Source organism: Vigna umbellata, chromosome 7, assembly GCF_029865625.1.
Source record: "Vigna umbellata cultivar VRB3 chromosome 7, Vumbellata_1.0, whole genome shotgun sequence".
NCBI lineage: Eukaryota > Viridiplantae > Streptophyta > Magnoliopsida > Fabales > Fabaceae > Vigna > Vigna umbellata.
Window position 1 is genome coordinate 30,641,565 of NC_142171.1, and position 72,089 is coordinate 30,713,653.

General features: G+C 36.3%; 3 protein-coding genes and 2 pseudogenes across 3 annotated transcripts; 3 read left to right on the forward strand and 2 right to left on the reverse strand.

Annotated features, from left to right (window-relative positions):
* Nucleotides 1-2,031: 2,031 nt before the first annotated feature.
* On the forward strand, nucleotides 2,032-14,370 carry LOC124838223 (long chain acyl-CoA synthetase 8-like). The gene is made up of 11 exons (XM_047313773.2): nucleotides 2,032-3,035; nucleotides 3,130-3,210; nucleotides 3,940-4,209; nucleotides 4,507-4,638; nucleotides 4,721-4,894; nucleotides 5,670-5,899; nucleotides 6,219-6,336; nucleotides 6,550-6,681; nucleotides 6,804-6,938; nucleotides 7,035-7,241; nucleotides 14,004-14,370. The coding sequence occupies exons 1-11, from the start codon at nucleotides 2,589-2,591 to the stop codon at nucleotides 14,166-14,168; spliced, it is 2,091 nt and encodes a 696-aa protein (XP_047169729.1). The 5' UTR covers nucleotides 2,032-2,588; the 3' UTR covers nucleotides 14,169-14,370.
* A 14,390-nt stretch (nucleotides 14,371-28,760) lies between these two features.
* LOC148195714 (uncharacterized) lies at nucleotides 28,761-29,632 on the reverse strand (annotated as a pseudogene).
* Nucleotides 29,633-31,610: 1,978 nt separating this feature from the next.
* On the forward strand, nucleotides 31,611-52,214 carry LACS8 (AMP-dependent synthetase and ligase family protein). The gene is made up of 12 exons (XM_047313739.2): nucleotides 31,611-31,744; nucleotides 32,157-32,728; nucleotides 32,837-32,917; nucleotides 33,037-33,303; nucleotides 33,672-33,803; nucleotides 33,885-34,058; nucleotides 39,477-39,706; nucleotides 40,427-40,544; nucleotides 48,139-48,270; nucleotides 48,397-48,531; nucleotides 48,648-48,854; nucleotides 51,904-52,214. The coding sequence occupies exons 2-12, from the start codon at nucleotides 32,198-32,200 to the stop codon at nucleotides 52,066-52,068; spliced, it is 2,172 nt and encodes a 723-aa protein (XP_047169695.1). The 5' UTR covers nucleotides 31,611-31,744; nucleotides 32,157-32,197; the 3' UTR covers nucleotides 52,069-52,214.
* A 4,916-nt stretch (nucleotides 52,215-57,130) lies between these two features.
* Nucleotides 57,131-57,486, reverse strand: LOC148195715 (uncharacterized; annotated as a pseudogene).
* Nucleotides 57,487-63,387: 5,901 nt separating this feature from the next.
* LOC124838187 (Rubisco methyltransferase family protein) lies at nucleotides 63,388-70,551 on the forward strand. The gene is made up of 12 exons (XM_047313722.2): nucleotides 63,388-63,811; nucleotides 65,535-65,698; nucleotides 66,408-66,491; nucleotides 66,638-66,695; nucleotides 66,798-66,851; nucleotides 67,280-67,351; nucleotides 67,435-67,515; nucleotides 67,767-67,939; nucleotides 68,401-68,503; nucleotides 68,574-68,705; nucleotides 68,869-68,991; nucleotides 70,181-70,551. Exons 1-12 carry the CDS (start codon nucleotides 63,464-63,466, stop codon nucleotides 70,265-70,267), a joined length of 1,479 nt encoding a protein of 492 aa, XP_047169678.1. The 5' UTR covers nucleotides 63,388-63,463; the 3' UTR covers nucleotides 70,268-70,551.
* Nucleotides 70,552-72,089: the final 1,538 nt, after the last annotated feature.

A 72,089-nucleotide genomic window follows, 5' to 3' on the forward strand; every position in this document is an offset into this window, starting at 1 on the left:
CACCCACCAGGGGCTCGAGGAAGCAAAAGACAACCCAGTGGTGACCATTAGGAGAGTCGAGTGAACAACAAGATTCTATGGAGCTGATAAGGAAAATGCAACGTCAGATGCAAGAAATGAAAATGAGGTACAAAGTGGAGTTAGCGACGTTAAGGGTCGAGAATGCAATCGCACGCTAGGAGAAGATGACCCAACTTTCGATGTCGGGCGCTCTTGGCCAGTTGAACCTAAACAAGTAGGTTGAGGTGTCGACCAAGGCGATCCAAGAAGGAAGCACATGAGCACGCAAGGGAGCTCCTTCGGTATAGACGGTCCACATGGTCGGTCTACTACCATTTACGCCAACCATCATGGAGACGTCCTTGCCCAAGTGGTGGATTCCCCCGACGTTTGAGAAGTATGACGAGTCAACCGACCTAGACGAGCATTTGATGATGTTTGTCAATCTGATGCCCTTCTACACGTCATGCGACCTGTGTGGTGGAGGGCCTTCTCCTTATCATTGAAGGGGAAGGCGTTGGCGTGATTCAACTCCTTACCAACCAACCCTGTGGACAACTTCTCCACCTTCTGCACCTTGTTTGTTGGCAGTACACGGCTAGCAGGATCCAGAACCTGACTCGCCTACCCTTGGTCAACACCAAGTAGGAGAAGGACGAGTTGCTACGAGCTTTGATGGACCGTTACAAGAAGATCTCACAACAGATCAAAGATGTTAGCCATGAGTTTGCTCTACATCACATTTCCATGACCCTGAGAATTGGATCATTCGCTGATAGTCTTTGCATGAAACCAACAAAGACTATGGAGGAGTTGCAGGAACAAGTGACGAAGTTTATGTGAGTGGAGGACATGCGGGAATACCACAAGAAGCAGCAACAAGAAGCCGCAAGCACGAGAGGCGAGAAGAAGGAGGGAAAGAACCAAGTCGCTGGTGGTGATAAGGGGAACAACTCCCAACCGAAGATCTCCTTGAGGTCAAAGTCCCACCAATATACACTCTTGAACAACTTGGTAGAGTATGTTGATAGTTTGATGTGGAGCCCAAGTAACTCAGTGGAGAAAGTGAACAACTTAGATAACTTATGGAGCGTTTAAATTGTTCGGATAAACTTAAATTTTAGGGTTTTATTAATAATTTTGTTTAAATTTTATTTTATTAGTTTTGGGTCTAGTAATATTTAGTTTGATTTGATAGAAATAAAATAGGAATAGGTAGTTATGATTTTCTGTTTATCTACATACAATATTATTTTATGATAGATTAAACCGATTTTAATTTTAAGATAATTGATATTTTATTTTTATTTCGATAATAAGTATCACGGCTATTTAAAATTTTTCAATTATTAATGAATAACATACTCAATTATACAGTGTGTATGGTGAGATTTTCTTAACACTAACGTGGATAACAGTATTATGTAATCTATTAACAAATCACATTCTGGATACAGATAAACCCAATTGAAAGTCATGCAGCCACTGGCGACTTCCAAATAGAAGTCGTGCATCCCTTGACAACTTCGAAGTTGAACCTTGACAACTTTCAAGTTGAAGTCATGAACCTCTCGCAACTTTTGATTCTAACAAATTGACTAGGAAAGTCGTGTAGAGATGTACGATTTCTTCTTTTAAATTCGTTCGACCTGCACACTACTTGTGTATTCTAGTAAATCTTTTAAAATTTACCTATTCCTGTCATTTTGGCACCAAATGTGCCTAGTTTGGTAAAAAACATATACATGTGTGTTTAAATTCTTCGTAGGAATTTACTTTGAGTTGAACTCAAGTTAAAAAAAATATTGTAACTTAATTTTTAAGTTTAGTTCTTAGTACGTGTTGAATTAAAACTAAAAGTTGGTTTCAATGCTACAAGTAGAATTAAAAGACACCTTGAGTTTTTCGGGACGCAACTAACCAATTCTTCCAAAATCATGAATTTTGATGCCAAATTTGACTAATACGGGATACTTTATTTGTTTTGTACGGTGGGGTAGTTCATTTTTCTGAATTTTGTGTGATTGAATAGTTTATTTTCTGGAATGTTGAATGGTTGAATAGTTAATTTCTCTGAAGTTTTGTATGATTGAAAAGTTGACTTTCTGGAATATCGAATGGTTGAATAGTTGATTTGACTAGTTTATTTTCTTGAGTTTTTCTTTTCTTGCATGCAGGTTTTGATGAATGTTTTTTGTTTCCCACCTGAAGTTCATGATTTGAATGTCCAGGTCAAAGGGTTTACTCGGTCTCAATAACATTCATAAATGTATTGATCGTGACGGTTGGTATTATCAACTTTTGAAAGGGAATACTTTCCCATTCCCAATTGAAATCAACCCCTTTTGTTTATAGTTGAAATACATTGCATAATCACATTCAATTGCTTGGTCTATTGAGATTCTTGTATTTTATCTTGATTACTTTATCCGACTGATCGTGTATTGTGTTGTTTGATTGTGATATCATTGAACAAAAGTTGTGTTCCATGCTTTCTTTCACCATTTGAATCACGAAACCAAGATTGTGCTGTGCTCCATTTCTCCATTTGAACAAACTTTCAGGAATATCTTACCAAACACGGGAAAATGGTGGATCAAAATAGTAGTTCCTCATGGTTAAAATGCCTGAACAATATGAGTAGCATGGTTATGAGGAACGACCATGGAGGTGTGACTGTGGAAGTCGGTGGTGAGGAAGGTTATGCAGTGCGCAATGCTCGAAAAAAGGAGTTGGTTGAAGTTCCTTGGAAAGGGGCACCAACCATGGCTCATCTCTTTGAGCAATCCTGTGAAAAATTCAACCACAATCCATTTCTTGGAACAAGAAAATTACTGCAGAAGGAGTTTGTTCAATCTAGTGATGGCAGAAGGTTTGAGAAGGTTCACTTGGGAGACTATGAATGGAAAACCTATGGAGAGGTGTTTGCTTGTGTGTGCAATTTTGGTTCTGGAATTATCAAGTTAGGGCACAGTGTAGATAGCCGTGTTGCCATTTTCTCTGATACAAGGGCTGAGTGGCTCATTGCCCTTCAGGTAAATTTCCTTCATTTCATTCGATCATTCCATTTTCTTTGGGTTTAACTGTTCTGCATTCACACATTGTAATGAAAATCTTGCTAAACTTCAGGGTTGCTTCAGGCAGAATGTAACAGTTGTTACTATTTATGCTACACTTGGTGAAGATGCCTTGGTCCATTCGCTAAACGAGGTAAGAAGTTATTATAGTATAAAAATTTCAAACTTTTTTAAGCAAAGATTAGTATCAAAGGTATCACTTTCCAACAAAGTTGACATCTTATAGTTCGTCAATTATATATCTTGTGCCAAAAAGAAAAATTAAAAGAAAGAAAAAAAAACGTCAATCAAAGGGACCAAACCAAAACTCATGAGAAAAGTCAAATAGACCTAAATTCAGGCTAACCAATCCTATTTCTGAAGAGGCTAAACTTATTGCAATAGGTAAGGAATGCAACCACTTGAAAGTAATACAGTTTCGATTTCTAATTCGCGATTTGATTTTCTATGGTTTTAATTTCCTTCTTTTAGAAAACATGCGATTTTGATATAATCTTTAATTTTGCATATATTTTATTTCTTTTATTATGGCCTAATTGAACTCTAGATCTAACATATTCATAACAAGTATTGTTAAAAATAATTGAAATGTAAAAAAACAAAATTGAGGATTTGACCAAAATATGGAGACTAAAATCACGAAAAAAAATACAGAGGGATTAATACATCATTGGCGGGAGATTAAAGAAGGACCACACTTACTATTAAGTCATTACTGTAGCTGGTAAAGGAGCATCTTAGAGACTGTATAATGAGATGAAAATAGTTGGATTTGATGAGGAGACAAATCCAAAATGGTGAATGATTATAGATACTGAAAGTGGTAGACATTTTCTCACTTTTTGCTTTGGGATGTGAACAGACTGAAGTGTCTACTCTGATATGCGAGTCCAAATTGTTGAAGAAGTTGAATGCAATCAGATCAAAACTAGTCTCTATCCAAAATGTCATTTACTTGGAAGATGATAACAGTGATGAAGATGCTTTCTCAGGAAGTTTGAGCAACTGGACAATTGCCTCTTTTAGTGAAGTTGAGAAACTTGGTAAAGAAAATCCTGTTGAACCAAACTTGCCTTCCAAGAATGCCATTGCGGTTATCATGTACACAAGTGGTAGTACAGGTCTGCCAAAGGTTTGTTTCTTATTCACGTTTTGTAACAGGCGTTCCTTTCTGTGTTTACAGACTCTTATTCATGTTCTTAATCATGCTTGTTTTCAAAGTGCTTTGTTCAGATTCATATTCTTAACAGTCCCAACAATTGTAGTTCAGAAACATGAGTACACTTTGTTATTGGTATGACTTTATTGTCATCAATGACTATGAGTGATAAAATATCCACAGGAACCATATTAAGGCAGTGAATAAATATAATGAAAATTTTCCTGTCTGGAATAGTCCTCAGTTCCTTGGTTTCCTCTGATTTGACAGGGTGTTATGATTACTCATGGGAATATGGTAGCCACAACAGCAGCTGTTATGACAGTGATTCCAAATTTAGGTAGCAAGGATGTGTACATGGCATACTTGCCCCTTGCTCATGTTTTTGAGATGGCAGCAGAGGTAATTTCCTTAGTCTTGTTCCAACTGTAAAAGTAGCTGATGATATTATCTCTTAAGAATCTAACTTACTGTGGCTGTCCAGTCTGTTATGCTAACTGCAGGTTGTGCCATCGGTTACAGCTCTATTCTGACTTTGACTGACTCATCCAGTAAAATCAAGAAAGGAACCAGGGGAGATGCCAATGTTTTAAAGCCCACCCTTTTGGCAGCTGTACCTGCTATTATTGATCGTATTCGGGATGGAGTTGTAAAGAAGGTGTGAATCAAACTACCAAACTAACTTTTTATATATATATAGTAAATTGGAAAGAAAATGGTACGCTTGCTAGCCAACTCTAAAAGTAATATAGTACTTCACCAATTCGTTAACTACTAAACTCAACCTTAGCTCATGGATGGTTTATGGTCAGATGCCTTAGCTACTCTTGTTTAGCCTTTTACATCAGCAAAGAGGAAGAGCACAGACATTTATTGTAGGCTGCGTATTGATTTTGGTATCCAACCATTTGAATAGATAATTTAACAACTCCAAATGAAATTTGACAACAAACACATGAGAACTAGAGGCTAAATTAACGGATCTATTAGGTTTGACAATATCTTGGATTTCATTGCAGTTTTGATATGACTTTAGGACAATTTTGGTTGTTTGTGTAAGAAATCTGAACAAGGTAGAGGGAATAACATGCAGCTTTATCCCACTTGATAAGCCCTGCTTCATGGATCATATAATGCTATTGATTCTATAGAACAAAGTTCTCAATACATTAATTTATAGTGAACTATTTTACAATGGTTTCTCCTAAACATTGAGTCTTTTAGTTCAATAATGTTATAGGATAAAAGGGTTATTCCTTGAAAGAATTAAAGGGAGACAATTTAGTTAGAGGGGGATTAGTTGGATGAATAGTTTTTTCTTTACATATTGTAAAATCTAGCTGTTTTTCTATCACTTTCCCTTTCTATTGAATGTTTTATACTGGCAACTAAATAGTTATTCTCTTCCGTGCTCTTTCCTATAATGTACTTAGGTTGAGGATAGAGGGGGGCTTGTGAAGAATCTTTTTCATTTTGCATATCAGCGCAGACTGACAGCTGTAAAAGGAAGCTGGCTTGGAGCATGGGGATTGGAGAAGTTGGTGTGGGAAACCATTGTCTTTAAGAAAATCCGTGCTGCACTTGGAGGAAAACTCCGTTACATGCTTTGTGGGGGAGCCCCTTTATCTAAAGATTCACAAAACTTTATCAATATCTGCATGGGGTAATTTTTATACTGCATATTATTAGAACTAACTTTTAATCTGATTTTCTTTCTGATAGTAAGTGAAAGATACAACAATAGCGAAAGCCCTATCTAACTAATAAGATAGGCTATATAGAATGGGGAGCATTATTGAGCTTGGTTCAAGACTCAACACGTAAAAAATATTTTTTATCTAATAATAGATATAAGTTCTCCGGTGTAATGTAACAGACTAAAAAAACAATAAATAAAATCATACTTTTCTCAGAAATTCTGTTCTCCTTTTCTCTATTGAATTCTAACGACATTCTGTCCTTTCATATTTTCTTGTCAGCAGGGTTACTATTGGGCAAGCATATGGCCTGACTGAAACATTTGCAGGGGCTACGTTCTCAGAGTGGTACGACCACAAGGTGGGGCGTGTTGGTCCACCTCTTCCTTGTTCCTACATTAAGGTATGTCAGATATTCCATCAACGAAGAATCAGCGTGGTGTTTTTTCTAAACCCTGCATAATCACAGAAATTGCATTGATTTATGTAACAGTCTTTAATTATTACAATCTCATAATTGTGCATAATTAAACTTTGCGAACAATTAAGTTGCAGTAAGTACCACTTATGAGCCACAAACGGGAGAAACTTGACTTCTTTAATGTGTGTTGTATAGCTTGTTTCTTGGGAAGAGGGAGGGTATTTGACATCAGACAAACCAATGCCGCGTGGAGAGATTGTAGTTGGGGGATTCAGTGTAACCGCTGGTTATTTTAAGAATCAAGAAAAAACTGATGAAGTGTTCAAGGTAATTTTCAAACATTCAGCTACACGCCTATAATTATTTCCTTTTTTAATTTTCATTCAAATGCTCCAATATCTACCTTTGCTGATGTATGCCACACGGATAATTTTTTTAACTTAGCACAGGTTGATGAGCATGGTATGCGTTGGTTTTATACTGGTGATATTGGACAATGCCATCCTGATGGGTGTCTTGAGATCATAGATAGGAAGAAGGACATTGTCAAACTTCAGCATGGAGAATATGTCTCTCTTGGAAAGGTTACTCAAATTATTCCACGCCGTTCACAAAATTCTTACTAAAATTTTCAACTTGTATATTAATTATTACTCTTTCATTTTTTTTCTTAATTGCAGGTTGAGGCAGCATTATCATCATGTGATTATGTGGATAATATAATGGTTTATGCAGACCCCTTTTACAATTACTGTGTGGCTCTAGTCGTTGCTTGTAATCATTCCCTGGAGAAGTGGGCCCAACAAGCTGGTATTGAGTACAAAGATTTTTCTGATATGTGTAACAAACAGGAAACTGTCACCGAGGTCCTACGATCTATTTCTAAGGTTAGCCAACTTGTACATGCTTCCTTGCTTGCTAGCACATAACCAAGATATAACTGATAGATTGTCAAATACCAGAATCAAAAATGGAGATTTTATCATAGTATACATTTCCATGGGTTGCAGTGTTAAGATAGCAAATCATTCATCGGTCTCCACCTAAAAACAAAAATATTCATAAAGTTGGTGTTTGACATGGTATGAAAGCCTCAATTAATTGGTCTGAAGGTTGATCCTTGTTTCCTGTAGTATCTATATTGCTTTACATTTATGTTAGGAAATTCCCCTTCGGGTTTCTGTTCTTTCCTTTTACCTATTGTTAAAATTTGATAATATTTCTTTAGTCGGATGAAGCTTTCTATGTCGACCTTTTTGTCTGAAGGATATTTCATCATCAGGCACTTCATCTACTTCTTCGTCATCTGTTGGTCATTTAATTAACATAGGTTGCCTCTGATAACGTCTGAAAAGACAAAGTTTACGCTTTGTTCTCTGTTTTTCTTTCACCAAAACACTACCTGTTGAGAGAAAGTAAATTTTTGTAATGATTATCTTTTTCTGAAAAGTGTCATATGGAGTGTGGCCTTATGTGCCTTTATAAACAACTCTTGGGGTTCATTTTTCTGTTTGAGTTCATTTTTGTGATTGTGGAGTTTTATCTTATAATAATACATGAAACCTGTATGTGAGAGAAAAATAAGAGTTGAGAGAAGACAAATAGTTAGTGTTTCGGCTGGGTTTGGTGCGACCCTACTAAAACACTCCTAATTGAAGACTGGGTGTATGCTAGAGAACGGACGGACGAACACTGTTCAATGCGCTGCAGGATGAACACCGGGCCCGCTTTGTTCCAAGCGGGCTACCATTGGGAGATGGACGGACACGTTGAGGGGTGGACGAATTCATTGAAGGCCGGACGCCCACCTTGATCTTCCTATGTTCCAAGTTGTTCGTTCTCCCTCCTCCTCCGAGCCGGGCGGGTACCTGTCAAAGGCACTCCGACGCTCAAGTTAGTAATGTAACCGAGCGGTAAGTAATGCATGTATATAGTGCATCCTATGCAACCTGTCCAGAAATCAAACCTGAGACTCTTATTTATACTGGTTGTAATGGGCTTTTACCTTTTGCCGGCCTAATGGCGGCCCAATCACGCCTTAATCTCCATTAGGGGCTTTAATGAACTATTATCGTGTGTAATCTGACCATATGGCCGGTCGGCCGGTATGGGCGGTCATCCTGGATAGAACCGTTCGGTACGCGGGGTCGGGGGACCATATGGTATACCAACCTTAGGGAGAGTTGGACTCGGGGAGCCGTTCGGTTTTGGATGCGTGAGAGATTGTACAGTACACTGGGGACCGTACGGTACGTCAACCCCCCAAGCCCGAGCATGATGTTAATTATGCGAAGGGGTTTTGTAGATGGCTTTCTTGAAAAGGATGAGTTCTCTGCTTTGCTTTCGTCTCTGAGTCCCTTCTGCTTGTTTGAGTGGATGGGAGGCAAAAGCGGATAACAAATCGTGGAGATCCGCTGTTGCTTACTGACGGTGGGGTTCGGCTGGGATTCCATTTGAAGAAGAACAATTGTGAGGCCAAATGACAGAATGCTTAATGCCAACTTTGGCAAAGTACTTGAGGCCACGGATGGCCAAGCCATTAGGGCTGAAAAGTTGAGGTCAAGTTGTGACCGGATGACTGAGGGCAGGTGGCCGTAATCGAATGGACGGGGCCGAATGGTTGATTGCCAAACTTGGCTAAGTAATTGTGATGTCATGGACGGCCGAGATGTTGAGACCTTTGAGGGCCGATTTGTCGAGGCCTTTGGAGGCCGAGATGGCCAAGCGGTTGAGGCCATTGGAGGCCGAGAATTTGAGGCCGTTGGAGGCTAAGAAGTTGCGCCTTTGGAGGCCGAGGAGTTGAGGCCTTTGGAAGCCGAGAAGTTGAGGCCTTTGAAGGCCGAACGATTGAGACCCTGGGAGGCCGAGAGGTTGAGGCCTTTGGAGGCCGAGAGGTTGAGGCCACGGGAGGCTGAGAGGTTGAGACCTTTTGAAGGCCGAACGGTTGAGATGTTGAGGCCTTTGGAGGCCGAGATGTTGAGGCCTTTTGGAGGCCAAGATGTTTAGGTCTTTTGGGGGCCAAGTTAAGGCCTTTAACGGTCGAACGGTTAAGGCCTTTGAAGGCCGAGATGTTGAGGCCTTTTGAAGGCCAAGTTAAGGCCTTTAACGGCCGAGCGGGTGAGGCCATACGAAGGTCAAGTTGAGGCCAAGCAGTGGCCGAAAGGTTGAGGCCTTTGGAGGCCGAAAGGTTGAGGCCTTTGGAGGCCGAAAGGTTGAGGCCTTTGGAGGCCGAGAAGCTGAGGCCTTTGGATGCCGAGATGTTGACGCCTTTTGAAGGCCGAACGGTTGAGGCCACGGGAGGCCGAGAGGTTGAGGCCTTTGGAGGCCGAGATGTTGAGGCCTTCGGATGCCGAGATGTTGAGGCCTTTTGAAGGTCGAACGGTTGAGGCCTTTTGAAGGTCGAACGGTTGAGGCCTTTGGAGGCCGAGAGGTTGAGGCCTTTGGATGCCGAGATTTGAGGCCTTTTGAAGACCGAACGGTTGAGGCCACGGGAGGCCGAGAGGTTGAAGCCTTTGGAGGCCGAGATGTTGAGGCCTTTTGAAGGCCGAACGGTGGAGGCCTTTGCAGGCCGAGATGTTGAGGCCTTTGGAGGTCGAGACGTTGAGGCCTTTGGAGGCCGAGATGTTGAGGCCTTTTGAAGGCCGAACGGTGGAGGCCTTTGTAGGCCGAGATGTTGAGGCCTTTGGAGATCGAGATGTTGAGGCCTTTGGAGGCCGAGATGTTGAGGCCATTGGAGGCCGAGATGTTGGGGCCTTTTGAAGGCCGAGAAGCTGAGGCCTTTGGAGGCCGAGATGTTGAGGCCTTTTGAAGGCCGAGAAGCTGAGGCCTTTGGAACACCTCGGCCAAGTTGACAGGGTGTCCCATTCACCGCTTGGCCAAGTTGACAGGGTGTCCCGTTCATCAACTTGGACTTTGAAACGACCCAGGCAGCAGGGTGTCCCGTTCATCAACTTGGACTTTGAAACGATCCAGGCGGCAGGGTGTCCCATTCAACGCCTGACCAAGTTGACAGGGTGTCCCGTTCATCAACTTGGACTTTGAAACGATCCAGGCGGCAATGTGTCCCGTTCGCTGCCTGGCCAAGTTGACAGGGTGTCCCGTTCATCAACTTGGACTTTGAAACGATCTAGGCGGCAGGGTGTCCCGTTCATCAACTTGGGCTTTGCTTGGAATTGGGCGGTAGTGGTTCTATAAGGAACTCGCCGTTCACCGCCCGAGTTGTTGAGGCCAGATGGCCGAGGCAGAATAACCAAGGCTCGATAAGGGAGGCCGGATGGCAGATGTCCTTGAGGCCGCACGACCGAATGTGTTGACGTTGATGCCAATTTTGGCTATGTACCTACGAGGCTTGGTTTAAAAAAGTACCTGATCATTAAGGCCGAACGGTTGAAGTTTTTGGAGGCCGAGTTACTGAGGCCAGGGAGTGGCCGAACGGTCGAGACCAAGGGATGGTCTCAAGGAGTGAGGCCTTTGAAGGCCGAGAAGCTGAGGTCGATGAATTGTCGAACAGTTGATGCCAAATTTGGCTAAATACCTGCGAGGCTAGGTTCGAGGAATTACCTAACCAAGGAATGGTCTAACGGGTGAATCCGAATGGTCGATCACAAGGTTTGAGTGTTGGAGGCCAAATTTGGCTGAGGTCGAAAAGCCGGATGGCTGAGCAATGGAGGCCGAGAGGCCAAATAGCGGACACCGAATGGCCGTGCGAACGAGGCCAAGTGGTCGAGTAGACAAGGCCGAGTTGTCGAGTAGTCGAGGCCGAGCGTAAGAGACTGAACGGTTTGGTTGACGTTCTTTTGATGCACCACTCACTGGTCCCTTGCGGCTATGATGAGGAATACCAGCTCGGCCCCACGGTGGGCGCCAAAATGTTTCGGCCGGGTTTGGTGTGACCCTACTAAAACACTCCTAATTGTATTGAAGACTAGGTGTATGCTAGAGACCGGACGGACGAACACTATTCAACGCGTTGCAGGATGAAGACCGGGCGGGCTTTGTTCCAAGCGGGCTACCATTGGGAGATGGACGGACACGTTGAGGGGTGGACAGACTCATTGCAGGCCGGACGACCACCTTGATCTTCCCATGTTCCAAGTTGTTCGTTCTCCCTCCTCTTCCGAGCCGGGCGGGCGGATACCTGTCAAAGGCACTCCGACGCTCAAGTTAGTAATGTAACCGAGCGGTAAGTAATGCATGTACTAGGCACAACTTTTAATGGAGAGAACATTCTGTGAATGTCTTCTTTGTCTCTAACGTAGGTGGATGCATGTAGTAGGCTATCAGAACAAAGTAGAGTAGATATGCATGCAATAGATATTTCTTTTCTCTTATCACTTTTGTTGTTTTTGAAAGTTGAACATTTAATGACATTTAATTCAAAACAACAAAGTGCTTTTTATATTTTCTACCGTTCGGGTAAAATTTTATCATTTAAGCAATTTTGCTAAGATACCAAGCATTAATTGAAGCTTCATCGTTGGACGAAGTGAATGGTTTAACTCATGCTATCGTCTTGTTTTTTGTAAACGCTTTATTATTCTGCTTTCTTTAGCTTGAGTGTTTAGCGAGTTATTTTTCATGTGTTTTTGGAATATTAATTGAGACTTTTATAGGACTTACCAAAAACATTATATCGACACTTTCACATTCTTATCTTTTGAGAGTTTGACTTATCACAATTTCGTACATTATAGCTTATGCGTTTAACACAACTCTCTCATTGACGCTTAATGTTTTTGGGAATCGTTTAGTTTAGTGTTTAGGTTAAACTTCAAAACATGTGAGAGCGTTTAGCATTTTAGTCTTATAGACGATTTTTTCTTAACAAAAGGTAAATTGAATAAAAGATGAAAAGAAGAAAAGGGTAAGGGGGAAAAAAGGTGGTCACGTCACTTGGGGGTTCTAAGCTACCTAAGATAATGGTGCTGTCACTTGAACCTGGGTTCAAGATAATACTTGGGAGTTTTAGAACACTCAAGAAGAGACTCTCTCAACTCCCTCTAGAAAGGGTTGAACATAATAACCTTACTCTAAAAAAATATTCAACCTCTTACAAGTGATGTAAAGACTCTCTTAAGTAGGCAAAGAGAGGGGTATTGTGGTAATTACAAAGAAAAGCAACATTCCATAAACTAGGGTAACTAAAAGATGAGACACTCTCCAAATCTCTGGGTGCATCTAATCTTCAAAAGGTGCTTTTTAGAAAGTGATTTTATCTCTCCCCATGCATGTGCAGCCCCAAATCTATTATGGGCCTCAACAAATCTTCAAAAAGGTGATTTTCTTTCTTTTCATTCAAGTGTAGCCTATTATGTGCTCTTTCTTTTCAACATGCTCTCTTTTCCACTCCATGGATGTCCTTTTAGCAAAAGTAAGGGTGTGGTTTAGGGTTTAGGGTGTCACTAACAAACCTACAAAACACAAAACTCAAAGAGTCCTACACTTTATTTAAAGCAAAACTAAACCAAGTAAAAAAAAAAAGGTAAAGAAACTATCCTTAAACATGTTTATTTTCCTTGGACTCCTCCATCTTTGGTAGGATTAGGGGCTCATAATCCTATGAGGTTATATTATAAAAATAAATCTGCAATCAACATAACTCACAACCTAACACATGATAGAACTAAACATATTGAAAATAATAGGCATTTTATCAAAGAAAAACTTAACAATGGCATAATTTGCACTTCATATGTGTTTACTCAAGGAAAACTTGCATACCTACTCACTAAGGGATTGAACAAAAATAACATTGGGACAATGATATCCAAACTAAGAGAACACTTGTTCACTTGTCAAAATATATTTTGGGAAGTTTTAGATATTATTCCTATTATTTTTAATTATGTATATTTGTTGTGTCTGGTTTTTATTAATGGCATTACAATCCCGGCGATTTGTCCCCCCATAAGAGCCTATTCCTATTTCCAAAGTTATGCAACAAAAAAAAAACACACACACACGTGTGTGTGTGTATATATATATATATATATATATATATATATATATATATATATATATATATATATAATGTATGCAATGAGATATAATAAGAAAAAAAAGAAATCATTTTCTTCTAACTTGAGAAGTATGATGAAGCTTCCATTTTATCACACTTTCCGCCTGATGAGTTTTTCCTCATTAAGACGATGCATCAAGTTCTTCATCATCTGCTGCTCATTTAATGAAAATAGGTTGCGTCCGATAATGTTTGAGAAGGCTCATAGCCTACTCTTTTGTTTTTAATTTTTCTTTCACCGATGCGCCATATTCAGTAATGATATTCTTTTTATAGAAAAGTATGATTACTTTCTATCCACTGAGGAATACGATCTTATGTCTATGTAAGCACTTTTTGCGATTCTCTTATGGTCATATGAAAAACTTGTCTTCATTTTCTCTGTTCCATTACAAATATTTCTACGTTTACTTTGATTTAGTCTCCTACATTGCTAACGCTTTAACACCTATCATTGTTTTCACTGGACATTATTTAATTGAACTGAAGCTTGACGGATAAACTCTGGAGAAATTATATTTCGATTTTCCAAACAATATAGTTTTATTTATGATGTAACAATAACAAGGAAATTATAAGTTAATAAGCATTGTGTATTGATCATTAATGGCTACACCTTTATTCATGTCAGGTTGCAAAAGCTACAAAGCTGGTGAAATCTGAAATTCCTGCAAAGATCAAGTTGCTTCCGGATCCATGGACACCTGAATCTGGATTAGTCACTAATGCTCTCAAGATAAAGAGAGAACAGCTGAAAGCCAAATTCAAAGATGATCTTCAAAATCTCTATGTATGAAGTCTTTAAGTTTTTTGTCAACATATTGTGCAGTGTAAGTTATGTAATTTGTTTTTTCTTTCTAAATCTGAAAGTGGTGTGTGTGTATTGTTTGTAAATTGTAATTATATATTTCATATGGCATAGCAAAGACATGCATGATATAGTCATGCAGTAATGGAAAGTAATTATGCAACAATACATTCCACTCTATAAATAAGTCATGCTAACTGATACCTAATGTTTTGCTTCCATTAAATATTTCTTAAATGCTCAACGTTCAAAAACAACAAAAGAGATAAGAAAAGACATATATGCCGCATGCAAAATTTACTCTAATTTTCCATATAACCTATATTACACGCATTCATAGTGCTACAGATCAAATATCAAAGAGTGAATGTTAGAGACAAAGGAGATATTCACATAATGTTCCTCACTTGAAGCAAAGTCTAAAAAGACCGTACAACCTACTTCAAGCAAAGGACTGAAAAAGCATGCCTACTTTATCAAAAGTTGACTTACACAACGATTGCTGTGAAAAGAAGAAAGAGAAATTACAAGTATCGAGACTACTAATTACAAATCCAGTGTAACAAACATATGTTTATGAAGTCTATAAATAGAAGATCTTTCAAGAAGAAAATCAAAAGGATAGCTCAAGAGCTCAAGTAAAGCTTACAACGATATATTCATCCTGAAGATAAAAAGAGAAAGAGCTCAAAGAAAAAGAATACATCTAAGCTGAAGAAAAGAGAAGAGAAGAGAAAAAGAAAAAGACTCACTCTCGAGCTTAAGCGTCACATATCTTACCATTGTAAGAGAGAAGAGAGAAACACATACGAGTGTTTAGACTGCATTATATTGTAATCAAATCCTCTCTATGAGAGATTTAGTCTGAAGTACTTGTAAGCAATCATTGATTGCATTTCTGAAGAGAATTAAAACACTCACAACTGAACTCTGTTTGATTTGACGAATCTAGGCACGGTAGTCTAGGACCAGGAGTGGTTCGAATACTCAAAGGAAATCTCGGCTAAGGTTGTTGAGTACCATGAGTGGTGCGAATAATAAAAGGAAATCTCGGCAAGGGTGTTGAGTACCAGGAGTGGTGCTAATACTTAGAGGAAATCTTGGTGAGGTAGATGAGTACCAGGAGTAGTGCTAATACTAATTTGTAATCGTGTGAAGATTGTAGTGGAACCCTCTACGAATCATCGTTTATACATATATCTCAAGTCGAGCGTCTAACCTTTCAAAAGAATATTTCAAGAGCTCGATAGCGTGGTATATCAAAAAGGTTGTGAAAATGTTTTCCATTAATACTATTCAACCCCCCCCCCCCTCCTCTAGTTTTTTTCAGGTTCTTCAATTCATATAGCTTAAATGGTGAGTGTGTCTTGTTAGCAAAGCTACAAGCCTCGCCATAGGATTAACATTTAATATTGATTGAGTTTTTTCATTTCACGTCTTTAGGAGTGATTTAGGCTACAAGAGATTAAACTCTAAGCCTTGTCACATTAGACGCCCGAAGTTAGGAGTCTAGTCATTCATTTTCTCTTTAATTGTTTATCTGTGTTAGAGTCATAAACTTTGTTTCTAAAGATAATTTTAGTTTAAATGGTAATTAGTCAGTAGTCTAAGACATTTCTAGCAAGAAAAGACTTGGTACTTATGCAGCCTTTTTGGCTTACCTCTCTTACCTGAGATTTGTCTAAGTGTAAAGCTTAAACCCTTTAGATTAAGGAAACTTTTAAGAACACAAGATGTCATGTTATAAGTCATTAGGAGAGAGTGATATTGATGCATTAACATACCTAGCTTTGGTAAAGACATTGATGCATTAACATACCTAGCTTGGGAAAAGAAAATTGATAAGATACATCCTTTATTTGCTAGAGAGAGTGAATCCTATGTTCTTAGCATATATCTCTCTATATTAGAAGAACATGCAAATGAGTGGTGGAATCAAAGACAATATAGTGTTAAGAAAGGTAGAAAATCCTTCATTCATGATTTGTATGAATTAAGAGTTTGCATAAGAAGAAAGTTTGTGCCTCCTTCAATTAAGAGAAACCTAGAACTAATGAGAGTTAGCATTCAAGAGGGAAAACATTCATTAAGAGTCTAGATGATTATGGTTTCCTTCATAGGGAAATTGAATTTAGAGCAAGACTAAAGGAACTCATGGAAAGGAAAAGAGAAAGAGAGAATAAAAGAAGAGAGGAAGAGACAAGAGAGCAAGAGAGAAAAGAAAAGGAAGAGAGAAGAAAAGAAAAGTGAGAGAGAAGAAAAAGAGAGAAGAGAATAAGAAAAGAAAAGAGAAGAGGAAAAGAGAAGAGAAGAAGAAAAGAAGAGAGAAGGGCAAGAGAGAATAGAAAGGGAAGAAAAAGAAAAGAGAGAAAAGTAGAAATTGCTATTGATAACAATTTCTACTCCTCCAAAGACCATGGACCCAAGACATTTAAGACGAGGTTCTTCATCTTTAAACTTTTCTATGGTTACCCTTGAACTTTAAATATAAACTTCTCTTTTGAAAAAATTGTCATTTCATTCTCAATGCAAAACTTTTCAAAAATTGACAACTCGCAATTTGAGTTATTGTTACCATTACAGTTACATCTAGCTCAAAACAATTTTCTTTTTAAGAAAGGTTTTTTAATTCTATTAAAAATAAGAATTTCAAAAATTAGAAAGCCTTCTTTAACAAAAATCTTTTTTTATCTCTTCTTAGTAAAAATAAAACTAATTAGAGATATGTTTAATGCTTATTATAGATTAATATTTGATCCAAGAGGAAGTTATATGGATCCCAAGAAATAAAGGAATAAGGTCATTCCAAGATGGCCTGCTCCCAAGACTGTGAGGAGCTTCTTAATAATAAATGTGATTCTCAAATTTGAGGACAAATTTTTTTTGAGAGGGAAGGAATGATGGAATATTGCCCGACAAACTTTTTGTGTTCATTGTATGACATTTTTAACTTGCATGGAGCATGGGTTACTAACCCAACTCCACCATTGTATTTGGGATTTTTGAGATAAATGACAAATTGATTTTTTGAAATCCAGAAACAATTCGTCCTTCAAAGTCAAGGCTAGAGAATCCTAGGGATCCTTCTCTAGCCACCATTCAAGCACACTTCCTTACTCTCATTTGCCATTTTTCACTTGTGCTCCACATCAGAATTTCTCTCTCCTCCACGAAGTGCCATTTCATTCAAGCCACTTCAACCTTTGTACATGCATCAACGCTCCAGTCAACAACAATTGCATTTCTTACTGCCTCTCGTGCCTTGTCATACTCGAGCCTCATTCATGTTTTCCTGCGACACTTTTCATCATTCACAAATCACATCTCAAGCTTCATCTTCTTCTCAGGTTTTCCTCATCATTGAACCACATTTTTTATTCTTTCTACTGTTCGAGAAGTTTCAACATTAAAACCTAGCTTCTTCTCAAAGAATCTCGCCATTCCTCACATTAGTATCTTCATAGATCATACCTACTCGTACAACCATTTCGAACATCATCAAGTTAGGGTTTCCTTCACCTTTTCACCTTATCTTCCTTTTTTACCAATTAAACCTAATTTTAGCCCCATTTCATTGCTCAATCTTCATTTTCCACTGATTAATCAACTCTTCTATAGTTTATGTTCACTTTTCCATCGATTAATCAGTTCTCCTAGGTTATCTAAGACCTTCTCCACCTCAAATAGAGTCAAACCTAGGGTTTTAGGGTTCTTCGTTCGTACGCGATGAATCTTCTCCACTTTTAGAGTAATAAATTGATTCTTACGATTTCTCCTAAGGCTCGCTCTCGATCTCCAGTTTCTTGTTCATTTCGCTACATTTTACTCGTCGAGGAAGGTTCGAGGAGTTCAAATCGCGCTCGTTCGGTCTTCTCCTTGGAGCGTCTTCATCACTCTTCTTTAGGTTTGTGTTTTGTTGTGTTTGAGAGAGTAAGAGTATATTAAGTGGATCTTGTATTCTTTAAATCTTGACATTTATTGTTAGTGAAGTTCCTTCCATCTAAGGTTGTTGGAGGAAGACTGGATGTAGACTCTTGAAGAGTTAAACCATTATAAATCTTGTGTTGTGTTCTTTCTTTATTCTTGCCTATTATATTGTTAAATCTTTGAAGTGTAAAGATCTTTTTAAAATAGCCTTATACACATGAAAATTTTTAAGAGCTTTAAAAAATGTTTTTAAACCAATTCATCCCCTCTTAGGTTGAGATATATTATCTTTCAAATTAACAATTGGTACCTGAGTTGATTAATCGAGTTTTAATCGATTAAAAAGATCCTATATGTCCAATATATCTCAAACTTTTGGTGAAGGGACCTCCATAAACATACCACCTCTGTTTGTTGAAGAAATATGCCTATTTGGGAAAATTAGAATGAAACTTTTCTTGTAATTAATAGACAAAGGTGTATGAGATATTATTGTTAATTGACCTTTTCAATCTACAAGGATTGAGAATGGAAAAACTATGCCTAAGGAATTTTCACAATAGACACATAATGAAAATAAAATAACAAATGAAGTTAAAAGATCTAGAAAGAATACTTTTGATTCAAGAGTATGAAATGTTCAAGATGAAGAATGGAAAGATCATATATGATGTGCAGAAAAGGTTCACTCATATAGTTAATAATCTACTAGCTATTAGAAAAACCTTTGACAAAGAGGAATTGAACATCAAGATCTTGAAGAGTTTAAATAGAACATGGCAGCCTAAATCACTATCATATCATAATCTACAGACCTCACTACAATGAATATGGCTACCTTATTTGGAAAGTTGAGGGAACATAAGTTGGAGCTAGAAAGACTTAAGGAAGAGGAAAAAGGAGAGAAAAGACACACGATTTCCCTGAAATCCCTACTAGAGCTGCTGTAAAATCCAACCCAAGGAAAGATGATTTTGGAGATGATCAAGCTGTAGAAAATTCTGATAGTGAAGCTCCAAATCTGGTGGTAAAAAGGTTCTCTAAATTCTTAAAGTATAAAAATAAAGTTAACCATGATTCTGCAAGGAACAAAAGGTCTTTTAGAAAGCAAGATAAATTTGTTGCCCTCAACTGCTTTTAATGTCGAAAAGTAGGACACATCAACCCAAAGTGTCCTATACTCAAACTGAAAGAGAAAAACAATGATAGCAGACACAAAAAGAAAAATAAAGCATGGGAGGACAATACATCCAACACTTCTAGTGAATCCAACGAGAACTTTGAAGAGGGAAAAAATTATGCTTGATGGTTTGATCAACATCATCTGAAAGCATTGAAAATAAATATTATCAACTAGTTGATGCATTTCAAGAATTGAACGAGGAAGCTAGGAAGCTCCAGTACTCAAACAACAAGTATAATAGTGAAAACAGGTGGCTGGAAAATAGAATAGAGGTTCTAAGTAGTGAAAATGAAAGTCTAAAATCAAAACTGGAATCTCTAGAAAATATCTCTAAAAACACCATGCATGTGATCAAAATTGTGAAAATTGTCCAACACAAAAGGAGAAAACCAAATATCTTATGAAAACTTTGTCTATGTTTACACTTGGTAGTTCAAATCTTAATGCTTTTCTTGGTTCACAAAGGAGTGTGTTGAATAGAGAAGGAATAGAGTATGCTGGTAAGATTAATTAATTAAATACAGAAAGTTTATTGACATAAGCAAACCTTCTTCAATTATCTATTTTTACTACAATCAACTAGGTCATGCATCAAATTCATGCTATTACAAGAATTATGGTGTTTCTAAAGGAAAGTTTAAATTGATTTCTAAGAAACCATTGAAACCCCCTAACATAAAAGGACCCAAATTTAGTTGGGTACCTATCACTTCTACTTAATCTGTGTTGTAGGCTAATCTTGAAGTCAAGAAATCAATGTGATATTTAGATAATGGTTGTTCAAAGCACATGACTAGAGATGCAAGCAAATTCAGCAAAATATCCTACAAAATAATGGACATGTCACATATGGTGATACTAACATAGGTAAAATCCTCGGTACTCGAAAGGTAAGAAATCCATCAACTATTGAAATTAAAAATGTGTTGCCAGTAGAAGGTCTCAAACACAATCTTCTAAGTATTAGCCAACTATATTATTTTTGATGATGTTAAATAATGTTCTTGAGTTAATAAATATGTTGTAAATCTATGTTGAATTGTATGTGTTATAAATCTATGTTGGTTGTTTGATGATATGCACTTAAGAGTCAAAATTGTCAAAAACTAATGAACTCTCTATTTTAATCGATTAAGGAAATCAAGTAGTCGATTAAAACTACATGCAAATTTTAATCGATTAAAATGGTCTAATGCACATTAGGTAGATTGTTCTCTGTTTTAATCGATTAAGAAAAACACCTATTCGATTTAAACATTGTGTAAATTTGAATCAATTAAGTAAATAACATAGTCAATTAAAATTGTCAGTTTTGTGCCTTTGATATTATATGTGTCTCAATTCTTCTACAATCATGAAAACATTTTGAAAGTTATCAAACTGTGAAGCAATAACATTGTCTTGAGTGGTCTTCAAGCATTCTTGGAGGCACCAACAATTAATTAAGGAAATTCAACAGTTCTAAGGTTCCAAGAGTGAAAGAAAGATCAAGTAAGGACCTGCATCTGTCTTCTTTGTAAAACATGCACTTGTGGTGCATCAGGTTCTGTCTTTTATGTAATCTTTATGTATTGGTATAGCCTTAGATATGTAGGCAAGGCTCCAAAAGGGAATGTGTGTAGCCTCTTCTTTAGGTTTATGTTTTGCTATGTTTAAGAGAGTTAGAATACAGTGAGTAGATCTTGTATTATGTAAATCTTGACATTTAGTGTAAAAGGAAGAAAAAAAGGAGAAAATATGTCTTATTATTTTTGAATAAAAAATCAAAGATATACACAAGAGAGTATCTATAATTGTGCTATTTTATTCCTATAATTACTCTAGCTTGATTCTATAATAATGCAACATTATTCATGTCAATCAGCTATTTAATATGGATAATAATAACAATATATTCTCTCATAAATCTCAGGATATGATTTATTTTCTAACACTCCCCCTCAAGTTGGAGAGTGAATATCAAGAACTCCCAACTTGCACTTCATGATAGAGAACACTTCTTTTCCTAGTGGTTTGGTGAACACATCGGCAAGTTGTTCAGCTAAAGGTACATATTTAGTTGCGACTGAGCCATCTTGAATCTTATCACGAATGAAGTGGCAATCCATCTCTATGTGTCTAGTTCTTTCATGAAAAACCGAGTTAGCTGCAATTTGTAAGGCTGCTTTATTGTCACAACACAACAATGTTGGTTTAGGATGCAATATCTGTAAATCTTTCAACAATGATTGTAACCAAGTCAACTCACAACAAGTACCCGTCAATGCTCTATATTATGCTTTTGCTGGGGATAGAGAAACCGTCTTTTGCCTCTTTGTTCGCCAAGAGATAAGGGAAGATCCCAAAAAAACACAATAACTTGTAGTTGATTTTTGGGATACTGGGCAACCTCCCCAATCTGAATCATAGAAAGCATGCAAAGATAATTCATTTTGTGAAGGAAAAAACAGACCTTGACCTGGGTTATTTTTTAAATATCGTACCACACACAATGCAACTTTCATATGAGGCTTGCATGGAGCGTGCATAAATATGCTCAGTATGCGTACCCCATAGCTGATATCTGGACGGGTAATTGTTAAATAAATTAAGCGACCAACAAATCGCCTATATATTGACGGGTCCTTTAATAATTCTCCTTCATCAAAAAGCTTTATATTTTGTTCCATGGGAAAATTCACGGGCTTAGCTCCAAGATACCCACCATCTTTAACAATTTCCAAAGCGTATTTCCTTTGTGATATGAAAATACCTTTCTTAGAACGAGAGACCTCAATACCCAGAAAAAATTTAAGATCACCCAAATCTTTTATCCGAAAACGATTGTGTAGGAATTGTTTAAGATTGAATATTGCAATAGGGTCATTACCAGTTATGAGAATATCATCAACATAGATCAACAAAGCTGTAAAAGACTTGTTTTTTGTACATGTAAACAATGAGTAATCTGCTTTTGATTGAATAAAACTAACACTTTGAATAGTTGTAGAGAATTTGGCAAACCATTGACAAGAGACTTGTTTTAATCCATATAAGGACTTGTTGAGGCGACACACAAGATTCTCCCCCTGTCGCTGAAAAACCAGGAGGAAGGGACATATAGATTTCTTCAGAAAGATCACCATGAAGAAAAGCATTATGGACATCAAGCTGATGAAGAGACCAATGTTGAATAGCAGCCAAAGCTAATAAACAGCGTACTGTAACCATTTTAGCAGTAGGTGAAAATGTGTCATTATAATCGATACCTTCTAGTTGGGTATATCCCTTTGCAACTAGACGCGCCTTATACCGTTCAAGAGAACCATCAAATTTGCGCTTGATTTTGTACACCCAACGACAACCAATAGCCTGCTTACGAGGAGGAAGAGTGGTGATAGACCAAGTATTATTGGCCTCCAAAGCAGCCAACTCAGATTTCATTGCCTCTTCCCAATGACTGTGTGAAACAACTTGATCATAACATGTAGGTTCAATATCATTAGTAATAACGACAATAAAAGAACGATGTTGAGGTGTTTAACGCTCATAAGAGATAAAATTGCAGAGAGGATATCGTGTACCTTTATTTGGAAAAACTGATGGGGATGACAATGGGTCGGGACACATTACCTGATTGCAAATATAATCTCGCAAAGTTGCAGGAGGACCATGAGATCGTTGAGAACGACGTAAGGGAACCATATGTGGGGAAGTAATGGGAGGCACAAGTTTGTTTTCTGTAGGTGTTGGTTGAGTGTATGAAGGACTCTCAGATGGAGGATTATCTGGGATAACATTAGGTATGACAGGGTCAAGGGTGGTTGGGGGATTTTGATGAGGTTGCTCCAACAAGAGTGACAGGTTGAATGCAGCGGAAAATGGAAACAAGAGATGGGCAGTGGAGATGCAGAGTGAAAATCAGTGGTGTAAGTGATGATTGAAGAGTTGTTTGGGAGGTTGAAAGCTAGCTCAGGCGGCCTTCCACTGGAAGGAAGCTAGATGGAGAAGGGAAGCTCATTGGAATGACTTTTGGACAGAGTTTAGGGTGCTGAAAATGCATCAGCAGAGTAAAACTCAATATTCTTCAAAAGTGATTACAAAGGAGATCTAGGAGTGAATTTATAAAAGGAATTCAGCTCCTATTTTGGGTATCGACGGTGCTAAAAGATTCCTACAAATGTGGATCTAATGCCACGTGTACAAGCATAAGGTGGGTGCTAAAGATCTAGAATGAGCACCATATACACGTGCTTTAAAGTGAAGATGGGCTAAGCACTCCTAGACCTTGCACTGGGTGCACCTTCATGGCCTGCAATTATGCTTTCCTTAGCTAGCTTCTAGTATTTGACCTTAATTATTTGATGGGCTTGGGCCCAAGTCATCATCCCCTCCCCCTTGGAAAGGATTTGTCCTCAAATCTGAAGGTTCGCTTGAGGACTTATTTTTGTTGACGTCATAAGAGTTCTTCCTGGGTCAAATATCCATCTGCAATAAGCGTCAAACATATCTCTAATTAGTTTTATTTGATCTAGTTTTCCCTATTTTGAAATTTTCAATTTTATTACAACAAAGAAACTTGTCTTCATTCAAAATTTTACTTTTGTCTTAAGTTAGTGATAACTATAAAGGTAACCTTAACTCAAGTGGTGAATTGCCATGTCTTGAAAGTTATAACTTTTGAAAAGATGGAATGGCAAATTCTTTGAGAGAAAAGTTAAAATTTGGAAACTTAAAGCTAAATGGATAAAAGTGAAAGGATAGAAAACCTCCCCTTATAAGACTTGATTCTATTGGGATTGTTTGAGGATATTTTTGCTTTTAGTTGTTCCTTCTCCCTTTTTTCAATGTCTTCCTTTCTTATTCTTTCTTCTCTTCTTTTCTTTTCTGCTTTTCTCTCCTTTTCTTTTCTCTTTTCTGCTCTTCTTCTCTCTTCTTCTTTCATCTTTCTTTCTTCTTCTTCTTTCATCTTTCTTTCTTCTTCTTTTTTCATCTTTCTTTCTTCTTCTCCTTTTCTTTCTAGTTCTCTTCTTTTAAATTCTTCTTTTTCTTTCTTTTCTTTTTCATCCCTCTCCTTGTTAAGTCACATTTGTTCTTGATCCTCCGCCACTTGAGATGATGAAAGAGGATGAAGTACAATTTTCTTCTCGTGATAGTGCATAGTTATTGTATTGGTAAGACCATTATGAATTGTTTTATGATCAAATTGCCATGGTCTTCCCAATAACACATGACAAATTTCCATTGGAACTACATCACATAAAACTTTATTTTTAAAGTTTCCAATAGAAATTGTTACTGTGACTTGATTCTTGACTGTGATATTCCCATCTTTATTGATCCAATGTATTTTATTGGGGTTAGGATGGGGTCGCACAACAAGATTTAATTTTTCAACCAACCTAGTGCTACAACAATTAGAGCACAAACCACAATCAACAATGAGAGAATAAGTTTTATTTTGAATTTGACATCTTGTGTGAAAGAGAGTCTCTCTTTGTGATAGATGTGCTACATTGGATTGGTTGTCCAAAACTTTTTTTATCATGAGAAGTTGCCCGTCACAAGGATAGACTTCCTCAGTAGTTGATTTGTCTTGATCACTCTCATTCTCACTAGAGGAGGATTCACTACTATAACTGTCAATGCCCCTTAGGATGATAGTTCTTTTGGTGGGACATTGGGCAGCTATATGTCCTCTTCCTAGACACTTCAAACATTTTATCTCACTAGTACGAGTGTGTGAAGAGGATTCTTGTTTGGTTTTTTCAATTATCTTGGTTAAAGGTTTTTCAAAGGGGGATTGAAATCTTTTAGCAGAAGCTTTTCGCAAAATTTGTTGTTCTACCTTTATACACATTTGAACAAGATTATCCAAATTTATATAAGGTAGTAGTTCAACCCGATCTCTGATTTCAAAATGGAGCCCACTCAAAAATCTGGCCATTGTGAGTTCATCTGTTTCTTCAATTCTTGCCCTTAACATGTATAACTTCATCTTTTGTCTATATTGTTCCACAGACATAGATTTTTGTTGTAATCTTTGGAGCTTATCCATGAGTTCTCTATGGTAATAAGAGGGAATATGTCTCCTCCTAAGGGCATTTATCAAATCATTCCAATATTGTATTGGAGGATTATTGTAGCGTCGCCTCTCCTCAACTATGGCAGTCCACCAATACATGGCATACCCTTGAAAGCTGAGGGTAGCCAAAGGAACTTTTCTTTCTTCACTAATTTGGTGGCAAACAAAAAGTTGCTCCACCTTCATTTCCCAATCTAGAAAGGCTTCTTATCTTTTCCATAAAAATGAGGCAAATTAATGTTGACTTCCTTAGGAGGAGGGGGTTCGTGAGGTTCTCGCCTATGCCTTCTTGAAGAAGAATGTTCTTCATAGTAGTCTCCTACCCGAAAACCTTCTCTCTCATGGTTGGACTCCCCACTCCTACTTCCTCTAGCTCGACTTTGCTCATCTCTCATGACTCTTAACTCATCTTGAAGGATGGTAATTTGTCTTTCTTTATCGTGTTGAGCATGTTCAATTTTTCTATCAGTATCAATTCTCCACTGAGTTAGCTCTCTGAGTTGTTTTGCAATATCATTGAGAGTAATTTGTTCCTCAGAGTCACTAATTCTTGGCGAATGACGTCTAGACATCTTGTGATTGTAAAATTTTTCTTGTGTTTAAAGAATCTTAGCTTTCACAAAAAAACAATTTCCAGGTAAGAGAGGTGAACCACTAGGGTTGCTTAAATACCATGTCTTGCCTTGCCAAAAGTGTTCTAGGTTACTTAGTTATTTTAACTCAAAATTACTTTTAAAATCACAAGAATAGAAGTCACTTAAGCAAAGAAAAGACTTAGACTCTAAGTTCGGACTCTAAGATTTTGCCTATGCGCTTGCAAGAATTGAAATGAGGTCTCCTAAGTGAGGCTTGGAACTTTGGATCCAAGACACACTCACTGTCTACCACTTTAAAAAAAATGAGCAAATAAAAGCAAAATGGGCAAGTGATGGAAGAACACTTGTGAGTTCTTCCAAGTCACTTGCTTAATGGCCAAGTACAAGTATTTTGCAAAGAAAAAAAAATGAACAACAAGGAAATGGAAAGTAAAAGTGATGTGCAGCTTTGGATTCTCGCAAGGGAAGTGAATTTGGTTGATTCACACTAAGCTCACAGCTTCTAAGTGACAACTCTGCTGCTGCATCAGAAATTATGCAGTCCAACACACCAAACTGCTGCACCAGAAAGCAACTCCCACTTGATCTTTCCTTGCTCCAATCCACGTCCTAGGATGCTACCAGTGGTATAGGACGGTCTGGACTAACTGTGCACCCAAAAGAGAGCTCAAACCAACCACCAACAATCAGTGTCGAGTGCAGGAAACAACACTACTGTTGTCAAAAATTGCAGAACCAGAATGCACCACCGGAATTCTTACAAACAGCTTGTGTGCAGAAATTTCAACAACTAAAAGCAAGCAATTAAAAGGGATTCCAATAACGGAGGCACTCAAAAGGATCCTAGGAAATGCTCTAGATTAGATTCAGAAAGCAAGAAAACATTTACAAGTTGCATAATATCAAATTCAAGCTCAATTGAGAATTAGGCAAAACTGTTTGTGAAAATGCCTGAATGAAAAATATTGAAACTGGTGCATCAAGTATAAATCAGAACTGGCACTAGTTTGGTCAGCTTTTTAAGAGTGTTTGTTCTCATTTTCTTTTGACATTTGAGATTGCTTTTAATGCAATTTGACGAAGCTTTTGCTACCAATTCTCACACAATTATTGATGTACCAAACCAACAAACATGTATGTAGAGGAAAGCAACTTGTTTCAAAAAAAATAAGTGTTGCATTGGTGGTTGGAATATTCAAATTGCACAAAGTTGTTAAAACACACAATCTTATGGCATGAACAAGTTTATTTTATGATTTTAAACTTGTAGATGCTACCAGTTGTGGTTAGATATCAATATTTCCAAAATTCACTACTGAAGTTCCTTTTTAAGATCAATTTTAACAACTCCACAGACCAAATTCAAGCACACAGAAGTGAAAGGATTTTGAGCACTCAAAATGAGTTCAACACAAGGATTTAAAACTAGAGGACACTGAAAAACCGAATTAAGATGTTCAACAATGAACTAGATCTTAAACCAGATTAAAAACTGAAACAAATGACTCAGCTATGGAAGTTGTAGCTCAGCCAACTGCAGTGATGTAGTTTCTGGATATTGTATGATGCTGCAACAAAGCTTCTTGACTTAAGAATTCACTGTTCATTTGGTATGCACATCTTTCATATCACAGAATGCAAAAACACAATCAGACTTCATTTGCTACACGCATTGCAGTCCAAAATATTCAAGCAGATTTAATTACTGCACATAACTGAAACTGCACTTGATGGCAATCATGATGCACTCAAGCTATTGCTCTTATGATATGCAACTATTGAATAACCACTCAAGTCAAGCAGATTTATCCAGGCACAGTTTTAACTCAGGATTTTGACAAAATGAATCAAATACACATGACTAAAGACAAACAAAACAGATTTCAAAATTAAAATACTCAAGCAAAGAAATGGACCGATTAAAATGATGGAAATAAAGCAATAAAAGCTTGAACAAATGAATCAACGCAATGGAATCTACTGTAATTGAAAAACTTAATGAAACAGTGCACAGATTCAAGAAAAAAAGACACGAAGGGAATGTTGATGACAGTATTTAATGAAAGAAAACTTAGCTGGAGCGTGATGTGGAACACACCAGGGCTCTGAATAACACTTGATGAGGTTGCTCCAGAAAGAGTGACAGGTTGAATGCAGCGAAAAATGGAAACCAGAGATGGGCAGCGGAGATGCAGAGTGAAAATCAGTGGTGTAAGTGATGGTTGAAGAGCTGTTTGGGAGGTTGAAAGCTAGCTCAGGCGGCCTTCCACTGGAAGGAAGCTAGATGGAGAAGGGAAGCTCATTGGAATGACTTTTGGACAGAGTTTAGGGTGCTGAAAATGCATCAGCAGAGTAAAACTCAATATCCTTCAAAAGTGATTACAAAGGAGATCTAGGAGTGAATTTATAGAAGGAATTCAGCTCCTATGTTGGGTATCGATGGTGCTAAAAGATTCCTACAAATGTGGATCTAATGCCACGTGTACAAGCATAAGGTGGGTGCTAAAGATCTAGAATGAGCACCATATACACGTGCTTTAAAGTGAAGAAATTAAACTAGTTGAAAAAGGAAGTCGTGTCTGTTTTGCAAGAGTACAAACATCACAAGTTTTATTTGACTCTAAAGAGAGATTTAACAAAGTTTTAGCCATGAAGTCTAATCTAGATGGAGATAGATGTCCTAGTCGTCAATGCCATAAGGTAGTAGAAGTGTTTGAAGGAGGAGATGACTTGGTGGCATGGGCTGCTATGGATTGAATGAGAGTTTTACTGATGTCATTGCAACCAAGTAATAAAGTCCGCCTTGTTGTTTACCCAAACTAGTTGTCATCCTCGTCATCAAATCCTGCAACATACACCCAAAAGGAAAAAGGTTACTGAACAGTTTAAATCTCGTGTGACTCGACTTACCAACATCAGATCTACTTTGCAAGATGGCACCCCAAGCACATTTTTTAAATAAACAATTGGGCTCAAAGGTAGAGCGCCAGTAGAGATAATTGGGGCCTGGTCACCATTTGGCATAACAACTGGTGGTAAAGAAGTGTTTTCTTTACTGTTAACAAGCAAGGTTGGTGAAGAAATAATGTGATTGGTAGCCCCATTATCAATTATAAGTTTGGGTGGTGACAAACCTGAAGAAACATTGGCATTGTTGGCCTTAGGATTAGCTGATTGAGATGATTCATTACCCTGTATAATAGACAACATTTGTTGGAGTTGCAATTCAGTTAATCCATGCATTGCAAACTCCATCTGTTGCATCATTGGAGTCGCTGTGACAATATTAGCTAAAGACTGACTACTCCCATTATGCTTAGAGTAAGCATTCTTGGTTGCTCCATGCTTTGAGTGTTCAGGAGGATAACCATGTAACTTCCAGCATGTGTCTTTTGTATGATGATCTCTATCACAGTGAGAACAATGTAGCAGCTTTCGATTAGATGAATTAAAACGACAAGAAACGCCTTGTTTGCGTCGAACAACAAGGGCTACTACTTCATTTTTTTTGAACAGCCATGGCTGAAGCTTCTATTGTGTCACGTGCGGTGCCCAAATGTCGTTGTTTTTCTTCTTGAATGATGGAAGAATAAGCTTGTGTAACATCAGACAAAGGATTCATTAAAAGGAGTTGGCCACGAATAGCATTATAAGAGTCATTCAACCCCATAAGAAACTGCATCAATTTGCGCCTTTTACTGTCAACTCCACAAGTGCAGGTTGCATTACTATAGGAGCCTAACTCATCACATAATTTTTTTAACTTGGTGTAATAGGTTGCAAATGTTAGTTGATCTTGAGCTAAGCAAGCAATGTCTCTCTCAATCTGAAAAATTCGTGGTGCGTGGCTTTGAGAGAAACGATTTTGAAGATCTGCCCAAACTTCATGAGCAGTGTCATATAAAATAACACTATCTACAATATCAGGTGCCAAAGAATTAAAGATCCAAGATAACACCATGTCATTGCATTTTTTCCATGCTATATATTATTCTGGTTTGGCCTCAATAGAAGGTGCCGTAAGAGTTCCATCAACGAAACCCAATTTGGATTTTGCATTCAAAGAGATGATCATGGCTCTACGCCAAGTTGAATAGTTGTCTCCATCTAGAGACTTGGAAACAAGAACCATTCCAGGATGGTCAGAATGATGGAGAGAATAAAAACTGGAATTTGATTCATTTCCATAGTTAGCCATGAGAATAAGGATAGAAAAAAATTGAGCAGAGGATCGTTCTTCCTCTGATACCATGTAAAAGGAAGAAAAAGGGAGAAAATCTATCTTATTATTTTTGAATAAAAAATCAAAGATATATACAAGAGAGGGTATCTATAATTGTGCTATTTTATTCCTATAATTACTCTAATCTAATTCTATAATAATGCAACATTATTCCTGTCAATCAACTATTTAATATGGATAATAATAACAATATATTCTCTCATAAATCTCGGGATATGATTTATTTTCTAACATTTAGTGTTAGTGAATTTCCTTCCAATTAAGGTTGTTGAAGGAAGAGTGGATGTAAACTCTTAAAGAGTCAAACCAGTATAAATCTTGTGTTGTGTTCTTTCCTTATTCTTGCCTATTATATTGTTAAATCTTTGAAGTGTAAAAGTCTTTTGAAAACAACCTTATACAACCGGAAATTTTTTAAAACTTTAAAAAGTGTTTTCTTCCAAATTAACAATATATATATATATATATATATATATATATTTATATATTTTAAATTTGACAAATTTATTTTATAGTAGATTGTTGTATGAAAATTTTATTGTTGATTTGATTTTTAATATTTTATATTATTTTTAACCTCTTAATTTTTTTAAGGGTTAAATATGTTTTTAGTCCCTAAACTATTGGTCGTTTCTGGTTTTCGTCCCTCTTTCAAACTAAGGTACAATTTTGGTCGTCATTCTTTTTGGTTCTCATTCTTTTCGAAACGTTCGTTTTAGTCCTCGAAACTTTGGTTTTAGTCCTGGTTTTGTTGACTAAATGAGGACCAAATTTTTAACGGTGTTAGTTTTTTAGGACTAAAACGAACGTTTCGAAAAGAATGAGGACCAAATTGTACCTTATTTTGAAAGAGGGACGAAAACCAGAAACGGCCAATAGTTTAGGGACTAAAAACATATTTAACCCTTTTTTAAATTAATAATATTAGTTTCTAATTTTAAACTAAAAATATTTAATAAAGAAACAAAAATATTACATTAGTATGTGACAAAAATTAAATTTAATTATAATTTAAAAAATTACTTTATTTTAAACAAAAATTAAATTAAATTATATAGAAATCAAATTAAATATAAAATGATGATACATGACACGACATTAGACATTGATATTATCACGTAATATTATAGTAAATTGGTATATGAATACTTTTTTAAATTAAACAAATAAAAATAAAATAAAAAATCACAAACTTAAAATGACTGTTTAGATTCCATTAATTATTTATAAAAAAATAAATTAAATAAAATTGATAAAATTTAAAATTAAATTGAAAAAAATATTAAGACTGAAATAATAATCATACAGACCAAATTAGTATTAAAAAATAAAAAAAACTATTAAAGACTCTCCAAAAAATAATAATAATATTGTAATTAATCTTAACCTCGTCACGCTACAGGTGTCGTGTGGATTCTTCATCGTATATCTGTGATGCCAACACTTCATGCTGTATTCCTTCGGTTCTGTGTTAGAATACTGCTTACTATTAAAAACGATGCCTTTACTAGAATAGAGAGACACACAAAACATTTCATCCTACTCACAAAGGTATTATTATAGTTCGATCAACATCTTTTCTTTTTATTTTTTCAATTTCTTGTATGGGGTTGCGAAATTGTTTTGTTGTATACTTTGCCTTGAAATTCTTGAGGGGCTGATGTTGGTTGTTGTTCTAGTAGCTGATGCTGAACTTGTTTGAATCTTGTTTTTTTTATAATGCTATAGGCCATTGATTTTCTTCGCTGCTGCTTGCTCTTCTTCTTCTTTCCTCTTCTTCCTTCTTCTTCTTTGGGTTTTGATATTTTTTTTTATATTGCTTTGGTCAAAATATATTTTTCTTTTTGCTGTAAAAAATAAAGTATTTTTGATGTACAATGGTCCAAATCAGTATTGTTTTCTTATTAGTCGAAGAGGGTTCCATATAAAGCGTTTTCCCTTTGTCTTGAATTTCTTAATTCAGGTAATCAAGATTGTGTTCTGCTTAGGAAGGACGGCTGAAGGATGGTTGATCCAAAGGGTAGTTCCTCGTGGTTAAAGAGTCTAGATATCAGTGGCATATGGAAAGATCATGGAGAATGTGGAGCTCTGGCAGCCATAGTCATAAGCATCCTTGTTCCTGTTTTGTTTTCAGCTTTGTTCTTTGCAAAGAAAAAAGGAAAAATAAGAGGTGTGCCTGTTGAAGTTAGTGGTGAGGGAGGTTATGCAATACGTAATGCTAGAAAAACTGAGTTGGTTGAAGTTCCTTGGAAAGGAGCTCCAACCATGGCTCATCTGTTTGAGCAATCATGTGATAAATATACGCAAAATCAATTTCTTGGAACAAGAAAACTAATACAAAGGGAGTTCGTTACATCTAGTGATGACAGGAAGTTTGAGAAACTTCATTTAGGAGACTATGAATGGGAAACCTATGGAGAAGTGTTTGCTCGTGTGTCCAATTTTGCATCTGGTCTTCTTAAGTTAGGCCATGTTATGGATAGCCGTGTTGCTATTTTCTCTGATACAAGGGCGGAGTGGCTCATTACCCTTCAGGTAAATTTGCTATATTTGTGTTAATTCCATGAGTCATTCCATTACCTTTTGGCTTAACAGTTCTGAATTCACAAATTTTAATGAAAACCTTTGCTTACTAAACTTCAGGGTTGCTTCAGGCAGAATGTAACAGTTGTTACCATTTATGCTTCTCTAGGAGAGGATGCCCTGATCCACTCACTAAATGAGGTAGGAAATTATCATCTCTTGCATAATTTTAAGAAATAGATGAAAGAGTTGACAGTTGATGACTGTAGTAGCTAAAAGTGATGGGCATGTTCTCACTTGAAGCTTTGAAATGTGGACAGACTGAAGTATCTACTCTGATCTGTGACTCCAAGCAGTTGAGGAAGTTGGATGCAATAAGATCAAGACTAACATCTATACAAAACGTTATTTACTTTGAAGATGATGAGAAAGAAGATTCTTTCTCAGGAAGTTTGAGTGGTTGGACAATTGCATCTTTTATTGAAGTTGAGAAACTTGGGAAAGAAAGTCCTGTTGAGCCAAGCCTGCCTTCCAAGAATGATACTGCAGTTATCATGTACACAAGTGGGAGTACAGGTCTGCCAAAGGTTTGTTTCTTCTTCAACTTTAGTTCTAGGTGTAGTCTCTTTCTGTGTCTGATATTCATTATTCACTACGTCCTTGCAAAATTTTTTGTCCAGACTCCAAAATTTTGATTTTTAAATGTATCAACAACTCGATACCTGTTAACTATTGTGGTTGTAAGCATGGGTAGTTAGAGTATTGACTTGAGTCTCGGTATTACCTTATTGTGAACATGTTTTTAGGTGGTAAATTATAACCAATACCCATATTAGCTCATTCTGCAGATATGATTAAAATTTTCTAGTCTGCTAACATTGAGAATTAAGAGTATTCCCAACAGCTCTGTGTTATTACCTTTGATTTTGAGCGTTGATATTTTTTAATCATTCAGGGTGTTATGATTACTCATGGGAACATAGTAGCCACTACAGCAGCGGTTATGACAGTGATACCAAATCTAGGTAGCAAGGATGTGTACCTGGCATACTTGCCCCTTGCTCATGTTTTTGAAATGGCTGCAGAGGTGATGTCTTCTTAGCCTTCTTCTAACTATAGCAGTAGTTGATGGTATTATCCCCAATACTAACTTATTGTGGTTGTCCAGTCTGTAATGCTGGCTGCAGGTTGTGCAATTGGTTATGGCTCTCCTCTGACTATGACTGATACATCTAATAAAATCAAGAAAGGAACCAAGGGAGATGTCACTGTGTTGAAGCCCACACTATTGACAGCAGTACCTGCTATTCTTGATCGGATTCGAGATGGAGTTGTAAAAAAGGTGTGAACTAGATCAATGCTCTACATGGGCACTCTCTCATACATATTGTTACTTATTCTCCATCCTTCTATTATTTGTCAGCAACAGAGATGTCTCCTTTGTTACATAAAATTCACTTACATTTCAACACAAGAGAGATTAATCTCATACATAGTTTTCACTATATTTAATATAAAGGATAAGTACCAAAGCACTTCAGCAACCCACCCCAGCCCTTATTTAATGGAAGAATCAGTGAGTGAAGGTCCTGGAGACCCAAAAGAAAGAAGATTAAGTGGTTACAAAATGTTAGCGTCTTTTACGTTTAATAAGTTTGTTCCCATTTACCTCTTATAAGGAATAAAAACATTTGTGTTTATCTTTATATTCTTTACAACTTTAATGGGGCCTTTTAAGGTTATTTTCTAGTAGATAGTTAATAGCCCTCTAACACCAAGATGGATTTGCAACAATAAAATATATTAGCTCTCTAAGATGGGTTTGCAACAATAAAATTGATGACTTGGGTTCAAGCCCAAACTACAATCAAAGGGCCATCACTTGTAGCATGGGATGGGAGCTCCAAGAAAGACTTGAAGAAGCATAAAAAGAGGGAAAAGAGGAGCAATCCATCACGTAATCCATGCATGTAAAACGTGGCTGCTATGTGTAATTTGATCCGTGAGAGGTGCCTGATTATCAGGCTAATGGTTAGGTCGTGGGAAAGCTTGGATCCTTCTATAAATCCATCTTTCCCACCTCATTGTATCTACTTTGAGTTTTATGTAATGAATTGCTGTGGAGATCTCTCCAGCCTCATTATGCTCATTGTCACCGGCTAGAGAGAGACCTCAGCCTCCTCTAGCCACCCTTCCTTAGTTAGGACTCCTAATTAAGCTTTTAGACTCTCCACCACACATCAAACACCATCACCGAATCACTTCCATTCATATCCAACTTCCATTCTCTGCACATTCATATCTGAAACGATACTGGATAATTCCTTTCAAGTTCTGGTCATTCTGGTCATTGGTTTTGTCCATAGCAAGGCTAGCTTACTTGCATCGAATCCATCCTTACAAAGAATTATTTCATTTCCATTGAATCCCACCGAACACCGCTTCAGCCTCATATATTCATCAAATCTTCCACTGCCATCAAGTTGGTTTTTTCTTCCAATTCGATTGTTGCTCTTGGTTGGTTGCTCAATCTAGAAGAACTGCTCAAGGAGCAAGTCATCAAAAATACTTTTGGAGAGGGCAAGCACACTTTTCAAGAGATTCTAGATACCATGTTACACTATAAGAAACAGAGAAACATTGAGCTAAAATTGTGAGTTTTTGCAACAACAAAAGTGATTAATTTATTTTGAAAAAAAAAATCAATAAATAAATAGATGAAATTTGATATCCTCTAGTAACAAAGAGGTGATCCCGGAATAATACAAATATGATCTTGATATTTCTAATTATAAAGATATGATCATGCATCCATAATTTTAAAGAAATGATACTTATTTTTTAAATTATAACACTAACTACATGTCCTTTTTCAATATAATGAAAATTATGTAAGAAATTAATCTCCCTTGCGTTGAATATTCACATAGGGTACTTTATTTATAATAGAAAAAATATGGACTAAACCCAAAATACAATAATAACAAACTAAATAAAGATAAAAGATAAAAATATGATATTTATATAAGATATCTAATAATATAATATATCTAACACTTATCCTCAACTGGTACGTACATATCGTATGTACTAAGTTTGTTATAAATATAATCGATAAAGATTTAATGAAAATATTTATTTTTGCACTCTAGTGATACCAAATTGTCAATTATTTGCGAAGACGACATAAAAGATGACATAAGAACCTAAAAGACTTACCCTGAGTAACAAATCCGAAAGGTTGCTCCATATAACTTTCTTCATGCAAATCACCGTTAAGGAACTCGAGTTGATAAAGAAGCCATTGTTGAAGAGTCATCATGACTTTAAATAAACTAACAAAAGTCATTTTTACCATTGGAGGAAAAGCAAATATGGACAGGTTAGACACACAGGTGATAAAAGAGAGGCCAGAAGAGATAGCAATGGAAAAAACCATGAAAAAATATGAGAGAAACCCTAAAAATCTAAGATTCTCCAATCAAGGCACCTCAAAGAGGAAAAAAGAGTGTAATCTATGCTCTGAATTGTTGCTTGAGAGGAGATGGGATGTGCCATCATGCACAACAGAAAAGGGAGTAGATCCACAATTTCAAAAGTTACTAAGAGCGCGTAGGAGCTCTGATGAAGGAGTCCTGGATGGCACGATAGTCGCCTTGCCGAAACGATCAAAATCGTGTGTCGCCAATCAAAACTGAAACTCCAACAGCGACAGTAGAAGGTGCTGGCGGCAAAAGACAGTCTCGGCGATGATAGTGGATGCAGTGGCATAGATGAAAAAAAAAATTCTAAAAGAAGCTTAGGTTCTAGATACCATGTTAAGAAATGGACTTTAAGCTTAACTCAACCCCACAAAATCGACTTGTAAGGTGAGGTTTGCACCCACTTATATATTATAAATTGACCTTATCTCTATTCGATGTGGGACTTTCAACACACCCCTCTCACGCCGAGATATAAACATCATCTTGAGCATGAGACTAGACATTAATGGGTGGTCCGATAACAGTCCGATAGCGGGTTGAACAACATGCCCACAAATGACAAATATCGCTAGGATAGGCTCTAACCATAGATCTGATACCATGTTAAGAAGTGAACTTTAAGCTCAAATCAACCCCACAAAATCGACTTGTAAAGTGAAGTTTGCACCCACTTATATATTATAAATTGACCTTATCTCTAGTCCATGTGGGACTTCCAACATACCATATTCAACATAGTAAAAGTTATGTATAGGATTAATCTCCGTTATGTTGAATATACACATAGATACTCTATTTATAATAAATAGAAATGTAAACTAAGCCCAAAATAAAAATAAGAAATAATAACAAACTAACTAAAGATACAAGATAAAAATAAGATATTTATAAAGATATCTAATAATCTAATATATTTATATTCCTTTTATGTATCCAATCAACTACTCTCTTTGTCCTAACAAAATTAAATCAAAAGTTGAGAGTCAGATAAAAAAATAATAGAAAAGCCTTTTAGAAATGGTTGAATTTAAATGGATTTATTGAAACCTTAGTTTTAACCAATCAATAGAATTGTTTTATTTGTATAGCGGGCCTTGCTTAATAAAAAAGACTATGCCTAATAAAAAAGACTATGTTGTTGTTACTCATTGTCGTGCCCACACAGACCACTATTATGAAAACATTAAAAGAAAACAAACTGCAATATTTATATTAAAAAATATAATTAAATTCAAAATACGAGCCGATAGGATATAATGTGATAGGATATAATGGGTGCAGGACAAAAGGAAACAATATAGGAATTAGTTGTTAGTTGGTTAGTTGATTGGGGGCCTTTATAAGAAGACAGGGAGGTCTTGTGTCAAGGAGCTTTTGATATTAGTTGTATAGACAGGAGGTTGTTCCTGTGAAGGGAGAGTGCTCCCTTGAGAGTTGGGTGTTGTACAGTGTATTCTTGATTACCAGAATAGTATGCTGTTTTTGTCCAGTTTTCTATGTGTGTGTTGTTTGGAGTGATAGATAGATTTCTTGACCAAAGAAGTCTATCAAATTGGTCCAACCTATCGGATCTTTAGGAGAGCAGCGTGATGGAAAGAAAACTGAGTGCGTTGGAGGGAAGGATGGAAGGAAGAATAAATGCTTTAGAGGGAAGAATGAATGCACTGGAGACCATCGTGGAGGAACTGAAGGCAGAGACCAAGGAGATGCACCAAGAACTTAAAGAAATCACCAGAATTTTTGGAAGAAGAATTAGGAACCAAGACAGGAGTTTAGAAAGAAGTGAGAAATTTGTCATGAAGGGCAAGATAGAAGTAAAGAAGGGTAGGGTTGCTAGGCAAGATAGTTTGGTAGACATCAAGAAAGCCAAGGAACCTTCAAATGGAGGAGAAAATTCAAACAGTTGGGAGAAGAAAAGAGAAACAGATATCAGTGCAGAGGACGGTGTTGACGAAGACCATGAGGGGGATGTTGTTACCATTACATCAGGAAGTAGAGTGTCAGAAGAAGCTGTTGTTTTGAGTGTTGATTGTTTTACAGAAATTAGAGGGCAAGATAGGAGAGAAGAAAATATATGTGAAGGGGAAGGCAAAGACGAAAACTGTGATGGAAACATTGTTGGTGTTGCTGCTGAGAAAGTTGCAAAATCTACTACTTTTAGTGGAGATAGTATGGTAGGGTGTGGTGTGTATCTCAAAACAGTGAAGAAGGGGGAAGAAGTTGAAGCTTGGGGTCAAAACAGTGGTGTCAAGGAGTGACCCAGCTGTGGTCTGGGTGTCCATGGGTGCATCCACTAGGGCTGTTACAAATCGATATCCTGAAATTACTGATGTTATAACACCTGCAAAACTAGCTTCTAGCAATGGCCACAAAGGAATTTCTAGGTTTCTTGCAGAATCTTTATTAACTAGCCATCTTGTATTACTCACAATGGTGGAAGGTAAAGATGGTAAGAAAGGAATGGAAGCAGTGCAAACAGTTTCAGAGCGAACTCCGATACTTGTGCTTTACAATGTAAGAAGTCACCAGGTCAGAAAGCAGTATAGAACAGTCATATGGTCCATGGGAATCTTGGAAAAGAAGCGGTTCTTATTAATGGAACAGAAGGAGTCAATAATTCTCTCATATCAACCACCACCCCAAGCCTTTAGACCTGAATTGGAGGGTAGTAGCCAATGGGTTCCCTTCATATGATAACACGTTAATGAAGAGGAGCCATGAGATCAAGCTTCACGGTTCCAACCTTGAGGACAAGGTTGTTATGCTGCGGAGTGTAATGATAGGATATAATGTGATAGGATATAATGGGTGTAGGACAGAAGGAAACAGTTTAAGAATTAGTTGTTAGTTGGTTAGTTGGTTGGGGGCCTTTATAAGAAGACATGGAGGTCTTGTGTCAGGGAGCTTTCGATATTAATTGTATAGACAGGAGGTTGTTCCTGTGGAGGGAGAGTGCTTCCTTGAGAGTTGGGTTTTATTCTCAAAAGAACCTTAGGCTCTAGATATCATGTTGAATATAGTGAAAACTATGTATGAGATTAATCTTTCTTGTGTTGAATATACACATAAGATACTCTATTTATAATAGAAAAAATAAAGAATAATAACAAACAAACTAAAAATAAAATATATAGATAAGATAAATATAATATATCTAACAATTTGTCTACACATTCACATAAACTTTTTCAGCTCTTGCTGGTATTAAATGTTTTTAATTAAACTAGTTGCTAACTGGTTATTCTCTTTCTTACCATTTCATACATTTTATGTAGGTTGAGCAGAAAGGGGGCCTTGTGAAGAATCTTTTCCATTTTGCATATAAGCGCCGACTGGCTGCTGTAAAAGGAAGTTGGCTTGGGGCTTGGGGATTGGAAAAGTTTGTGTGGGATACCATTGTCTTTAAACAAATTCGTTCTGCACTTGGAGGCCAGCTCCGATTTATGCTTTGCGGGGGAGCTCCTTTATCTGGAGATTCACAATACTTCATCAATATCTGCATGGGGTAATGGTTCCCATTTTTATACTACATAATACTTGGTTGAAATTGACTTGTGTTTTAATATATATGTGTGTGTGTAAAATGAAATACTGTCAAGTGTTCAGTTATATGGTCTTTGATGATAGAAAATCAATTATTTTGATATCATGTATGTAGGGTGAAAGAACGTGAGCAATTTTATGTTGGGAGCTTTGGTTTGGTCCTCCATTGTTATGTTTACCTTACTACATCATCGCTTTCTAAAAGTTTAGGCTCCATATGCAGTTCCTCGTACTCTTTTTTCCACCCGCTTCTAAAGCTTGCCACTGAAATTCCTTGTAGATTTAATTTGTCAGCAACCTATAATGTTCAGAGATTCTGTCATTGATTCAATTCTCCATAAAAAACCTAGAAGTTGACATTTCAAATAATTGAGGGACTAATATGAGGGGCACTTTTATCCATCAAATACCTTGTAATATCTTTATTGTGTCTTACACAATACTTGAGAGTGTCTTTAGATTACTTTTAATAGGACTTTCCATATTTAATTATGACTGAAAAAACATTGATGATAGATTGATAGTAATTTTATTCACACTGAAATACGGGAAGAGTCTTATTGACCCTAAGTTCTCTACCTGTTTACAATCTAATGAACACATCCATGTACCTAGGCTCGTCTATCCACCCTTAACTTTAACCAATATACACTAACAATATGTACTTATTGTGTTGTTATAGGGCTCCTATTGGGCAAGGATATGGCTTGACTGAAACATTTGCTGGAGCTGCATTCTCAGAGTGGGATGACTACAGTGTGGGACGCGTCGGTCCTCCACTTCCTTGTTGTTACATTAAGGTATGGCATATATTAGACTTAATGGGTTTAAGTCCATTTCTTTATATTTTTCTGTCCCATCACTTCCTTGTTGCATACATTAAGGTATGCCATATGTTAGATGTAAAAGACTTAAGTCCATTTCTTTATATTTTCCTATTTAGAAATGCATAACTCTATGTGTTCTACACACATTAGGGATTCGGTCTATGCTTCTTTCTCTTTTATTTCAACATGGTATTTAGAGCTAGGTTTAATCTTTGCTTCCATAGATTTTGAATCCAATTTGACAGCTCTTCTTACGTACCTGAGTACGTAAACTAGCCAAATACAACCTTTCACACTCTCTCACACGTAACAGAACAATAAACGAATAACAATGGATGAATGAATCTCTTTTATTGATGGTAATATCTGAATATACAAGGATAAACAATAGTTCGGAGCATAACCTCCTTCAATTACTTTGAGAGCATAACCTCCCTCACAAGACAATAATGTCTGTCACAAAACTCAATAATAAAAAACATGTCTTTAACCCTGGACTCTAACCTTATTTATATTAATTATTTTCCGCCCATCTCTTATTAAATATTCCTCTAGAATATATCTGCATTTAATATAAATATCCTTATATTCAATATAAATATCCCTATATTTAATATAAATATCTCTTCGTATATTATCCTAGCATATATCCTTAATTATAAATATCTTATATTGAATATTTCCCTAAATATATATTTATTTACTCTAATTAACTTATACTATATTTATTTACTCTAATTAACTTATACTAAATATTCTCTCTGCTCATATACTTTCCAACCATTATTATTACCCCTACCTTAGATCGTAACATTACTCCCAGCTGCAAAACAACCTTGTCCCCAAGGTTGGATTGGGGAGCTTGATCTCATGGCTCCTCATCAATTCAAGTCTGGAGGTTTGGGTGGTGGAAATTCTTCGTCGTCCTCTGCATATATCAGGACTCTTAAACTCCTGTCCAGACAACGGTGCGCAGGACCGAACCGCTCGCCGCATCTAAAGCACCTTCCTTCTTTCCTACGTTTTTCATATTCCTCATAAGGTAGATCCCTCACGTTTCTTTCCTTTCGTCCGGTCCCCACATTCTCCGTGATGTCCGCTCTGCTCTCCACGGCAGTTACCGTTCGGCCTTGGTTCGGGCGGCTGAGCTCCAGTCGCATATCCACCCCGTTCGGTTTTTCTCCAGATTGATTCTCGATCACACTTCCGCTCCCAGCCTTCACGCCCCCTTGGAACTCTTCCACGTCCTTTGCCAGTCTCATAACGTCCATCAACTCCCGCGGATCAAGTAATCTGAGTTGATTACGGATCCCCTCCTGCAATCCTGCCATAAAGTACCCCATCAGCTGCTGTGCGTCGGGCATTGTTTCCGTTTGGCCGACCAAGACTTCAAATTCTTGGATGTATTCTTGGATGTTTCTTCCTCCAAAACGGATCACCATTGACTCCTTTAATCCTGCCCATGAACGGTTCCTGGCCTTCTCCCTCCAGAATCTGAACCAGTGTCCCGCGATTCCCTCCATGCTGATATAGGCTAGGTGCAACTTTTCTTCCTCCGACACTCCTTGTAGCTCAAAGAATTTGTTTGTCTATTGATCCAATTCAAAGGATCGCTTCCTTCGAAGATGGGTAAGTCTACCCTTCTCCTTCAATACGGTTGCTCCTCTCAGTGTCCACCATCTAGCCTGCTGCCCTCTCTCTCGTCCTCCTCATTCCTTCTCCCGTTGACAGACCCCTGACTTCCATCAGGATTTCCCTCATGTCGTCGACCTCACTCTCTCATCACCTTCACCAGTTCCTGGACTGCTGCCTCTAGTCCTCCCATGGAGATTTCTATGACCTCCAATCTTCCTTCAATGACATTCACTCTTCCCTCCGGTAGTTTCCTCCCTTGACTATCCGGCAGGTCGGACCAATTGTTACGTACCTGAGTACGTAAACTAGCCAAATACAACCTTTCACACTCTCTTACACGTAACAGAATAATAAACGAATAACAATGAAAGAATGAATCTCTTTTATTGATGGTAATATCTGAATATACAAGGATAAACAATAATTGGGAGCATAACCTCCTTCAATTACTTTGAGAGCATAACCTCCCTCACAAGACAATAATGTGTGTCACAAAACTCAATAATCAAAAACATGTCTTTAACCCTGGACTCTAACCTTATTTATATTAATTATTTCCCGCCCATCTCTTATTAAATATTCCTTTAGAATATATCTGCATTTAATATAAATATCCTTATATTTAATATAAGGTTTAATGTCTCGGTAGGTCCCTATTTTCGGCGTGAATTTTAAATAGGTCCCTTTTCTTTTCGGCGTCTCAATTGGGTTCTTTTTTGTGTAAAATTGGAGCAATTAGGGGTCTGCCGTCAAATTAAACAAACGACCATTTAAATTTGGCCTACGTGGTATAGTCAGTGTATCATTAATCTGACGTGGCATTAAAAATAAATTTTGTATTAAAAATATGGATTGCACAAATGTGGATTCAAATTTAGGGAAGGGCAAAGTGGGCAAAGCATGTTGGTCAAAGCATGTTGGCCGAATGGATCTCCCTATTTTCTTCTCCCATTTTCCTCTTATCGTTTTCATTGTCGAATTAACAGGTTCCACACAGTTTTTCAGAGTTCTCAGCGTTCCGCTGCTATCGTCCTTCTCATCGTCGTTGGTGGGCTGTAGTAGTGGCGGCGTCGGCATGTTCGTCAATGGAGCTGGTTTAGGATTTATTTTTCCGGTGGAGTTTGTTTTGGGTCATGTGCAGTGGGAGAAGAAAAGAATATGGGAGTTGATGAATGGTTTGAGATAAGAACAAGCAAAGTCTACATCTTATGATGGCTGCCTATTTTGCAGACCAAAACTCCAAACATTATTCCTTCATTTTAGCAGAATTAGATCTTGGTTTCAGCCACATACCTTTAACCTTCACACACAACATTTTCTCCTTTTTTAAGTCATTTTCTCTGTCATCCTCTTTTGTTTCTATTAACCACAATCATAGACAAAAAAATCCCTTGTACCTCCTTTTCAGAGAAGAGCATTGAATCTCCTTTGATCTTCCAATTTTCACACAATATCTCTATCCCTTGAAAACAAAATGCTTCCTTTTGTACACTGTATCTGGATGCCTTCTGTTTCCTTCTACTTCTGACTTGTAAATCAAAAGTAACCCCATATTTTCAAATTCTACTCCTTTAAATCTCTTTCCCCTTGTTTCGCTTTTTAATTTGAATTCTTTTCCTCACTTTTCTCTCCTAACTCACATCCAACCTTAAAAAGTCCACCTTGTTTGGCTTTCGTTTTTGTTCTGTTTCACACTTCAACTTTGGTGGCAACAAAGAACAGCGTGATTATGTGTTCTGAAATAGTTCCCCCTCGTTTCTCTTTTTCCCATGATGTCTCTGAGCAACCAAAGAAACAAGATGCGTCACGCAAAGACACTATGCATCTTGTAAGTTCTTCATTCGGAACGGATTTCCCCTCCGCGCTTCCAATCGAAGAAGAAAAGAAGAACCGCGCTTCCAATCGAAGAAGAAAAGAAGAAAAGGGGTTTGCCCCAGTTTGCCTTTTTTGCCCTTGAAAAACGTTTGCTCAATCCATTTTTTAATACAAAAATCAATTCAAAATCATTTTTAATAACACGTAGGCAAACTTAAACGGCCGTTTGTTTAATTTGACGGCAGACCCCTAATTGCTCCAATTTTACACAAAAAAGAACCCAATTGAGACGCCGAAAAGAAAAGGGACCTATTTGAAATTCACGCCAAAAATAGGGACCTACCGAGACATTAAACCTTAATATAAATATCCCTATATTTAATATAAATATCTCTCTGTATATTATCCTAGCATATATCCTTAATTATAAATATCTTATATTGAATATTTCCCTAAATATATATTTATTTACTCTAATTAACTTATACTAAATATTCTCTCTGCTGATATACTTTCCAACCCTTATTATTACGATCGTAACAACTCTCATAGCATTACAAAGCTCATGAGCACTACATTTGGTTTGAAGACTAAAGTATTCATGAATTTTCTCCCAAACTTAATAAGAGTGAGAGCATGACATTTGGTTTTTTTGACAATATCTTCTATTTACCATATTTATGTTTGGTTGTCATATATATACTTGTATCATTCTTCATTATAAATATCTTACCCTATGTGTGTTTTAGACACGAGGGAGATTAATCCTATACCTAGTTTTACTATATTCAATATGGTATTAGAGTCATTATTAAAGCTTATCCTAGCAAGATTTGTTGTTTTTTTGGACATTATTCCACTCGGTATTGAACCACCCATTAATGTTTAGTTCCACACACAAGATCTATATTCTTCGACATGAGGAATGTGTGTTATGTGTTGGAAGTCCCACATCGACTAGAGATAAGATCAATGTAGAGTATATAAGTGGGTGCAACCTCACCTTACAAGCCAGTTTTATGGAGTTGAGTTAGGCTTAAAGCCCACTTCTAAAGTCTTTTGGATTGATATATCATCTTTACAAATCTTTATATTGCCTAAAACAGTCTCCTAGGACCTGGTTTGACAAATTTAGTAGCGTGGTTCAACAATTTTGTATGACTCGAAGTGAGGTAGATCATTCAGTCTTTTACCGTCACTCAAGTGCTAGAGGTGTCTATTTAACATTATATGTTGATGACATTGTTCTGATAGCAGTGACCACCATGGCATCTCCCAGATGAACAACACCTTTGTCATACTTCTTGGGTATTGAGGTAGCACAATCCAATGATGGTATTGTTATATCTCATAGGAAGTATGCATTGGATATTTTGGAGGAAATTGGGTTGATGAATTCAAAACCTGTTGACACACTCATGGGTCCTAATACCAAACTCCTACAAAATTAGGGGGAGCGTATTTTAGATCTTGAGCAGTCTAGAAGATTGGTTGGGAAAGTAAAATACCATATAGTCACTCATCCTAACATTTGCTTTGCAGTTAGTGTGGTGAGTCAATTTCTAATTCTTTATGTGAAGATCATTTGAATGCAGTCATTCGTATATTAAAGTACATTAAAGGATCTTGAAAAATGTTTGTTATATGGTTCCAATAACTATACAAAAGTTGTTTGCTATTCAGATGTTGATTGGACATGATTTTCTTTTTGATAGAAGATTTACCTCTAGGTATTGTATCACTGTTGGTGGTAACTTGATTTCTTAGAAGAGCAAGAAACAAAGTGTTGTGACAAGATCTAGTGCAAAAGAAGAATATAGAGCTATGACTTTAACCACTTGTGAACTTGTTTGACTTAAGCACTTGCTTAGAAAGTTACAATTTTGAGATGTCACTAAAATGATAGTTATATATGACAATCAGGTGGCTCTTCATATCAGTTCTAATCTTGTCTTTTATGAAAGGACCAAACACATTAAAAGTGATTGTCATTTCATTCGAGAGAAGATTATATCTGGAGACATATTTCGGCAGCTGCTCCCTTATTTCCAACAAAACTAGATTTAACATTATAACTAAAGAGTGACTGAAAGCGAAAAACTTTCTTCGACCACATATCATTACTAAATCCAGTTCCGGGAAAATGAAATGAAGATCTAACCAGATTTGAATGATTCACAAGGTTACCTCCATCTACTTTCAAACTCTCACGTATAATTTCCACACTCCAATCTGTGTTACTGCTGCCCAACTCTCACATAACATGCTTCTCCTGTTCCCTTCAACTATGCTTAGTAGAGTTGTTGCCAGATTTTTCCAAGAAAGGTTCTTGGATTTTTGGTGCCAGGTCTTGAACCTCTGGAGTACATTTTCTTTGTTGTTGATCCTTTGGTCACCTCCATACGAGGGTTTCTTGGCTTTCTTGATGTCTAGTAGGCTATCTTTCACAACATCCCTACCCATTTTTGCGTCTTTCTTTCCTTTCATGACATATTTCTTACTTCTTTCCGAGCCCTTTATGTGAATCTTGATTTCCCGCAGTATTTCTTTCATTTCTTGGATATTTCTTCTCCATTCTGCCATGCTTATTTTCTGTTTGTTGGCCCTCCTCTCCAAGGTATTGTCTCTTCCTTCCATGCTTCCACCCTTTCTTGTTAGTTCTTGATATGGCAGGTCAGACCAATTTGATAGACTTCTTTGGTCAAGAAATCTATCTATCACTCAAAACAGCACACACATTGGTAATCAAGAATACACTGTACAACACCCAACTCACAAGGGAGCACTCTCGCTCCACAGGAAAAACCTCCTGTCTACACAAAAAAATTATCAAAAGCTAATATGACACAAGACCTCCCTCTTATAAAGGCCTCCCAACCAACTAACCAACTAACAACTAATTCCTAATTTGTTTCCTTCTATCCTACACCCATTGTATACCTAGTTTTACTATATTCAAGAAGTACAATTGCACGAAGAGGAAAAGGAAGAACGAGCAATTCAACAATTAAACAACAGAGAAATGGTGATGAACCAGGTCAAGACAAATATCGATAGAACAGTGTAGAAACCAAGAGTGATGACAATTCACCATTGAAACGCAACTAAGAGATCAAAGCTCAACACAAATCAAAATTGGAGTAATTTGTTGAAGAGAAACTAGGCTAAAGCGAAAATGAGACAGAACACACGAATGAAGAAACGGGAAGCGGAGCTAGAAGAATTTGGATCAATGAAAAAAGTTGCTCTAGATACCATCTTCGATGAAGTGAACAAAAAGAAAGAGAAATAACAATGAACTGGACTTATTTGTACTAACGTCATCACTAACTGAATGATATGTACAGCGGTTTATATATACAAGTCAATTAATGACAGTTTATATATACAAGTCAATTAATGACAGTTTATATATACAAGTCAATTAATGACAGTTGTCAGCTGTCAAACTGGGTTGTACATAAAATGAAAAATACAATTATAGGGAACCTACAACTATAAAATACAAAGATAACCCATAGAAGCCAATTATATGTATCTATAGTATAATAACACATTCAAATTAAATTTGTATGTTTTAATCAAACTGCCCTCTATATTAGCTAAAATCTTGTCTTTCTTGAAAAAACCGAGTATATTGAGATTGATTGTCATTTATTTTCAAGAAATGGTTGTATTTGAAGAAACCAATACCTAGTTTGTTGATTCTAGTGGAAACAACTAGTGTCAAACTGGGTCAACAAAAAGTAATACCTCAATTTTTTCCCCTTAAGGAAAATAAACCTAAAATATTAGTCATTTTCTCTTATTTTATATAAACTTATGATTAATAAATATTGATTTATATTATTGATATTTCAATTTTAAGTTTGATAATGTTTTTTTATTTAGACTTTGATAAGTATTTTAAATGTTCATAAGTTCGACCCTGCTTGAACCATTAAACCTAAACTAGTTCCTTGACTAATTCAATCAATGTCTGGTCTGGTTTTAAAAACATTGATGAAAAATATCAAATTCATATCTCTTAATCTGTTTGTATTAGAAGTTTAGAGTTGGTGCTACGTAGAAGGGCTTATATGGTGGGACTTATTTCTCTATTAACGTGGTTGTATAGCTTATTTCTTGGGAAGAAGGAGGGTACCTGACATCAGATAAGCCAATGCCAAGGGGAGAGATTGTAGTTGGAGGATTTAGTGTGACAGCTGGTTACTTTAAGAATGATGATAAAACTAAAGAAGTGTTCAAGGTAATTTCCAAACTTAGAGTTGTGTGCTTGTCATTTTTCCTTTATAATTTTCTTTAATTGCTCTTAAATCTGTTTTTGCATAATACTAAGCCACACTACATTTTTTGATTTTTGAACTTCTTACAGGTTGATGAGAAAGGTATGCGCTGGTTTTATACTGGTGATATTGGACAATTCCACCCTGATGGATGTCTTGAAATCATAGATAGGAAGAAAGATATTGTCAAACTTCAACATGGAGAATATATATCTCTTGGAAAGGTAACTCAAACTATACATTGTTCATTATGGTATCTGGATGAAATAGTGACACAAGATCCACCATAACTTTTTCTGGCCTTAACATTGTCTTTTCTTTCATTTTGACTTCAATGCAGGTTGAGGCAGCATTATCATCATGCGATTATGCAGACAATATGATGGTTTATGCAGATCCCTTTCACAGTTACTGTGTGGCTCTAGTCGTTGCTTCACAACAGTCGCTGGAGAAGTGGGCCCAACAAGCTGGCATAGATTACCGAGATTTTCCTGATCTATGTAACAAACCTCAAACTGTCAAGGAAGTTCTGCATGCTATTTCCAAGGTTAGTGTTAGGTATCTATAAATATATGTTTTAAATAGCATATTATTTGAATAAAAAATAAATATCTCCATATCTTCTTAGTAACCAGGAAAACAATATCTTCAAAATTTTCCTATTCATTTCACCGTATCTTTATTTTCTTTTCTTATTAAAGGTTTTGAGTATTACAAATAGAGATTGTTAAATATATTATTTTTATCTTATGTTTATCTTTTATTTTTAGTTAGTTTGTTATTATTTCTTATTTGTATATATCTCTTTTATTATAAATACAATATCCTATGTGCATATAATATAAGGGAGATTAATTTCATACATAGCTTTTATTATATTCAACATGGTATCTAGAGTCTAAGGTTCTCTTGATAAAAGAAAAATTGTCACCTCGGTCACTACATCCGTCGTTGTCGGTAGGGGCGCCGTCTATTGCCCTTGTTGATGCCGCCACAGTCTATCGCTATTATCGTTGGAGTTTTAGTTTCGAACGGCGACCGTCGCCCTAAGAATATTGTCTTTCAATAGTTGTGTTTGAGTACCTCAGTCCTACTCTCTTAATTTCAGTTATTTACAATGTCTTTTTCATTATTGTCCATTGTTCATTGTCTTTGTCCACTATGTTCACTAACGTTCTCGTGGGGAGAGTTTGTTTCTAGGTGCTTTGATGACCATTCTTTTGAAGAGCCAGATCTTCCACCTTCACTGTCTGTTATCGACGCATTGTCATTTCCGCTATTTGCTGTGAGGGGAGTCTGTTTCTATATGGTTTAATCTAATCCTTTAGTTTATCATTGTTCACCACTACAGGCCCCATTTGTTACTGATGACAATCTAGTCCCTTTAGTTTATCGTTGTTCACCACTACAGGCCCTATCTGTTACTGATGACAATCTAGTCCTTGCAATCTATCATTGTCCACCACTGCAGGCCACCATTCATCGTTTGGCAACCTAGTTTGCTGTAGTTTGTCACTTTCAGCCACTATTGGCTGTCGTCCACTACTGATGGTGGTAATCTCTTTGTCAAAGTCATCTTAGTTAAAGTTTCATAGTTGTCCACTGGTGTCCAATATTATTTTCCATAGTTTCAAGGATTTCTCTTTCTTGTTTGTCCATGGCTTCTTCCGCTATTGTCTCTTCTATCATTGATACGTTTAACCCTTCCATGTATATGTATGTATATACATACATGTATATGTATACATACATATGCATACATGCATATGTATATATATGCATGTATGCATATGTATATATGCATATGCATATGTATGTATGCATATGTATGTATGCATATATATGTATGCATATGTGTATGTATGCATATGTGTATATGTGTATATATATGTATGTGTATATGTGTATATATGTGTATATGTGTATATATGTGTGTGTATATGTATATATGTATGTGTATATATGTGTATATTTGTGTGCATATGTATATATGTGTGTGTGTGTTTTTTTCAACGACGACTTGCAAAAAGAGATTTATATAGAGTAACTTTCCAGATTTTTTGTTGTTCAGGAGGGTATCTTGGGTTTGTATTTCGTCTTCTATGTCTTTTTACTAAGTCTTTATTGATTGTATTAGTAAGAAGTTTGATACATATACAATTTAAATACATCAGTTCGAGAGAAAGTTTTAGATATATTATTTTTATCTTATTTTTATCTTATTTTTATTTTTTATTTATATTTTGAGTTTAATCTATATTTTTTTTTATCATAAATAGAGTACGTGTATATTCAACAGAAACAAATTTCACTATATTCAATAGAAATGATAAAAGTATAACAGGTGTGATTATTGTCAATAAAATGATTTTGTTTTTCTTACACAGTTCAAGTTTGTATTAGAGTTTTCGATCTTAGAGTTCTTGTTCTCGGGAGTTTTGTTTATGCTGCCTTGTTAATTGTCGTCATCACTATTGTTGTTTGCCATCATTGAGGTTAGTGGTGGACAAGAAAAGCTTTGCCAGAGACAATGCTAGTAAAGAACATTTCATTATTTTCCTCTCCGATGTTTTGTCCTACAATATACAAGAGTTGCTATAAAAAACCACGTTACATTAGATATAGATATAAAATTTGTGGACAGCTTAGGAAACTTGTAGCACATTTTTTAGAATTATGGTTAGGTTTATTTGGACATCTTGGCCAGCTAAAATTATCATATTTCCATTAATTTTTGTTGCTTGGAAAAAAAAATTAGGAAGAGTTGTTATACAACCAGTGACATCAGAATCTAAAATTCAGCCGTGGGTGAAAAATGTATTTGAGACATTCAATTTACCAAAAATGATTGAGTTGAATAGATCCTTCTTGATTTTTAAGAACCACAACATGGAGAATAACATCAACATGTCCTGCTTGACCTCCTCTTCACCCTACTCCATTCCTCAATTCTACTGCATTGTAGGGTTTGTTTCTATTTTCCATTTCAGCCATTACAATTATTTGGGAAGAATGAATCTTGCGGCAATGAAAGCCGTAATAGAGACCACATAATCACATCAACAAAAGCTGCGTTGAGATATACACAGATTATAGGCTCTCAAGGATTAGGATCTCTCATTATTAGAAGAAAATAATTTCTCATATTCCGTCTCGTTACATATTATATATATATATATATATATATATATATATATATATATATATATATGTGTGTGTGTATATATATATATATATGTGTGTATATATATATATGTATATATATATGTATGTATATTAACTGGATAAATTTGAAAAAGGCACTTTCTATTCTAGAAATAAACCTAAGATTGTGGATTTGATATTCTAGTAATAAAATCAAGATACGGTAAATATTAAGAATTAAATATACAAAATTAAAACCAATAGGAATCAAATCTAAATTTTTCTAAATCAAGTAACTTTAGTTTAAGGTAGAGGAGTTGGCCTTTGGTCAATCTATTTTCTTTTCTTTCCGTAAGTGTGTACGGAAAAGTTCATCCAATTGGACCACAAGTCTATAGCCATTGTATGTGCTGCATGGTTGATGCCTCATTTCCTTGATTTGATCTCTTCAGGTTGGAAAATCTGCAAAGCTGGAAAAATCTGAAATCCCTGCAAAGATCAAGTTGCTGGCTGATCCATGGACTCCTGAATCTGGATTAGTGACTGCTGCTCTCAAGATAAAGAGAGAGCAGCTGAAAGCCAAATTCAAAGATGATCTTCTGAAGCTGTATGCATGAAATGGTGTGTCTAACCTCTATTCAATTTCTGGCTTATGTATGAAACATGTAACATCTATCTTTTTCTTCAATAATGTCATTTTGCCTCCAAAATACAAATTGTGTAATTTGTGACATAATAAAATCATACTCCATGATTACTTGTATGTGAACATTAATTCTTGCCACTGAGATGACAGTAAACAAGTGTGTCTGAACTGGCTTATATTATTTTGTCCTAATTCATTTTATTAAATACTAATTATATTTAAAAATTAAAATAATATTATTTTTAGAAGTACATGTCTATTATAATTTATATTTAACATAAATTTTAAAAATATTTCTTTTTATTTAATTATTTTTTACGATCAGTGTAACATCCCAAAATATAGTAATTACCATAAATTAGAATTAATTACAATTAACAATAAACAGCAACAGTCTTTACATTAATCCAGAATCAAAAGCCGAACGGCATCAGTATAGGGAACGCGTATAACGCATACGAATGAAACCAAGAGTAAACGTTCTCAGATAAATTCACTAACGTACGTCAAAATACAGTCAGAGATGGATAAGACGAACGGCCTTACAAAATAATTGGCCGAACGTTCATACTATACTAACACGCACAGTACTATTCTAACGAGCACTCTAAGGCTCGGCCTTTACTTCAACCTCCACCAGGTTAGCTTCATCCAAATTTTCTTCTTCCAGCACTTGCTCAAGGGACGTACCATCATCTGCTCACATCCACAACGGATGATCATTGCATTTGACAAGACGGAGGTACATGGACAGTAGACAACACAAAGGAAATACAAGGGTAAGCTTATAATATTTAATTTATACAATAATCACATACATTTACCAATCAATCCACTCAAACAACATGTAAGCTTATCAATCCACAATCATATAGATACGTATATAAAAGACAGACCGTCCGGACTGTATGAACCGTGTAGCTACAGGCGTTCTTGCACCCGAGTGATGTAGTAACTGGGATACCCTCAACAGCTGCCACTCGAGGTTAATCCTTCGCCCCTGCTAAGTGAGGGATACGAAAGACCTCCTGCCATTCCCACACATGACTACTCCCTTCTACGTGAAGATGAGTATCACGGAATATCAGGATGGACCAAGCCAGCATTAGCATGCCCACAGTCATACTTTACAAAACTTCAATAATCAATCATATCTGAGACGTTCCTCCTTGGAACGCTCGTAAAAATCCATTTCCAATAATTCGTTCAAAATATCATTCGTCCATATCAAACATTTCTCATATTCACATTTTCATTCTGTGTTCCACTCTCTTAAATTCACGAACGTTCATCACTCAATCAATAGGGACTAACATGTTACAGTACTCCTACATCCTCGTTTCTGAACAAAAGAAACGAACCATTTGTCCAATTAATACGTTTCAACACTTAAAATTTGAAGGTACTGATCTTAGAAGATATGGATGATACTTAGAAAAATTTTAAGTATAAAGACTCCAGGTAGAATCCAAAGGATACAGTCAGTAAGAAAATATTTAGATACACAACCAAATATGATTTGATTTCAGAAAACAACACTGCCAGTCAACAAACGAACGTTAATTAACAATTTGGACGAACGCCAGTTACGCTCGCTCAGAATTCAATGATAAGGACGAGCGTTCAGTTATAAAACCGAACCCTCCTTGGACGAACGCTGGGTCAATGACCGAGCACAAATCAGAACGAACGCTTGGTATAAACCGAGCGCTATCTAGGACGAACGCTTCGGTATAAGACCGAGCACCAATTGGGACGAACGTTCAATATAATGACGAACGCTCTGTAAAACGAACGTTCGACACAAGGTCGAACGACATTAAGGACGAACGCTCGACTTAAGGCCGAACGTCACGTATTTGTAAAGTTTCAAATATTTATCTATACTGAGCTGAACCGAACGCTCATTCACAAAAATGGGGACGCTCGTTCTCGAGCAGAATTCTTTCCAAATGAAAGAATTCCAATCTAAGTTATTTTAATGAAAACCGAACGGTCTAATACCGTACAGTGACGAGCGTCATTTAGCAAAGGGAATGATCTAAAATTTCAGATTTTCACAAGCTTAACAGAATCTTCCAGATTTCAAATTTATAAACTTTATACTTTCATTTCCAGATTTAATTCACCTCAAACATTCTCATCATACAGATTTCGACATTTTAATCATTCCAACCACACAATAACCATACTCCATTCATACATAATCAAATCAACATGCATTTAAATCAAATTCAACCTCAAATATAATTCATACAAGCAGTGTTCGTTCATGACAGATCCATCCAAACCAGAATTCATATCAGATATCAGTAACCATTCATAACAGCTCAACTTCATATTTTTCACACATGCAATCCAGATTTCACAACAAACGAGTACAAATTAAACATATAAGCTTCCCTTACCTGGTCTAGCAGTGAACTCCCTACGTGAACGTTTGCTAGCTTGCCCAAAATACAATTTCCTACCCTCAACGTGATTCTCAAGTGTTTCACTAACTCTAACCAAAAAGAACGAAGGAGAACTCAGTGTATATTCTATCATGCAGCTGCATCAGGTTCGCATGCAACTCAGAAAAGGGTTTCTAGGGTTTGAAAGCTTACCGGATGCAGAATTCTCAGATATTTGGTTCCAGTGAAAGCTTACGACTCCGTGAACGTCCCTACGGTTTCAGAAAGTTGATTGGAGTTGAAAGAAATGAGTAATGGTAGAAAGAAGATGAAGGTTCTTAGAGAGAAGTTGGAGAAGATGGAAGGTTTGATTTCTGAGGAAGACGAAGTGTGCGTGCAAGTGAGAGAGAGTTTCTCAAAACTCAGAATTTTGGTGGATTCCACGTCAAAACAGGTGAGCGTCTCCCAGCCTGCCACCTGCACACCAAACCCTGCTTTGGAAGCTTCTCCTGCGACACGTGGCGTGCGTGCATGCACAGATTGGTGCGTTTTTAATGCACTGAATGTGTGCAGTGGTGCGTGTTTCCAGTGCACAGCAGAGACAGCAGAGATGAAATCAGAATTGGGGTGGGTTTTTAAGAGGTTTAAACATTGATTGCAGTGTGAATTAATTTGATTTAACATAGAATTATCATTGCTAATTATAGAGGGTTTTACAATCAGTAAGTCCAATATAGAGTTGGTTTAGAAAATAAACAGAACTGAATCGTTATAAATATTTTAGGTGATTTATTGATTTATGGTAGTGGAGTCCGAATGGAAAAAGTTTTAGAGAAGCCTTTTAAAAGGAAATAATGTGATGAATAGAACTTATTTCGAATTGGATTTAAAAATTAATTATTAAAAACTGCATGGCCAGGTTTTATAATTAGATTATGAATAAGCTATATTTAGCTAAGTGAGAATTGGTGTCAGAACCATTAAAATCCATTCAAGGTTTGTCTGAGTGGCCGTTCAGTTTTGACGTTAGAAGGAAAAATTGAGTTTCAAAATTTCACTGTCACTTTCTGCATGCACCTTTCTTTCCCTGATTCTGAAAAATTTCATTCTCTCCTTCTCTCTAAAAAGCTCTTACTTCTCTCTAAGAAATTCTCACCGTTTCTTCATCCGATCATCACTCAGGCACCATTTTCATTTTTCCGGTGTCAAGAGCTTTCGATTGAACCGATTGGTTTGTGAAGCTGAGCTGGTAAGTTCTTCTCTTCACTTAGCATTGCGGTTTCTGAACATATAAATCAAGTTCTGGTTTCATGTGTTGATCCCTCTTCTACAATGAGTAGTTCTGATAATGCTTTTGGTTTTACATGGATTAGTTTTGGAGAATCGTTGAGCGTTGAGGGTAGAAGGATTTGTAGATTAATTTCTTTCTTCAGTAAACTAATTTGATTTCTAGTTAATTTTATTTCCAAAAACACCCTTCCCATACGCAGAAACAAAATGCAAATGTCCATTTCAATTCGAATGAACCCTACATCTCAAATAAGAAGAAATCACAGAAACCCCCAAAATTTGATGAACAATTAAAACCCTAAAATCGCAAAATCAGAAGTGGAAGGAGGATTTTGCCGTGAATCAAAATCTATAGAAAAGGAAACCAAAATCATCCACCCAAAATTGTTAGCCTGAAGCGAGAACAAAGAACCCAAAAGAAATCCCCAAACGACACCCTCGTCGCATCACGCAAAGGCCCTCTCCGCGAAACGTAGAAGCTCTTACCGCGCCTCTGTCGCGCCATATTCGTGCCTCTGTTGCGCTTCAGTCGCACCTTCGTATTCACCCCACGAAGCCTCTCCATATGCACGAGCCATGGATGGGTTTCTCAAGGTTGGGTGGTCAACGAGATCAAAGAGGAGAAGAAGCTTGAAGCTTCTGATTACGAAATCAAAACGAAAAGGAGGAAGGGGACCTATTGTCTATGAGAGAGGAACCAAAAAGAAACTTTGGGGAAAAAAGTTTGAGTTGTGTGAAGGCAGTTGCTCCCTACACCACCACCGACGGCTTCTAGCACCTCCCCATTCCTATTTTTCCCTCCAGTAAAATTTAATTTTTAGAGTTAATATTTTTCAACTTTTATCCACTTCGTTAATGACCTAATGATGGTCCCCTATGAATGCATGCAACAGATCATGGTAGTGGTGCTTGAAGGTGCATTGGGAAAAATAGTGAAGGTGGAGTGCAGGTTTCCCAGTAATAAACCCTAAAAAAGTATTACAACGGATCTGAGCATCCGTCACCGTCAACGGATGTCAACATGCTTGAAGATAAAACGGATGTGGACATCCGTCTGGAGAAACGGTGCGTTTGGAGCGATTTCGTCAAAAGCGAACGACGGTAGCATGTCGGTGGAGGACGAGGACTCTGGCGTCTACGGTTTTGCGCCAAAGGCGATGGATGTAGCGGCCCAGACAGTAGCTGCAGCATTTTCAACTCCTCCTTGGCAGAGAACAAGTCCTCAGACATTCCAGTTCCTCCATATCATCATACTGTCACAAAATCACGAGAAGAGAAATTTCAATTTAAAAACAACAAACGAATTTAATTTAAACTAACTCGAATAATCACAATTATCTGTTTATTCCATCATCCGGTTGTCAACCTCGAAGAATTACTCCCCGCAACACAGAGTTTTCCGGAGAATTGAGGATCACCGGCGTAGCCGCGAGGGACAATGGCTGCGACAAAGCAATTGTCGCTGCCCGAAATTGAGGAGTTGCAGTTGTCAATGCAGTGATAGTGGAGGAGTCGGTGGAGTTCTCGGCTACATTGTCGAAGAAATCGTTGGACATAATGTTGTCGGCGTAGGAGAAGTCCACGAGGTCATCAATGGCGAAAGACTCATCGATTTCTTGTTCAGCGTGGCGCTTATCCTGCTGAGAGAATTGGTCAGCTCCTCCGTCCGCAAAATAGCCTCCGACGAAGTATTCCAACGCTTCCATATAGATAGTGTTTTAGTGGGAGAAAGTGAGAGAGAGAAAGAGTAGTTGGTGTTTGTTTTAAAGAGAGGGAACGAATATGGAGAAGTAGTGGAAAAGGATATGGAGAAGAAGTGGAAAAGGATACGGAGAAGGAGAGAAAGTGATGATGGGAGAAACGGATGTGGAAGTGAATGTTGGGGAGTGTGGGATTGTGTGAGAGGGAAAACGTTTCTTCAACAACGCAAATTTGACAACAATTTGACAACGACACGTGTCATTCTGTCATTTGTTGTTTTAAATGATTTTTTTAAAAAGTTTAATTTTGTTTTCGAGGGTGTTTTTGGAAAGAAAAATGTTGAAACCTCTTGGCACCTTTCACAAAGTGAAATTCATCCCTACGAAACTTTCTCACCAGTTTTTCGTTCTCCAGTCGAAACTCTTGTTCCACCAACGAAATGCTCTTCGTCCACCGCTGTGAAAATCGTTCTTGGGTCCATCGTTCTATCTGGACGAAGTCGTGTGTGTTGGTCCGCTATTGAAGTTTTGGGAGGAAGTCTCGCTTGGGGCCACCGTTGGCGTCATTTGTCGAAAGGTTTCATTTTTCGCCGTTGCTGTTGGTCCTTCGTCGGTTGGGTGCGGTGGTCACTTTGTCAGCAGCGATTTTCGTCTTTTATCCAAAGGTATTTTTTATTCGCACACTGTATCACGCTTCGTTCCTGTGGTTTTTTGGTTTGTCAATGGTTTCTTCCTTTCTTTGTACTCTGTATCGTGCAATGGATGTGGTTACCCATTTTCCCCTTCAAACTTGCAAACTCTTTTTATGGATATCTCACTTTCCATGTCTTTAAAGTTGCTTTTAGGTTCAAGATCTTCACATGCATAGGCTAGCTCATAGACTTTCTCTTCAAATAATGTGTCATTAACGGCAAAAATGTAGAGTCTAGTTGTTCCTTTGAGTAGTTCATGACTTGATTTCTCTTCCCTCACTTTAATTTCTCCAAGTTCTTAGTGCACGTGCCTTATTATACAAATGTAGGTAAAATTATTAATTTGTAAATATTACATTATCGTTGTCTTCATATTGTTTCTAAATTCCAAAATGTTCATTTCACGAGGACTTGGCTGCGTTTAGGAAGAAGTATATATGTGACTGGATCCTAGATGAGGACAAAGTCCGAAGATTTCAAACGCTGCAACATTTTGGATTACTATAGCATTAGAAATGTGTTCTTGGTTTAGATTCTTATTTTATAGCAAATGAATAGACATTGTACAAAATTATACTATTAATTTTTTTTACAGAATTATAGCAAATGAATACAGCTAAACTATTCTTGATTAATTATTCTTCATATTCATTTTCTTTGTCTGTGTTTCTGGTTGAGTGAGTTTAATCATTAACTTGTTGGGTCAAAATTGATGTGTCCCTGTACTGATGAGGAGTTGGACTGAAACAATAGGTTTACTAAATTGGTTGTTGTTGATTGCCTGGAAGTTATGTTTTTGGAAGACAATTGTTCCCAGTTATGTGCGTGTGTAATCGATTACGAGTAGCCTGTAATCGCTTACCAGTGGAAAATCATGAATTTGTACCGAAAGTGTAGTGCCACTCCCCTGTTGTGGACGAAGAGCTCTCCATTGAGGGGTTGGACCTAATTTGGTGAAATTTATTGCAAGATCTTCACTTGGTTGGTTGATTTTATGACCAAGGACGTGTGGATGTACTTAGTAGTGGTTGAAAGGACTTAGGGTGTCCACAAAATTGGTTGCTTATGATTGCATCCTAGTGGTGTTGTGAAGAAGAGGAAGATAGGCAGTTATGTGCATGTGTAATCGATTACAAGTAGCTAGTAGAAGATCGAGCACTGTGTGTGTGTAATCGATTACGAGTAGCTTTCTGTGCGTCATTTCTCTAAAGCTTTGTCATGGTTTTTCCTTAGAAGAGGGAGTTCCCTCATCATTCAATTGGGTTCTTTATTCCAATTTTTCATATGGATGAGTGAGTTTCATGGTCATGGGCGGTTTTTATTACACCAATGGACACGTTAGGCCATTGAATTGTTACAACAATGGTCATGCACCTCACCTTAGTTGGAGAAAACCACCTAAATGGACATTTTTTTTTGAAGAAATCAATGACCTAACCTCATTATTGGTGGAGGGAGCACACCCAATAACATTGAACTCACTCACCCATCTCAAAAATGAAAAATTAGACAAAAATAGCGCAATAACTACCATGGGGAGTAGTGTTCATCTAGCTGGGGAGTGCAGTTGAAGTTTCTGTACAAATGACCCATTTTCCTCTGGTAATCGATTACAAGACCCCTGTTATCGATTACCAGAGGAAAAATGGTTATTTGTACAGAAACTTCAACTGTACTCCCCAACTAGATGAACACTACTCCCCAGGGTTATTTTTATGTTCTTATGGGTGATTTTTTCCAGTTTTTGCATGGATGTCTCATGTTGCTAATCATTGATGGTGTCAAGTGCATCAAAACACAATTTACCGCACTCAATTGTGAACAAAGTAGTTCATATAGATGTTTAAACCAAGGTAGGTGAAGTCCATATAAGTGTTTGGCTTGTGCTAGTAGAATCACATCACATCTTTATTATACTACTATTTTACCTTGAATTATGAACATTTTATACAGAAATAAAATAAATTAGAATAATATAAGAAACATGAGACAATAACTTGAAAATAAACTCGTTTGGGAAGCTTAGAAAAACGTTTTTGGGAAATTAACTTCATCTACTAAAGTGGTCTAAAAATTATGAGTTAGTAATCATTTGAAAGATCTTTGAGTCTACATTCCAACAAAACAAGAATCAACTCATTTGGAGTTCGGTGGAGAAAGTTATGAGCAAAACAACCAGCAAAGGTCAGAACTGGTAGAAATATATAAAACGTTAACTTTAAGGATTTAACTGCACCTACTCAAATGTTCAAAAATTATAAATTAGTAGTCATTGGAAATATTTTTAAGTCTATTTTCTAATAAAAAAAGAATCACATCATTTGGAGGTTTGTGGAAAAGGTTATGATTAAAATAGTCAGCAAAGGTCAAAGTTGACAGCGTGTTATCTTATACCTATATCTTTCCCTCTTGTTGACAGATGTATTATTTATTGAAAATGCCTTTTAAAATTTGTGCATTGTAACAACATTAGAGGACATATTTCTTAATTAATAAAATGAAAATTTTTCCTATGAGACTCCGAGAAGGAGTGTTACAACAATGGTCATGCACCTCACCTCAGTTGGAGAAAACCATCTAAATGAACATTTTTTTTGAAGAAATCAATTACCTAACCTCATTATTGGTGCAGGGAGCACACCCAATAACATTGAACTCACTCACCCATCTCAAAAAATGAAAAATTCAACAAAAATAGAGCAATAACCAACAAGGGGAGTAATGTTCATCTAGCTGGGGAGTACAGTTGAAGTTTTTGTACAAATGACCCTTTTTCCTCTGGTAATCGATTACAAGACCCCTGTAATCGATTACCAGTGGTTGATTTCTGATTTGTACGAAAAGTTACACGTTACTCCCAAGTTGGGAGAACTTGACTCCCCAAAGTCGTTTTTGTGTCCTTATAAGTGATTTTTTTTATTTTTTTTGCATGGATGACTCACGTTGCTCATCATTGATGGTATCAAGTGCATCAAAACATAGTTTGGCCCACTCAATTGTGGATGAAACACATGTTGCTCATCATTGATGGTGTCAAGTGTATCAAAACACAGTTTCCCCACTCAATTGTGGAGGAAAAAACTCCTATAGGTGTTTGAACCAAGGTAGTTCAAGTTTATGACGATTTTTGCACAACTCGTAGAGCAAGAACTTATTAATTTCCGCAATCAATTTGATCGACAACCACCTTCTTAGATTACATTTCATTGTATACTGTTATCTACCTTTTCATTTCAAAACTTATTGTTTCGTGAACTGTTGTTACGTTTTTTTATTAATGTATGTGCGTTTTAATATTGTTATAATTTTTCATTACTCAATACCCTTCATTATTCCTTTTATATTTGTTTAATATTGAAGTATTCCAACTTGAAGTGTTCCATTAATGATCCATCCACAAAACCTTCAAAAGACAGTCATAACGAATCCAAAATATTCATGGGGAGTGCTTAAGCCACGTCTGGGTAGCACTCTTCAACTTTCGGTACAAAAGGGGATTTTTCTACTGGTAAGCGATTACCAGCTCCCTATAATCAATTAGAACAACATCAGTCCTGTGTCAATGGTGCAGGAACTCACCTCTCAACCTAGAAACACCTTAACTTGGTCTTCCATCCACATAGGACTGACCTAACTTGAAATTTCTTGTTGTGGACACCTTCAACCATGGCCAACAGGGATAATCAATCCACACAACATTGAAAACACACTCGTAAGGACCCCTCGGGAGTGCTTAAGCCATGTCTGGGTAGCACTCTTCAACTTTTGGTACAAAAGGGGATTTTTCTAAAAACCATCCAAATTGCGTCTTCGAAATAATGGACTTGTGCTCCTCACTCCAAATTCCATTCAAAGTAGCAATACATTTCGTTTCAATGAATGACGAACAAACAACTGCAAAAAAAAATAATATTTGTTGGTACAAATAACCAATAAAAGTCACAACCCAAAAGCAAAAACCAGCAAAATGAGCAACAAAGGCCAAAAGCAAAAACCCAACCCCAAAATACGAATACAGAAAGGGAAAAAGTTCATACCTTGTTAGAATAACCAATGTCAATGGACGAACCCATTGCACAAAAAAAGCTCAAAACTTCGACAAAATCGACACCAAACGAGACATTTTCAACATACCAACCATAGAGATTGTTGAACGTATATTTTCGAAATCACAAACTCGAGAGAGAAAGAGAGACTTCGAGGCGAGCGATGACGAAACTTCCTCAACGTCCAGAGAGATTGCTCAACGACAACTTCGAGGCCTTCACCAAATGGAGAGAAAGAAGTTCAAATGAAAACTGAAAACCTAAAATGGAGAGAGGAGAGAGTGTTTCAGAAGAAGGAGAGAGTGCTGATAGGAAGGAGGGTGGTTTCAGAATAAGCAAATGTCCAACCCTGACCCCTTTTCCAAATCAATTTTTTTTAAAAAAAAATTTTCAAAATGGGTCAATACAACGTTGACACTGGCTTTGTCAAAACGTTGTTAAATTCGCGTTGTCAACATATCGCGATCCGTGTGAGAGAGTAAAAATGAGGTAGGGATTTAGGATTGTAAAAGAAGTAAATAAATATTGTTAAAGTATAAAAGGGTACTCTTATAATTAAATTTTTTTTTTGGGAGGTTTGGAGAGGTGCACAGAGCATTTGATGATGGTGGAGGGAACAACTACCTTGCGTAAATCAGATTTAGAGTTCACTTGTATTAGATTTAAGATTTTAGAATTAATAATTAATAGTAATTTAAAGAAATCCTAATCAATTATAATTAAAAAATTTAATTAGGATTAATAAGAAACCCTCATCCTTAAATAATTACACTTAAGGAAACTTTTGTTCTCCCTATATTCTTCTAACGTTTTTTTTTTCTCTTTTTATTTAAAGTTATTAAAATTCAAAGAATGTTTTTTAAATTAAAAATCATTTGAGTCTACCTAATGAAGTCTATGTCCATATAATTATTTAAGTTCAAAGTATGCGTTTCACATTAAACGTCATCCACAAAATTTTAATGATAGAGGCTTTATTGATTCAATTTCATGTAAAAGTGAACCAAATTCAACTCTTTGGGACCTAATTGACACAAACATGCATTATACCTCGTAATCAATTAAACCAATAAGTTTTTTTTAAAAAGACAATAATATTCAGAAATTGAGAAAAAAAGAAGCAAATTTTAATAGAAAAAATAAATTATTGAATGTATTTTTTTCCCCTTCAATTAGCACCATTCCTCTCTTCGAATTTAAGTTGATAAGATAAGGTTCAGTTTGGCGGTGGTCTTCATCTCGGCCATGGCCGAAGCTTCAACAATCACCTTCTTTTCCACTCTCGTTCCCCCTTTCCAACCCAACATCCAGGTGTCTCACCGTCCCCTGAGTTTCCCACGGAAGGCCCAGGTTCGATGCTCAGTGTCCGCCGGTGCGACTCCCCAGAATACGGTGGCTTGGGGCTGCGAGATTGAGTCGCTGGAGAGTGCGTCGGCATTGCAGAATTGGCTGTCGAAATCGGGTCTTCCACCGCAGAAGATGGGGATAGATAGGGTGGAGGTGGGAGAGAGAGGACTTGTGGCTTTGAAGAACATAAGGAAAGGGGAGAAGCTGCTCTTTGTGCCTCCCTCTCTTGTCATCACTCCCAATTCAGTAACCTCTCTTTCCCATTCATTCAACTTTTTTCAATTCAAATTTGTCGGTACGTTCACTAGTAATCTTGGTTTTCACCATCACCATTGTTTAACCTTTTTTATTTAAATTTGTTGGTACATTCGCTAGTAATTTTGGTTGTTATCATCAATATTGTTTAACCTTTTTTATTTGAATGTGGGGGTACATTACTAGCAATCTTTGGTTGTTACCAATTGTTTAACCTTTTTTATTCAAATTTGTTGGTACCTACTCTGTAAACCTTACTTGTTACCATCACTATTTTGTTTATTCAATCGTGTAGTATTTGTTTTCGTAAGTAGTCTTGTTTTACAAATAAAATGAAAAAAAAAAAGTCGATTTAAAATATGAAGTTATATAGATTTAGCATTTAGTTTCTAAACTTTAGAAGTGATTCATTTTGGTCTCTCTATGGGTCTGGCTGGACGGACTTAGACAAGTTTCTCCTTAAACACTTCTAGAGGAGAAAATAAATAAATAAATAAATACATACATATATATATATATATATATATATATATATATATATATATATATATATATATATAAAAGCTAATTTTACCCTATAGAGAAGCTAATTTCAATTTTTCTTCCTTGAAAGTGCTTATGGAAAAGTTTGTCTAAACTCGTTAGTCTCTATATTTAACATTTTTAATCTTTTTAAGTCCGTATTGTCAAACTCAGCCACTAAAGATATTAAAAGTAGTATGTATAGAAACTAAAAAGAGATTATTTTTAAGCATACAGTCTAAAAGATTATTTACTTAACTATAGGAGTAACAAGAGTAATTAAACAAAAAAGAAAAGTCTTAGTGGCTGAAGGTGTGCAAAGGTATGGGGGGAGTCATTATATGCAGTCTTACAGCAGCTGTTTTTGAATTTGAACCAATGACCAATTAGCCACTAAGGTGAGGTGCAATTTTACTGTTGTGCCACGCTTGCCCTCTTGAAATTATCCATATATAATAATGATATTTAACAATAAGTAAAAAGAGTATGTAATAATTGGTAAAGAGTATGTACAGTATCATATATCACAAACATCTAAAAGTATGGTCGCTTTAACCATAATTGTCTTACAATAAGTCATAGTAACGATGACTTCTAATTGATTAACAATGTATAAAAATTTAACTCTAACAATTTCAACAAAGCTTTAAAAAGAAATCTTTCACAAGTGTTGGGATATTAAATAAAGATATCTTAGTATGAATATATCGATGTTTTTATATCAATTAACTTCTCCCTAATTTGAGTGCATTAATCTTAGATGTCAATAGATATGTAACAGTTGTAGCTAGTTATTTGGATAGAACTCCGATAAAATTGTTTGCCAATCAAAGTTTCCTTAGTGGTAAATTTCATCTCAGTAATTAAAATTGGTGTACTTTGTGTGGCCAATTTTTGTTGAAGAGCAGTGCCACAGTATTATGGTACTGTATTTGCATTTTATCCCAATTATATTGTCAGTGTCAACAGCACTACTAAGTTCAAAGTTCTCGCTAAAGTTTGATACCCTATGAATATAAAGAACAATCTTAGTTGATTTGCAGTGCTTGTTATTTTTATGTCTGCTGTTCACTGAAATATTGTTTTTACTGATATTGGAAATGGAAACTTTTTAAAACTTGGTTGGTTCAGTATAGGAATCTAGTTAAGGTACTTTCCAATGCATCTGATTGGTGTGTGTTCCGGTTGTTAGGAATGGAGTTGCCCTGAAGCTGGTGAGGTATTGAAAAGAAATTCAGTGCCAGATTGGCCTTTGCTTGCAACTTACCTCATAAGTGAAGCTAGCCTCATGGAATCTTCAAGATGGAGCAATTATATATCAGCCTTACCTCGTCAACCTTACTCGCTTCTTTACTGGTAGCTGAACTGTTCTTATCTTTTTAGAGCTTGTTTGAGAAGGATGAGAGAAATGAATATTAATGAGTGAGAAATGGAAGTTAGGGTTTGAAATATTTTATAACTTTGCTGAGGACAATATGTTAGAAATAGAAATGAGGAGATTTCTTAACAATAATTTCTCCAATCTAAAACCTATCCGAAAATGAAATTAAGGTGAAGACAATTAGAGCATAGCGTGTTTAAAACCCTTCTAAAAGTATTATTTTGATTTCAATGTACAATTGTATGTGGTTTATACATCACTGTTTTTTTTTTCATTCTCCTCTAATAAGACTTTGAGGGTTTATGAATGGAGGAAAGAAGTCAAAAATAAGACAGTCGTTAGGGGACTTTTGGAAGCCGTTAGGAGGTTGGTTGTTTGTTTGGTTCGGGTAAGGGTTAGCTTTAAAAGGGGAAGGGAATGTCTGGGGGCAGACATGTTGTTTCGTTGTTTCTTAGAGACAGGACCAGTGTACCTTATGTGTAGGGAGAGGGCTTCCTTGGAAGTGTTCGAGTTGTATTCTTTGTATTCTTTGTCATCAAGAATAATAATACAGACTATTCAGTGTTTCTCTGTGTCAGAGAGTGTGTGTTTGGTGTTTTCTGGTGTGAATTCTGGATTTCTTGTTCCAAGAAATCTAACATCCTTTCTTACATCTTTACCAGTGGAGTATTTATGTCATTTCAGGTCACAAGCAGAGCTAGATCGCTACTTGGAAGCTTCGCAGATTAGGGAGAGAGCAACTGAAAGGATTAATAATGTTATTGGAACGTATGGACCAATTGTTTGTACCTTTTATTTGTTCTGGGATTTATTTTCGGCCACCTCTCTTTTTGGTAGTTAGCCTCATTCTAATGTGTTTTTTTTTATTGAATATTCCTGTCTCTTCCCATAATCATTTCCCTTTTCTTCTCTAGATACAATGATTTGAGGCTCAGAATATTTTCCAAATACCCTGATTTATTCCCTGATGAGGTGATTATCTTACATTAAACAGTGTGGACAGTTAATAGTTCAGGAAAACCGATCTACAGTAACATACTGGTTATCTAAATATGTTATACATGTAACTTTCAGGTGTTCAACATTGAGTCCTTCAAATGGTCGTTCGGTATTCTTTTCTCGCGCTTGGTGAGTCAACCGGGTAGATGAAATGAAACCAAATTAAATTTCATTCTCTTCCTCTTCTACACAATACAATTACGGTTACTGAGAATTTCCATATTTTCTATATAACTTCCATGCCCAGACTATGCCATATGAGTTCATACAGAGATGATTTTGAAAGAAAGTTGAGATCCAAAACTAAACAAATGCTGAAATGTCTCAGGTCTGAAATAACTTTTCCAAAAGTTGCAACATTTGAAAAGTAATCACTGGGAGAATAAATAATTTTATGTGCAATATTTGTTCAATTCAAAACTGACTATATTATTTTCGGCCTTTTATGTAATCTATTTTAATCAATTAATTTGTGGTTACTTGGTTGTGTTGTTTCATAGTTAAAACAAATGGTTGTTTGCTGGAACATATCATTCATATTCTTTTGTACCATGCAGGTTCGGTTACCCTCAATGGATGGACAGGTTGCATTGGTTCCTTGGGCAGATATGCTAAATCATAGCTGTGAGGTATGTTGTTTCCCAAAAATTATATAGATTCCTCAAACTTCTTCCTTAGGATGTTTAATGATGATTTGTTTTAACTGATCCAGGTGGAGACATTTTTGGATTATGACAAACAATCAAAGGGAATTGTCTTCACGACAGATCGGCCCTATCAACCAGGTGAGCAGGTAAACATAAATTGGCAGATTTGAATTTGTTAAACTAGATAAACTTTTTGGTAAAACAATAGCCCAAGTAAATGGATACAAATTCCTTGTTCCTTGAAAAGGTGCACTGTGCTACATGCACGAGTAAAACAATTAAGCCTCTGCAGTTTGCAATATTTCCTCAAAAGTAAAATATGAATTGATTGAAGCTGTAGAAGTTATTTGATTTAAATTTATAGATTGCAATTGATTGCCTGCATCAAATTACACAGGTGTTTATTTCATATGGAAAAAAATCAAATGGGGAGCTTTTGCTATCTTATGGATTTGTTCCGAAGGAAGGTGGCAATCCCAGTGATTCAGTTGAGTTGTCACTGTCACTAAAGAAATCCGATGCATCCTACAAGGAGAAGTTAGAACTGTTGAAAAAATATGGATTATCAGCGTGAGTACCTAAAATTACATAATTATACCTATACGTATAAGGATGATGTTCCTTGCCTTCTGATCTTGTAAAATTATTTTCTTAAGCATTCTATTTTATACCTTAATAGAAGTCTATCAAAACATTCACTGAAAATTTTGTATCAATTGCAATTTTTCAACACTTGTTGATTTCACTCAGGACTGAGGTATTTCCAATATATAATTTTCCAAGATGTTGAAACTATCATAAAATTCGTATTTTTTATCTTTTTAGCATGTGAGTTACTTTGTAGAAGTGTCCATGCTTCAAAACGGCTATGGCCGATTGTTGCAAACCTTTTTTCCTGATTCAATTAGGACGTCATTTTTCAGATGGGAGACATTAATATTTCTTTCTGGTCCGGTATGCCCTTGAGATAGCTTTCTGAGATACACTTGTAACTGAACCGGGTACTAACTTCTTTGTTTTATTGTTATCAGATCTCAGTGTTTTCCTATACAGATAACTGGTTGGCCATTGGAATTAATGGCTTATGCTTATTTAGCTGTCAGTTCTTCAAGCATGGCAGAAAATTTTGAAGAGGTCTGATACTAAAAATCTGAGAGAATTTTCTTTAGATGTTGTATAACCCTATGAGTGATTCTTTTAACAGATGGCTGCTGCAGCATCAAATAGTACCATCTCCAAGAAGGATTTGAGATATCCTGAAATAGAGGAGCAAGCATTGCAATTCATACTAGACAGCTGTGAAGCAAGCATATCAAAATACAACAAGTTCTTGCAGGCAAGGAAACACTTTAACAAGGAAGCTTAATGTCCTTTTATAGTCATAGTTTAAAACGCTCATTTATCAAGTTACATCAAATTAGTTAATCCTATCCCTTTCCCTTTTACCTGCATGGCAATCAAAATTATCATAAATGGGCTTCGAATATGTTTTGTTGCAGGCAAGTGGATCACTGGATTTAGATGTGACTTCTCCTAAACAACTCAATAGAAGGCTTTTTCTGAAACAGCTAGCTGTGGACTTGTGTAATAGCGAGCGAAGGATATTATTTCGTGCTCAATATGTAAGTTTATATGCTTACATTTTAAAATTTCTCCATCCCTTAATCCATATCACTACAGCTTTTTTAAAACTAAAAGGATAGGCCCTGGTAGTATTATAGCTTCGTTGTTTCTAATCACTCGTAGTTTGTTTGATGTACAAACGTTTTGTTAGACAGTTAAAGGTTTACGTGAGGAGGAATAAGAGGGGAGAGAATTAGAGGCAGGAAAAGGTGGTTAGTTTGTTAGAAGAGAGAGAGAGTATAAATAATAAACAGAATGGGGGAGAGACCATATCAGATATTTTTGTTTTGGTTTAGACTGGACCTCTGGCCAGTGGAGGAAGGGAGGCTTCCTTGGGGAACATTTACTTGTTTTTCTTCTTGATATACATTACAGATTCAATAATATACATACACATACTTTCATCTTTTGCTGTTTGGAGGATTATTGTGAGAAGAGTGTGTTCTGTTTGATCTCCTCAACAAAGAAACCTAACACGTTTCTTCTTCACTTTTAAAAAGAAAATGAAGAGGGTTCAGAAGTGAACAAATTAAATTGTAAATTACGGAAGCTTATAAAAAAATATATGTACTGTATGTTATTCTAACAAAATTTAGGAAGGAGGGACCGGGGTCCACACTTACCTAGTAATGCATTTGTTGCAACTCTTAATTTTGGTCAGGGCTTACTTCAACCGTATAAAACCAATTTTTAAGGTGAAATTTGTCTCCCATTTATATGTTTTAATTGATCACATTTCTAGTCAAGATTTCCAGCACTTCTCTCACACTCTAGAGATTGAACACGTTAAGGATAAAGTTTTACAGGATTGAATATCTATGAGGGTCCAATAACATCCTAATAGCAATATGGTGAAAATATAGCATATAAGTGAAAGAAAAACCTCTTACAAACCTGTTTTGGATAGTTGAGTTAAATCTAAACCCAAATCCAAAATGTAAGAATGACTATGATGGGTGCATACACTTGAATATTGTCAAGCATATAAGTTTATACATTTGTCTGAAAAATGAAGCATTGAAATACAAGGATGAAATAATACCAAAAGTAAATAATAGACCTCCAAGTCCAAATTAGGTTGGTACTTTCTTTTGTAACTTCACAACTCAACAAAGGTAACATACGACTCTTTCACAATATAATACATGCTGTGCACTAATTCTGGATGCCTTTTAATAATGATTGCAGATACTCAGAAGAAAACTGAGAGACATGAGGGCTGGTGAGTTAAGAGCCCTAACAATATTCAACGGTTTCCGGAAATTTTTCCAATGAGGACATTCACTGGTGCATCAGTTTCTGCCCTAATTATCCCTTGCTTTCCTTTGTTTTTTGAAATAAAATCTCTCACCCTTGAGCATGATGAACTTTGGTATCACCTAATTGAGAAAAACAGGTCCAGTCTTCAATATCTATTGATCAATATTGGAAAAGCAAGAGATGAAATAGAAAAGGGGAGGAATGATTGTAAAATAGGCTTGTGTATCTATTGATCCAAATACTTTCTTTCTTTTTCCTTCGTTGTTTGTATTTTCAATGTAAAAAACTTATTTTTACCAGATTATGTTTTTCCTACGTGGGGTCGAATTTAGGATGTAGCCTCCCTTTGGATCAAGTGATGGAAAATGGGAGACTAGAAAAGGAAAGAAAAGAAGAAAAATAGAATATAATGTGAAATTATTTAGATTAGGAAAAAATAGTAAACAAAAATGAAGAATGAGTAAAATTTTTGTAATTGTAATTGATTTAAAAAAAATGAAATTGTTAATTATTTCTTATTTAAACAATTACTATAGTACTCCTATCATAACAATTAAAAGGGGTTAAATATGATACAGGATAAGTAATCACTTGCTATGCATACAGACTGATGAAATACAATAGAAGGTCTTAAAGAAACATAGATCATGAAATACAATCGAAGGTCTTAAAGAAACATAGATCATGAAATACAATAATAACACTTAACCAAATAGGAATGGGGACATTAATTCATATATATGAAGAAAGTGGTATTCACAATTGTAAAAGTTTAATAAAATCCACCTTTCGGCCATCGAAGATTTAACAATTACGGAAAAACAACGACTTCAAATTGAAGCAATCCAAGTTTTAAACAAAAGCTAAATAATTTTTTTTATTCCAAATTATTTTAAAAAATTGTTTTTAGTTTCTAAGCTAAATATATTTTATCTCTTCATTTTGGGAAAGTAATTTAAAATATCTCTTTAGCAAATGACACATTAAGTGATTATTATGTGACAAATTTATAATACAACCTTTATATATTGTTTGTTGGATATATCAGCAAGAGAAATTATGTTGGTATTGGTGGATAAAAGCCGACATAAATACGAACAAAATTTTTTGAGACATGTAGATTCATTATCCTTAAAGACTTATTTACGGGGTATTGCACAAGTTTCTCAAGATACAACAGGAACTTCACAGACTTTATGAGGATATCATAACTAGCAATGATCTCTATAAAGAGAATAAAATAAATCCAAAATATGTTTAGGGAAAGCAGAAAAGAGAAAGAATGAAACTAAGAAAAGAGAGAATGAGAGAATAATTGTTTCTTATAATCTTTTAGGAATGAAAGAAAGGCTCTATTTAAAGAGCTAGGAGTGAGCCAACGTGCCCACTAAACCAGGAAAATATCTTGTGGCTTAAGGAAGAATTCAACAACTCAATCCCTAGCCTTGCGGGAAGAGAAAAATAAAAAATACAATCCTTGCGGAAGAAACAGAATGAGAATCTTGCTGAACAACATCAACTTTCTGGATACAAGATATTTTGCAATATTATATTCAAATTTTATAACAATCTCCCACATATTACAAAAGATAAGAGACAATTATTGAAAGGAAGAAAAGAAGAAAAAAAATCCTAGGTTTTATAAGATGTAATACATCAGAGCTGGTATAGCAAGCTATATGAACGAGTCATAGATTGAGAAACTTAACACATAGTGTAGTTGGTATAGCAAGCTATATGACCCAAAGAAACTTGAGTGTGTTAGAGGTTTATCAATCACAATACACCCCCACAATCCTTGTTGTTATCATTGTGATGCGTTTACTAGGCCATGCGC

What these genes read in the sequence shown, in the direction of transcription:
- LOC124838223 (XM_047313773.2), top strand. Translation starts at nt 2,589, where the DNA reads ATGGTGGATCAAAATAGTAGTTCCTCATGGTTAAAATGCCTGAACAAT. An exon ending in AGTGGCTCATTGCCCTTCAG is followed by an intron (nt 3,036 to 3,129) that starts GTAAATTTCCTT and finishes GCTAAACTTCAG; the next exon opens with GGTTGCTTCAGGCAGAATGT. An exon ending in AAACTGATGAAGTGTTCAAG is followed by an intron (nt 6,682 to 6,803) that starts GTAATTTTCAAA and finishes AACTTAGCACAG; the next exon opens with GTTGATGAGCATGGTATGCG.
- LACS8 (XM_047313739.2), top strand. Translation starts at nt 32,198, where the DNA reads ATGGTTGATCCAAAGGGTAGTTCCTCGTGGTTAAAGAGTCTAGATATC. An exon ending in AGTGGCTCATTACCCTTCAG is followed by an intron (nt 32,729 to 32,836) that starts GTAAATTTGCTA and finishes ACTAAACTTCAG; the next exon opens with GGTTGCTTCAGGCAGAATGT. An exon ending in TTCTGCATGCTATTTCCAAG is followed by an intron (nt 48,855 to 51,903) that starts GTTAGTGTTAGG and finishes TGATCTCTTCAG; the next exon opens with GTTGGAAAATCTGCAAAGCT.
- LOC124838187 (XM_047313722.2), top strand. Translation starts at nt 63,464, where the DNA reads ATGGCCGAAGCTTCAACAATCACCTTCTTTTCCACTCTCGTTCCCCCT. An exon ending in CTGATTTATTCCCTGATGAG is followed by an intron (nt 66,696 to 66,797) that starts GTGATTATCTTA and finishes TGTAACTTTCAG; the next exon opens with GTGTTCAACATTGAGTCCTT. An exon ending in AATACAACAAGTTCTTGCAG is followed by an intron (nt 68,706 to 68,868) that starts GCAAGGAAACAC and finishes GTTTTGTTGCAG; the next exon opens with GCAAGTGGATCACTGGATTT.